Source organism: Callospermophilus lateralis, chromosome 11, assembly GCF_048772815.1.
Source record: "Callospermophilus lateralis isolate mCalLat2 chromosome 11, mCalLat2.hap1, whole genome shotgun sequence".
In the NCBI taxonomy this organism is placed as follows: domain Eukaryota; kingdom Metazoa; phylum Chordata; class Mammalia; order Rodentia; family Sciuridae; genus Callospermophilus; species Callospermophilus lateralis.
In genome coordinates this window covers 58,137,120-58,209,208 of record NC_135315.1, presented here as the reverse complement: position 1 = coordinate 58,209,208, position 72,089 = coordinate 58,137,120, and the positions used below count along the sequence as shown (strand labels likewise).

Below are 72,089 nucleotides of genomic sequence, written 5' to 3'. Positions count from 1 at the left end.
AGCAAACACAGACTTGAGTGTTAACGAGCTTATGTTCTCCTATTTTATTATGGGAAGTCTTATTTTGTAATGAATGCCATGGTTTTTAGTGGGAAAGCAGGGTGGGGAGAGCCTTTCTCTCATGTTGCTCTTGGAGGAATAGTTTCATGCTCCCAGCCTGGTATGAGTGATTTCCGATTTTTCTCCATCAGAAAACCTCCAGCCTATGAACCTGCTAATTAAGAAACATTATAGGTCTAGTCGTTTACCTTGCTGTGGGTGTGGATGGCCTTCTTCCTAAGCCAACACAGTATTTCCTGATTTCTTTTCCCTATTCTTCTGTGTTATCAGCTCTGGTATATCTCCTCTCCCTCACCAGGCTTCCTCGGGTTCTGACTTCATTTCACCAAAGCAATTTTTCAAAAAGACACAAAACTCAGTAACAGTCTCATTTCCAGTTTTCATCTTTGGTTGCTGTAGTTCCTCTATTCTTGATGGTTTAACCTATTTTCAGTGTTTTCTGTACCTTGAACCAGCATAAGACCATGAGAATCCTAGTCCCTTTTTGTTTAGTAGCTTTTACTCTGTGGTTTAAGAAAAAAAACTTCAGCCATTAAGTGCAGTGAAAATACATTTGAAAATGTAGCAAATTCTTCCAACCTAGGGTGGTTGTGAAGTTTTCAAAAAGTCCTTTAAGCTTCTGAGCTGGGTGGAGGTTGATTCCTTAGAAGGGAGTTGGACTTTTAGGAAAATAGAAATGATCCCTGTTCTGTCCTGGGAAATGAGCACTCAGAGTGGTTTCTCACCCAGGGTTGAGCAAGGTTATTCATGGCAGGAGTGATGGCTTCATGGCTCTCAGAGGCTCTGTCTGTGGCTCCAGGGGAGACCTGGATTTGAATCTCAGTCCTGTGGATTTGCAGCAGTGCTTTGGAGGTCATTATCACTAGGCTCAGTTTCCTCATGTGGAAAGACTGGTTTTTAAAAAGGAACCACTTTGTAAGGTTGTTAGATATGATATAGGAAGGGTTCCATGAAAGCCTATATGAGTCTGTTTTTTATTGCTGTAACTGAATACCCCAGACTAGGTAATTTTATAAAGAATGGAGGTTTATTTAGCTCAGAATTCTGAATGCTAGCAAGGGAAAGAGCCTGGCATCTGCTTTGCATCTGGTGAGGGGCTTCTTGCTGCATTATAACATGGTGGAGTGTATCACATAGTCAAATAAAGCAAGAGCACTGGCTCATGTCTCTTCCTCTTCTCAAAAAGCCTATACCCTGATCATGGGGTCTCTACCCTCTTGATTTCATCTAATCCTAATACCTCCCAGAAATCTCACTACCAAAAAAAAATCATTAAAATACAAGTTGAGTTTGGAGAGAAAGTTTCAAAGACATAGCATATTTAAGCCACATATTCAAGCCACAGAAGAGGCCCTGGGGTTTTGAGTGAGTGTAGGCAGGAGGTTTTGGAGAACCAACACCCACCCAAGAGCAGCTTTTCTGCTGGGAGTTGCTGCCATTCCCTCTTTCCAGGTGGGCTTCTTGTTGCAGCAGCTTAATCTGTAGGTGTTCCAAAATGTTAATCCATGTCTGAATAAAAATCTAGTTGAAGCTGATTCCAATGACTAGTGTTATGTTGGTTGGTTAGACCAATGAGAATTTGGAGACTCAAAGCCTGGCTTTGTCACTCTCTAGGCATGTTTCCAAGCAAATTTGGGCCCTAGGGTCTTTATAAAATGGGAGGAATATATAAGTACATACCTTCTAGAATTGTTGTGAACGACTGAGTTAGTGCTTCTAAAAAGTTTAGACCAATGAACATAATAAATTCTTACTAAATATTAGCTTTTATTATAAGTGATCATTTTGGAAATAAAATACCTGATAACCCCAAGGGTGGCTGTCCACTGGGGAATGGACAGGGGGTCATATCATAATCATAATATTTAATGAATAGTTACTTACTAAAAATCTCAAATGACTTTATAGGAAGGAATGATATTTCCATATTTTTTTTCCAAAAGAAGAATTAGGTTAAAAAAATGATTGCAAAAGTCCATTCTTCCATAAAACAGAATTAGTCTTGCCTATTACTCTGTGTATTATTAACTCTGGATTCATATACTAGTAAATATTGCAAGTATTTTTTGGCATGAAAATGGAACCATTCTCTCTACATCAAGTCAGATGCATCCACTTACAAAGAAGCTAACAGCAAAATTCTTATATCTATATGAACCTACAGACATCTCCAAAATCATTCTTTAATCCAATATTCAAAGCTCCTCACAAGGTGAATAGAAATGTTATGAAGATCTCCCTTTGGTAATGAAGAAATCGAGCTCTTAAAAAAGGAAAGAGTTACTTAAGGTTTACAGGCACTAAAAGACAAAAACCTAAATCCTGTCTACTCTGCTGCAAGGTGCTTGGAGCAGGTATATTTAACCCCTGAGAGAAATATGCTAGGAGAAATCGTGGATCAGTAGGCAGACACCTGCTCTGTGGGACAAGTGTTGGCAGGTGGCATAGAAAAGAGAGAAGTATCAAGTTTGTCTTCTTGTAGAAAACCTGCTAGCTACAGGCATTTGGTCCATTTTTAAGAAATTTTGCAATGAGATGGCAGTTGATTGATAGTTATTTCCTGAACACTTTCTGTATAGGACTTTGATGTTTGCACAAGGTCAAGAGAGCCAGAGGCCACTTTAGGGTTTCTGGAATTGTGGAAAGCAGGAATGAGGAAACAAGGTCCTTAACTCACTGCGACATCTTGAATCTATTGAAAAGTAATGCTTTTCATACTCTAAATGCAGAACCATGAAGTGCACAACTTTAAATGAACTATAGGATTTCCAAAAGTCAATCATTTTATAACTCATGGCAGGCAGGGTGCCAGGCACCCACCTCTTAGATGACTTTACAACCTGTTCTCTGCCTACTGCCAGCCCTTATTGCCAACCTTTATGCTTTGGATGTAATGATGAATGACTAAACTGCTGGAGTAAGCAAATGTGAATAACCAACGAGATTTTAGTGAGATAAATATGAAAGATGTGCTAGGGGATCCCCAAAGAGGGAGTGGCTAGCTCTGCCTGGTGGGATCAGAGAAGGCTTCACAGAGGTGAAGTGAGCCTTGGTGGCAGGCCCTCTTGGCAGAAAAGGTCTGCTTTTTCTCCTCTTCCTGTCTCTGCTCACATTCATGCCACCAGATCCTGTCCTCTTCCTTAGCTACAGTATTATCTTGTCTTAGTGGAGAGGAAAATCAACTCTGCTACCTTGCTATCAGATTTTTTTTCTGTTTACCATGTGTTGTAGTGAGCTTTTTCACTGTGGGGCTAAAAGACCCGACCAGAACAATTGTAGAGGAGGAAAAGTTTATTTGGGGGCTCATAGTTTCAGAGGTCTTGATCCATAGACAGCAAGCTCCATTTCTCGGGGCTCAAGATATATCATGGTGGAAGAGTGTGGCACAGGGAAGCAGCTCACATGATGATAAGAAAGAAGAGAGAGAGAGAGAGATCTCTACTTGCCAAATTCAAATATATACCCCAAAGCCAAACCCCAATGCCCTACCTCCTCCAGTCACACCCTACCTGCCTTAAATCACCATTTAATTAAACCCATCAGGTGATTACATTCACTGATTGGGTTAAGGTTCTCATAACCCAGTCATTTCTCCTCTAATCCTTCTTGCATTGTCTCACATGAGTGAGATGAGTGCAAACTCATATTAATATTTGCCAGTGGAAAAAAATGGAATTAATTAGCTATGTGACTGTCTTGCAAAATAAATTATGTAATGTGTTTCAAAGATAAAAGAAATTCCTATGGGATTGTCTGCTATTCTGGATAACTCTATTGCACCATTCTTTCTTGAGTTGAAAGCTGAAGGTTGACTGGGTAAAATCTTTCCTGAACTTCATCAGGGAAACGCAACTAGAAGCTAGGGGATTGGAGGTACACCTTAGAGAAGTGACAGAGAACCCCCAAATTAGGGTCTTCAGAACTGATGAGAAAGTACTAAAAGAGCCAGTGGAGGAGCACTTCTGTGTCTGGTTTGGTATTCAGTCCTATTTGTTGTTTTCTATTTTAATAACTTAGTCATTTTCATGAGTTTTTGGAGGATATTCTTCTCTTTTAGGTTGCTAGTCTTACAAAGGAGAACATAAAAAGAAAAATAAGCAGAAAACTGATGTCTATATCAATCATCTGTCCATCTAAAAATCTGTATACCTAAACAGCTATCTAATTTATCATTAATCACTATTTATTAATTATATCTTTCATCTATTCTTTTTCTTACCTAGCCTTTGGTATATATTTGGAAGAGATATTTTTCTTTTTAATAAGGTTGTATTGAGATACAATTCCCATTCCATACAATTTACAATTTAAGTCATATTTCACTGTTTTTGTAATATATTCACAAGTTGTGCCAGCATTATCACAATCAATTTTAGGATATTTTCATCACCCCAACATGAACCTCCATAATCTTTATCAATCACCTTCCAAACTTCCCATCTTCCCCTATCCTAAACAACTCTACACTGTCTCAAAGGGCTTTTCTGTTCTGAACAGTTTGTATAAGTGGAATCCTACAATTTCTTAGCCTAATGTTTTCAGGGTTTATCCATATAGTAGCTATTTTGCTTGAAAAGAACTTGTTAGGTAAAAAACATCATGAAATGGACTCTCTGTGTTACCTTTATATACATTTTGTACTTTGTAGTTGTCCAATAAAATGTTGTTGATTAATTTTGCTTTATTTAAACTAAGGTACTAGGCATTAAATCTCCAAATTGGATTTGGACACAAATCCTGTCTTCCAACTTAAAGTGCTGGTGAGATTCTGGAGTTCAAACCTCTAGCTCTGCCCACCTTCTCCTTTACTAATTGTATGACTTTGAGCCAATTATTCAATTTCTCTTGTATTCAGATTCTTCATCTGAAAAGTGGGGATTAAAACATTGTACCTTATTTTCAGGGTTTGAGGGCCAAATGAGATAACAGATGTAAAGCTCTTGGCATATTGCCTGATCAATGATAAGCCATCGATAAAGGCTGGCAATGATTGTCATGAATTATTCAAAGAGCCGTAGTCCAAAAGGCACATGAATGACTGTAGCATGTTATAAATGCATTGAAAGAAGTATAATCAAGGGGCCATGGGGTATAGCAGAGGGAACAATCAGTCCACCTGGGGTGGGCACTGTGGGAGGGAGCCTTCTTTGGCAGGACTGCAACCAGAGTCAAGATTCATTCCTAGTCTGTGATTGATATCTTGGGAACTGCTGTCCTGTTTTAAAGATTTGGAAATTCAACATTTAGAGGTGGGCAGTCACCCATCACTCCTTAAGGAATCAAAGTGGCTTGATTGTGACATTTATGTTAGCAGTCTGTTCCTGGAACCCTTGGAGTTCTGTGCCTACTGTGGAAGAGGACCTTTGACCTGTAACCTAAGGTTTGGCTCCAGGGAAGGCAAAGGGGCAGATTGGGTGTGGTGGGGATTCCCTGTTAATTGTATTTACCTCTAAGTATACACAACAGATAATTAGTGTCACTGTTCTCTAACTTCCTCAGTAAAGTTAGTGCCCCTCCCTGCAATGAATATGTTATATAGGCATGTGGTGAAACATGCCTAAAAAAATGAAAAACAAAAATGGGAGTTCATAACCCACTTGAATCAAATGCATGAAATATGATATGTCAAGAGCTTTGTAATGTTTTGAACAACCAATACAAAAAAATGAAAAACAAGTCTCCCAGTCTTTATTGGGCTTTCTTTTCCTCCATATTAGTTACAGTTGGAATTTCTTAGCATTCCAAAGACCTATCCTCTGTGCATATTGATCTACTTAATTGTATCTTTTTCACCCTTTCATTTTCCACAAAGGATGCACTTGAAAATATTTTAAGTCAGAAATAAAAACAAAATAAACACACACACACACACACAAAAAAAAAAAAAAAAAAAAAAAAAAAAAACCAAGGTTCAGGCCCAGTGTGGTGGTGCATGCTTATAATCACAGCTGCTCAGGAGGCTGAGACAGGAGGACTTCAAGTTCAAAGCCAGCCTTAGCAACTTAGTGAAGTGCAAAGCAACTCAGTGAGACCCTGTCTCTAAATAAAATACAAAATAGGGCTGTGGATGTGGCTCAGTGGCTAAGTGCCCCTGAGTTCAATCCCTGGTACCACCCCCCCCCAAAAAAAAATACAAAATAACAAAGCTCAGAACCACGTGGTTTTATTTTGTTTTCACTTTTATCACAGAGTTTTCTCCTACATAGAGACCCTAGTACAATGTACCTCATACACTCATCACTAGCTTCAACTGCTATTAATTTTTCTGCATCTCATTTCATTGATAACCTACTTTCTTTGTTTTTTTTTCCTTGGGATTGTAGTATTTTAAAAGGTCTTGCCATTTTTACTTACCCCATATACCATGATCATCACACATATAGATTTGCTTCATTCGTTTAAATGGAGACTAAATTTCCATTATGTGGATATTCCATGTTTTAATCAGTCACCCTTTGATTTGCATTAAGATTGTTTCCAGACCCTTGAGATTGTACATAACGCTGCAAGACCTTCAGTTTTATGTCATTATATTACTATTTGAGGTTCTCATTCTCCTATCTGGGCTGTTAGCCATCTGGTAGAATTAAGAATATTCACCAGGGCTGGGGATGTGAAACGGTAGTGCGCTCGCCTGGCATGGTTCAATTCTTAGCACCACATACAAACAAAGATGTTGTGTCCGCCGAAAACTAAAAAATAAATATTAAAACTCTCTCTCTCTCTCTTTAAAAAAAGAATATTCACCAATACCAAAAATTCTGGTAGAGATTCATATAATTCAATTCTATGAATCTTGATAGGTTAAAATTGTTGTGTTCTTCTCTTTAACACTTACTAGGATTGTTTATAGTAGGCTCTGGAGATGGAAGAATGACTGAGATTGACTGTGTTCAAGGAGCATGTAGTTTAGTAAAGAAAACATTGCACTGTAATTTGCTTTTTCCCCTCTTTATCTGTGTTGTATCAGCCAGGATTAGGTTCACTTGTAAGAGGTAGAAAATCTGACTTAAACCAGACAGAAGTTCATGTCTGTCTGATGTGAAAATTTTAGATGTAGGTGGTCCAGCGAGGGAATGGCCCTCTACAGTGTCAATAGAACTTGAGCTCTGTATCGAGTTCTGGATGTGACTTCTGATCCTAAAGTCATTGTGTGGTACAAAATGATTGCTCTAGCTCTAGGCATCAGATCTGCATTTCACCAGAAATAAAGGAAGAAGGGAATGATAAAGGCATGCACCCTTGTTTTAGGGAACCTTTCTAAAAGTTGCCCCTTTTACTTACATGTCATGACCAGAACTTGGTCTCATGCCTATTAAGCTGAAAAGTTTGTTGGCAGATAAACTCTACTCAGGATAAGTGTGATCTCAGCTATGTCAGGTGTAAGCATTATGCTGCTAGTGTGAAAGTTAATAGTATTCATAAACAAAGATATCCAACGTTTCCTAAAGGAGGTGAAACTAAAGCTTGCCTAATACAGGCACGGTTTACTCTCTATGAGATTTAAATTAAAGTAAGCCAGAAATTAAAGGGAGATTCATTTGAAAAAAATTAGATTTATCCATACCTTTCAAATTCTGTATAAATTCTTTAGAAATATTTTTTTTAAGTTTGTACCAGAGATTGAATCCAGGGGCACTTAACCACAAAGCCACATCTACAGCCTTTTTATATTTTATTTTGCGATGGGGTCTTGCTAAGTTGCTTAGGGTCTCACTAAATTTCTGAGGCTGGCTTTGAACTTGTGCTCCTCCTGCTTCAGGCTCTAGAGTCACTGGATTGAAGGTGTGAGCCACGGATCGAAAGAGTTGGTTTTAAGAAAAACTTCAGACAAAATAAATTTAACAGGATTCACTTGAGCAAACAATATATCATGAATTGGGCAGCACTTAACCTGAAGAGGGTCAAAGAGCTCTACTGCAGTGGGGAGGGCGGTGAGCTTTTATATATGAATGTAGAAGGCAAAGATAATATGTTTGATTGGTTAGAAAGGAAAGATCCTAGTTAGAGGTTGATTGGGTGTCTTTTGATTGGTAAAGTTAGTTGCTAGTATTGTTTTACTGTTTATTCTGCTGAACTTCCACAAGAAAAAAGTTTGCAATGGATTGAAACATCTCAAATTTTTTACTGTATTCCCCCTCTTTTTTTGTTTAATGGACTTTAATTTAATTTTTTAAATTATTTTTAATTTATACATGACAGCAGAATGTATTACAATTCTTATTACACATATAGAACACAATTTTTCATATCTCTGGTTGTATACAAAGTATATTCACACCAATTCGTGTCTTCATATATGTACTTTGAATAATAATGTCCATCACATTTCACCATCATTTCTAACCCCTGTATTCCCCCTCTTAATCACACTTTTGCTTTTTGCAGGTTCAGTATTGCAGTCAACCCTGGTCCAAAGTGTTAAGTGGAAATAGTTCATAAATTTTAAATTATGTGTCATTCTGAGCAGTGTGATGTTCCACCAGGATGTGAATAATTTCTTTGTTCATCATATCCATCCTGTATATACTACCCTCCCAGTACTCACTGAGCAGCCATTTTGGTTATAAGATCCACAGTGGCAGTATCACAGTGCTTGTGTTCAAGTAACCCTTACTTTACTTAATAATGGCCCCAAAGCACAGGAGTAGTTCATCTCTTACCATGACTAATTTATAAATTAAAATTATATATTATATATTATAAATATATTTTATCATATATATGTATAGGAAAAAAACGTATGGGGACCTGGAAGTGTTTTGGACTTTGGATTTTTCCAAATTTTGGAATACTTGCATATGCTTGAGATGGGGATGGGACCTAAGTCTAAGCACAAAATTCATTTATGTTTCATATACTCTATACATTTAACCCAAAGATTATTTATATATCTACGTATCTAATTGCAATTCCCAGATTCCTTTGGCTTGCTACAACCCCTCATGGCCTTTATAATACTCAGAGCATTCTTTTAGCTTTGGCTCCTGCAGCCAATTGTCAGCCAATTCTTTCTTTACCTCCTATTTGCATTCCTGAGAGATTATTGGATCAGCCCAGGTCCTGTTTTTGTTCTGGGCCAGAGGCCAGTCAATATTGTATGCCTTCCCCTTCTTTACATAGCTGGAGGTACAGGGCCATGGGTTACCCTTATTAAGATCAAATGATTTGTGCTGATTCTTGACACCCTGAATGGCAACTTGGGGACCAAGTAGAGAGTTAATAAACTTATGACCTAACTCATTGATATTTTTCAGTGATTTCCTTTTGTTTTTATATGAAACTTGAGTGTGCAGGTCAAAGATATGTCTGATGCCATTGGCCAGTAATTTGAGGGGCAGGAGTGTGGATTCAGGAGTTTTTATAATGATGATTATAATATAGAGTTGCCTGGGTATCCCCTTCTTTGTGGTATGGATTCTTGTACTTATAAATTGTGTGTCAAAGGGTGTTGCGATTTGGATATTTAACTATCAGAATTCATGTGTTGGAAACTTAAACCCCAAAGCCATATATTTTAATGGTATTTGGAGGTGGAGCCTTTGGGAAGTAATTGGGTCAGGAGTCTCTGCCTTCATGAATAGATGAAATCATTCACGGATGAATGGGTTATTTTGCAGTGGCTTTGCTATAAAAGGGAACTCTCTCTGACATGTTTGCTCTGTCCATCATGACATGACCCAGCAGGAGGACCCTCACCAGATTCCAGCACCATGCTTGTGAACTTCTCAGCTTCCAGAACCATGAGCCAGGTGAACTTCCATTCTTTGTAAATGGCCTAGTCTCATGCATTTTGTTACACCATCAGAAAACGATCTAAGACAGAAGTTGACTTCTGTGTGCCTCAGTTTCATCATTTTGTGAAATGGGGATTAGAATTATTATCCTTGGGTTTGTCCTAAAGAGACCAAACATGGAATAATGTAGTGCATAAAGAGTTGAGAGTGGTTTCTGATACAAGGCATGGGCATAGGTGATCTAGAGCCTGCTCTGAACCCTCCCTGGCTGATTAACTTATTCTGCCTGGAAAGAAGGAATGGAGCTGTGCTCAGGATCTGTGCTCAGCAGGAAGTCACCAGGCATGCCAGTGACAGGCCAGTTCATGTTACACACTTGCTTGGCTTGCTTCTCACAGCCTGTAGAAGCCGATGGTGAGCCCAGATACATGTCATGCTGACTTATGGGGAATTTGCTGCTCACAGCAAATTCCCCATAGGCAACTATGAAAAGCCAGGCAAACCCTGTGGGAGGAAAATAACTCAGGCTATAGATTTTCTTTTCTAGCCTTGGAGTCTTGCCATGAACGACATATAAACAGATGTGATCTTGGCCTCTTGAAGCACCCTCTGGTACACTGGCAGGTTGATGTCACTCTTGTCCAAGGGCTGTCTCCCATCTGGTACACTGGCAGGTTGATGTCACTCTTGTCCAAGGGCTGTCTCCCATCTCTCAGGTATTGGTGGGTAGGGTCCTGTTTCCCATGCATGTGGTCGGCCCTTAGGCAGCCTGGAGTCACTTGAAGCTGCAGGAGGCTTATGGATCCAGTCTTTGGAGGTTCTTGTGGAACACACACAGGGCAGTCGCCTTCTTACATGACATACTTCAAACCTGTCCCTGCCCTGGCCGCCATCTTCCCCAGTCTTGCTAACAGAAAGAATAAAACCATCTCAGACTGCCCAACCCAACTCCCCACCTCTTCCCCAACATCGATGGCCGCCATCTTCCCCAGCCTTGCTAACAGAAAGAATAAAACCATCTCAGGCTGCCCAACCCAACTCCCCACCTCTTCCCCAACATCGATGGCCGCCATCTTCCCCAGCCTTGCTAACAGAAAGAATAAAACCATCTCAGACTGCCCAACCCAACTCCCCACCTCTTCCCCAACATAGATGGCCGCCATCTTCCCCAGTCTTGCTAACAGAGAGAATAAAACCATCTCAGGCTGCCCAACCCAACTCCCCACCTCTTCTTCCTTGCCTGAGCATTCCGGACAGCATTCCCAAACATGCAGGCTTCTCCACCCATCTGTAACTGCACCTGATCCTTCCCTGATTCGGAATGTCCCTCCCCAATGTGAAAAAAGAGCTTGTTGTTGAAAGGCAAATTCTTGGGACCCACTCTGGGTCTACTGAATCAGAGACTCTGGAAGGTGGGACCCAGCCGTCTGTGTCACAATCAGCCTTGTAGGTGATTCTGGCACTCAGGCAGTAGAACACTTGTCTCATCTGTTCCTGAAACTGACCAGGTCTGGCCCAGAACTGTTGGTTGAAGTGAAATAAACTCAGTTATCTTTTTTAACTCTTCGGAGATGAGATCATACATACAAAGTAACTGGTATAGGTCCAGCACATAGTAGACATTTCCTCCCAGGGACAAAAATGATTGCTCCAGCCTCTGGGCATGGAGCAGTTTTGGAGTCAGCTGGGCTTGCTGAGGGGGACAAGTAGGGCAAGCAATTCAAGGCAGGGGAAACTTAGCAACTGCTGATGTCACAATGTCCCCATTTACCCTGGATGCCCAGCTCCTGGACCACCTCAGGGCAACAGCGTGAGGATGGCTGGTCAAGAGAGGACCCAGGGGGAAGTGGGATCCAGAGCACCAGGGACAGCTGAAGATAAGAAGTAAACACCGGGCAGAGGAGCAGCCAAGATAGCCACAGAAGGATGGGGAACCAGAGAAACCTCTCAGGTATTGGTGGGTGGGGTCCTGTTTCCCATGCCAGTGTCCCCCAAGAGGCAGGAGAATCCTTCTGCTTAAAGGACTCTGTGTTCTCAGTATTCCTTACCATCAATGATTTCCACACCCCTTTACCCCCAAGGACTCTGCAAAAATGATGTTCAAGTGCCCCATCCCCCATCCCCAGATCTCTGATTTACTTTGTCTGCAGAGTGCTTGGGCTTGGATATATTTATAAAGATGGTCGGGTGATGCTACAGTATAGCCACAGCCAACAACTCTACTTAAACAGGAAAACAAAGCCAAACACCCCGAAATACACATGTGTTTGTTTCCACCAGAGGGGTGGGGGTGATGATGTTATATGATGATGTACTCTGTGGACGCACAACTGGGTCTTGACCCATCTCAGGACAAAAGAATGTTTAGCTAGAATTGGTCCATGCCTTTATTATTAAGAATCTGTAGGGAAGATCATTACAAGCCACCTAACCAAGAGAAGTTTTACAAAATAACAATTAATATTCAAGTCGGTTGTTTAAATGTAATTGAGAAAATGCTATTAAAATATTTGTCAATCAAATGAAAATTAATAAGAAATCTCATGATCAACCAAATCACCTTGGTATAGATCAGGAGGGTGGAAAGAAAAGAGAAAAGCCTTTATGGATGAAGAGGCTGTGCTTCTTCTTGACTTGGCAAAGAATGGCGCAGAACCCAGGCACTCAATTCAGGGAAGTAGAACCCCCAGATTCCCTAGAGTGGTTTGTCCATGTTTACAGGTTCTGTTTGGCCCTTGCTGAGCTCTGTTGAGTCCATAGGAGGGGTTCAACAGGTGAAGCTGGTTAAGATCATGAGAAGCCAGAGCCCCTGGGTTCAAATTTAGATGCTGTCACTTGTTGGGGAGATATGCCCCCAGCTGGTCTATGGTCCCAGAAAGCAGGTGGCTGCACAGCTGACCTTCTGGGTCCCAAGGTCATAGTCGTCCTCCAGGCGTCTCGACAATCCCTGCCCACCTTGACTGTGGGTATAATTTCAGGGATGTCTTCTAAGAGCTTAGCACTAGATTTCTGCAGGGCACAAAGAGAGCTTCCTTCCCTATTGTAGAACCTTCAGGCCTGATGAAACCTGGACGCACCCCTGGGTACAGTGATTCTGGGATCCTTTTTGACTCCTGGCGTTGCCACCATTAGGGGCTTGGAGTCCTCATGCTGAGCAATGTGCCCACCATGCCATAAGTGGCCCTGAGGTTCTCTCCTCATCCTCTTTAGGCAAAGAGAGAGCACTCAGGCTGCCAAATTGGAATGGGCTGGTGTGTGTGTGTGTGTGTGTGTGTGTGTGTGCACCTATCTGTGTTTCTGTGTCTATACTTGTGTATGTACGTCACTGTGTATGTATGTTACTATATCTCTGTGTGTCTCTGTGTGCATATAACTGCGTGACTTTATCTTTGTGTGCAGAGGTCAGTGTCAGTGTACTGTGTCTGTTTCCTTATTTTAATTTCTTTTTTAGTGGTTGATATTCCTTTATTATTTATTTATTTACATGTGATGCTGGGGATCGAACCCAGTGCCTCACACATGCTAGGCAAGCCCTCCGCTACTGAGCCCCAGCCCCAGCCCCATGTGTCTATGTGTTTCTGTGTGTCTGTTTCTCTGCACGTGTGTGTGTATCTCTGTGTGTTTCTGTGTTGGTGTGTCTATGTCTGTGTCTGTGTATTTCTATGTTTGTGTATGTTTATTTTTATTCTGTGTATCTATGTTGGGGTGTTCTGTGTATCTGGGTGTTCTATGTCTCTGTGTGTCTATGCATTTCTATGTGTGTGTGTCTGTGTGTCCACATCTATATCTGTGTATTTTTCTGTGTGTGTGTGTGTGTGTGTGTGTGCACCTATCTGTGTTTCTGTGTCTATACTTGTGTATGTTCGTCACTGTGTATGTATGTTACTATATCTCTCTGTGTGTCTCTGTGTGCATATAACTGCGTGACTTTATCTTTGTGTGCAGAGGTCAGTGTCAGTGTACTGTGTCTGTTTCCTTATTTTAATTTCTTTTTTAGTGGTTGATATTCCTTTATTATTTATTTATTTACATGTGATGCTGGGGATCGAACCCAGTGCCTCACACATGCTAGGCAAGCCCTCCGCTACTGAGCCCCAGCCCCAGCCCCATGTGTCTATGTGTTTCTGTGTGTCTGTTTCTCTGCACGTGTGTGTGTATCTCTGTGTGTTTCTGTGTTGGTGTGTCTATGTCTGTGTCTGTGTATTTCTATGTTTGTGTATGTTTATTTTTATTCTGTGTATCTATGTTGGGGTGTTCTGTGTATCGGGGTGTTCTATGTCTCTGTGTGTCTATGCATTTCTATGTGTGTGTGTCTGTGTGTCCACATCTATATCTGTGTATTTTTCTGTGTGTGTGTGTGTGTCTGTGTGTATTGGTGTGCCTGTGTCTGCCACCTGCACTTCTTAAGTCTCAATGGCTGTGCCTTCTGCTTCTGTGTCAGCCACTGGCTCCCCCTGTGTTGTCAGTGGTGTGTGACAGCGGTCGCCAGGCCAAGGGCCGTGGTGAGTGAGGGAAAGACAGCAGCTGGTGCAGCATTCCCTGGGGGATTTTGGCAGAGAAAAGGAGAAAAATAGAAGTAAGAGGAGCTTGGGGTCAAGGGAAGAATGTTTTAGAGGAGGGGAGACTTGGAAATGTTTAAAGGCAGAAAGGAGGGGTGTAGTGGAGGGGACATTTGGAAAATGCTGATGAAGAGGTCAAAGTGAGGGGGCCTAGGAGACTGGGACCACAAGTTCCGGAGAAAGACACTGAGAATCACATGCTGGTGGCTGCTGCTCAACCTCAGGACTTGTTCCCCAGCTCTGTACGTGGCGGATCCTCCAGCCTCTAGTGTTGCTGTGTGGGGTCAGCTCTGACAAATGCTGGAAATGCATGGGAGAAGCCATCTTAGAAAAGGCTGCTGGCACTCCAGGGTGGTGGCCCATAGGACTTATGCACTTATGGTATGTGCATACTCCTGCCTCAGCTGACTCATGCCAGGGGCCAGACCTAGGCCAGATGCTGGTCTCTGCCTTTAACAGGCTCAGGATCTACTTCTACCCCTCCTATCTCCATTCCCGTCCCCAAAGTTGTCCCAACTTCACTGACACTTCACTAGAGAAAAAAGAGGCCAGGAACTTGAACCCATCAAACTCTGACCACACCACTGCCTGACATTGGTTCTTAATCTCTGTTGCCTGCTCCACCGGCTTGATGTTCTATTATGGCTTTTCCTGCTCCTCTTCTTCCTGCCTGACTTAGACCTTCGCTCATCAAACTCTAGCCAGCTTTTGCATCTTGGTTCAGACTTTTCCATCAGCTACTGAACCCTGGCTGGACCCCCAGCCCTGGACCCAGGACCCTCTGGGCCTTCCCTAGTCCCCAATTGTCCTCAGGCCACCCAAGTGTCTAATGACATTTAGGCAGGAAAATAGACTCAGGAGAAGGTGTTGAGAAGAAGGTATTTTAAATCAGGATGACCAGCATAGCATCTGCTGTCCTCCAGCCTCCCTAGTAAATAGTATGCTGGGGAGTCCATTATAGAGGATGGCAGCTAACAGAGTAGCATCCATGGCTCACAGAGATGGAGCTGCGTGGTGGAATGCGCCAGGAAGCCACCGAGAAAGGAATAGATGTTGGCCAAGTTTCAGTGAGTGCCTGGTTGAAACCAGACACCAGGAATGTGTAGCAGATCAGGCTTGTTGCCTGGAAATACTTGGCCTACTTTGATATTAATTTTTGTTGTTTATTTCTAAAATAAATGTTGGTTTTACCTTGGTAATTCCTAAGGTTTTTTAGGAACATGGGAAAGAATGATTTTTGTTCTAGTTTTAGACACTTTTGGACTTAGAGAGACGGGCCAGCTCGTCAATTGCAGTCCAAAAGTCAGTGGCCAATGGCCAGGTCTGTTTCTTTTAGGAGATGCAGGCTACCCAGCTGTACCTCTGCAGTTTTTATTATCACACCCATCATAAATCTATATCTCCTACCCGGTTTCCCCCTTGTTCTCCACCACCACACCTGATCCCTTCTCCCACTCCTCCATCCAGGGCTCCTGACAGTGCAAAGGAGAATTTCCCCTCCCCCCACCCCACAACACCCATACTGATAGCCCTGCAGTCACACCCTGTAACCGTGTCTGGGTCCTGGATGACATCCATCCATTCTTCTAGATAATCTTTCATTTCCTCCTTCCAGAAATTTATATCCCATTCCTGTCTACCACTTCCTGCTCCTTTCCCCTGCTTTGCCATCTAGGTATTTTCAAAAGAAAAATCAAAACTTCATTGTCTATACACAACACATTTTCTTTATTCATTCTTCTACCAATGGACACTTCAGCTGGTTCCATAACTTGGCTATTGTGCATTGTGCTGCTATAAACCCAAGTATCCATGTATCACTACATTGGCCACTGAATTTAGTTCTTTAGGGTAAATACCCTAAAGAGTGGTATAGCTGGGTCCTGTGGTGGTTCCATTCTCAGTCTTTTGAGAAACCTCCACGCTGATTTCCATAGGGGTTATACAAATTTATTAACTTAAATTCCTACCAGTGGTGTATATGAGTTTCTCCCTGCCCCCACCACCACATTTTCACCAGCATTTGTTATTTGTATTCTTGATGGCTGCCATTCTAATTGAAGTGAGATAAAATATCAGTGTAGTTAAAAAAAAAATTTTTTTTTTTTAGTTGTAGATGAACACGGTACCTTTACAATACCTTTATTTTATTTATTTTTATGTGGTGCTGAGGATCGAACCCAGTGCCTCATGCATGTTAGGCAAGCGCTGTACCACTGAGCCACAACCCCAGCCCCAGTGTAGTTTCGATTTGCATTTCCCTAATTGCTAAGGACAAGGAACATTTTTTTTTCATATATTTGGCCATTTGTATTTCTTTGTGAAAGGTCTGTTTAGTTCATTTGTCCATTTGTTGATTGTGTTATTTGTATTTTGGTTTTAAGTTGTGGCATATGGACACCGTGAAATTTTACACAGCTCTAAAGAAGAAGGAAATTGTGTCATCTACAGGGAAATGGATAGAACTGGAGATCATCATGTTAAATGAAATAAGCTAGACTTAGACATTCCAGGGCCACATGTTTTCTCTCATGCATGTTATCTCAGTGGAAATTAGAGATAAAAAAGGAAAAAATAAAAGAGATTTCATGAAAATAGAAGGGAGACCAGTAGAACCTATCACTGGGGATTGAGGGTGAGGGACGTGGCAGGAAGAAAGACAGGAAAAGAAAGGTACTGAATAGTGAAATTGACCAAATTATGTACATACACTGACCAAATTATGTTATATACAAATATTAACAAGGAATCCAATTATTTTGTATAATTAAAAGACACCAGCTAAAAAGTCCCACATAATTTGTCAAAAGATGCAAAAAAATGAAATAAAAGAATGAGATTTAAAAAAAATTAGTGAAATTAAATGCAATAATTAATATAATTCACCATTTGTTTATAAATCCTATATAATAGCAATTAAATCTAATAAAAGATTATTTTGGGAGCATGTACATAAATTTTTTTTAAATTTTGAAATATGCATAAAGTTCACAAAGAAAGACATAAAGCTCACTTCTTTGTGATTGGCCAGAAGTGGACGCTGGGTAACACCCACCCACATTGGTCTCATCAATAATGCCCACTCTAGTTCTCAGAGGTGAGTAGAGTCATCCTTTCAGTATCTTCAGGGGTTTTATTCCAGGACTCCAGTGGACACCAAAATCCATAGACACTCAATTCCCTTATATAGCATGGAATAGTATTTGCATACAACCTAGGCACATCTTCCTGTGTACCTTAAATCTTCTTTAGGTTACTTATAAAATTTAATACATGTAAATGCTATGTAAATTGTTAGGAAATTATTTGGAGTAGAAAAATATTTTGTATGTCATTTCTTTAAAATGACATACAAAAAAGTCTGTACTTGTTCTTGTTCAGTACAGGTACAAAACCCCATTCTGAGTATTTTGGATCCATGTTTGTTTGAGTTCTGAATGGATACAGAACCTGCAGATACAGAGGGCTAATTGTACTCTCTTGAATGCACGTTAATTGTGGCCTTTCTTTGCATTAAACAAGTGTGTTAAGATCATATTTAACCTATTTTTTGAACTTTATGTAAATATACTTAATTTGACTCTTTGGTGCCTGTTTTTTTCTCCCCCATATTTGTAAGATTTATATTTGTGAGATTTGGTAAAATGGTTGCACATAGGTATAACTTATTACTTTTAAATGCTGTATAGTATTTTACTAAATGACTATATCATTGTGTATTTATTCATTTTGCTTCAATGGGGATTTGGATTATTCTAGTGTTTGGTTATTATAAGTAGTGCAGTGATAAACATTCTTGACCTTGACCTTGGATTTTTATGCTAGACATATCTGAACCTAGAAGTGGAATTGTAAAGTCAAAGGGTGGGATGTTGTAGAAGATGTCAAAATGACTTTAATTTACGTTCCCAATGGAATGTTTGAGTATTCTCATTACTCTACATTTTCACCCCAATTGGGTAGTATCCATTTTAATGATTTTTAGCCCTTCTTGGGGGAGCTACAGTGAGTTCTCATTACAGTGTTAATGCAAATTTTCGGTGGATGAGTACATTGATATTTGTTTATTTTACCCTTCGATTATTGTCTTTTGTTACATGTCTAATGAAGGTCTCTTGGCCAGTTTTTTTTCCTTCCTTCTTTCTTTTTCTCCTGCCTTTTTATTATTGATAGCTGTTTGTTTTAAATCTGTATGTAAGCCTTTTTTGGTCACGTAGAGTTTACAAATCTTCCATTTTGAGTCTGGCCTTTCATTCACTTAATCTTTTGATGGACAGAAATTCCCAATTTTGAGGAATCTTTTTCTATTCCAAAGACATGAAGATATTTTCTTCTGTTGTCTTCTAGAAGCTTTATTGTTTTACTTCAAACTGTTATAACTGTGATCCATCTGCTGAGTGTAGTGGCACACACCTGTAATCCCAGCAACTTGGGAGGCTGAGGCAGGAGGATCACAAGCTCAAAGCCAGCCTCAGCAACTTAGTGAGGCCCTAAGCAAATGAGCAAGGCCTGGTCTTAAAATATATATATATATATATAAAATATATATGGGCTGAGGATGTGCGTCAGTGGTTAAGTGCCCCTGGTTTCAATCCCTGGTTTCAAAAAACAAAATGAAACAAAGCAAAAAAAAAAAAAAAAAAAAAAAAAGAAAAAAGAAAAAAAAAAGTAAAGAAAATCATGACCCATCTGGAATTGGTTTTTGTTTATAGTGAGAGGGTGGGCATTAAATATAGTTATTTTTCCATCTTGACATTCAAGTGATCTAGCATCATTCATTGAAAACAGTGTCTTTTACTCAACAGCTCTGCAGTGCCACATAGGAATAGGTCTTTTCTGGGCTTTCAGTTTGTGGTGGTGTTTATTCACTTACCTGCTGTTATTGCAATATTACACTATTACACTGTCTCAATTGCTGTAGCTTACAATAAGTTTTGAAACCCAGTATAACAGGTTCTTCAAATAGATTCCTCTTCAAGATTGACTTCTTTACTCTCAGCCCTTTCTATGTACATATGAATTTTAAAATCAATTTGTCAGTGTCTACAAAAATTCCTATTAGGATTATGATTAAGATTGCATTGAATGTATGGAACAATTTTAGGAAAACTGACATTTTTAGAATGAACATTTTATACCCCTCCATTTCCATTTATTTAGAACTTGTGATCCCTCCTGCCTCAACCTCCTGAGGAGCTGGGATTTTAGATATGTAAAAACAACAACAACAACAAACACTGGTTTAGGAATCATCTTGACTTGTTTTTCATTTTAACCTCATCTTTAATAAATATGTGACTTTGAGAAAGTGAGTTAATTTTTCTGAGCTCGTTTCTTTAACCCAGAGATACTAACTCACAGGTTTATAGTAAAGACTTACAGGGAACAAGAAGGTGACATCTTGCTGCACGTGGACCCTCATTAATGGCTCGTTTTGGCATTCGCCATCCTCATTTCCTCCTTTCCCATTAACTCCACTGCCTTCTGTTTCTGATTTTTCTTGTCATCTTATGGGCTTCTAATGTCAACTTCAATGGGCACATTTGGTCCTTGAATTTCTTGATGTATTTGTGGCCCTTTACATCAGTCTCCTTGGCTTCCTGAGGTCCCACTTGCCCAGTTCTCCTCTCAGGCACCTCTTCTCATATTTTCAAATGCTCATGAATTTCCCATCCCTTTCCTCATTTCATGCTTTGGGGTTTGCGAAGGAGAGAGATCTTTGGTTTCACCTTCTTCCAGATCTACAATTATGATCATCATCTCAGACTCTAGGTTCACACAGACAGTTACACACTGGGGATTGCTACCTGAATTTTCTATGTCAAAAATGCGGCTGAGTATTTTACCCCCAAGCCCTCTTTTCTTTCTCGGTTGCCTGCTCCACTCTTGCTGCTCCATCACCTGAGCCAGACACCTGAGCCCAATCTAGACCCCTCACTCTCCTTCCTCCCCATAGTTAATAGCCATTGCGTTTACCTCTCTGCCTTCATTCTCTTGGTCTTTTCCATGATTTAGTCTCTCAATTTTCTCCCCAGTTGGTAAACAACTTCTTCAATGATCCCTTCCTTCAGCCTTGCTTGTCTCCAACTTATTGTTATAATGAAGCCAATAGAAATCAAAGTAAGATGTTCTTAGGTGCTGTGACAATCTCCCACATCGCAGGGACTTAACATTAAATTAATTTCTCACTACCAAATTCAGTTGGATGTTTTGTTCATTGTTTGCTTTGCAGTGCTTCAAGGATCCAAAGTCCTTCCAGCTTGGAGGTTTAGCAATCTCCTGGGATCTTGGATTCCTTTCTTTCTAATCTATGAATGGAGAAAGAAACAGTGAAGGGTGGAGAATTTTTGAGCCAGGTCTGCAGGTTGCAAGAACTCAGACAACAAGGCTCTAGCTAGATACAAAGCACAGAGAGGAAGGAGAGGTGGGAAACAAGGGTTTTCAGCTGGGCAGCTGCTTATTTGTAACAAATTGATACTCAGGAAGGGAATCCTGAGGAACAGCTGCAGATCTCTGCCTCAGGAATCTTTGTAAAATGAATAAGCTGATATGTCACTCCCTATTCAAAGTCATTCAACAGTCACCATGATGCCTGTAAGATACAACTCTTGAGCATGAACATTCCAGGCAGAGAAACAGCTTCGTGGTTGACTCCACTCTTGCTTACAATCTCATTTTTACAACACTTTGCCCCAACCCATGTGCACCCTATGTGTTGGCCACCACTTTAGAAGTTCCCTAAGTATGTTATGCTCACCTTGCTCTTATTCAGCCTGACCTGCTACTCATGTTTGAGAGGACTCAGATCTCCTGCTTGCTTCATTCTTACCTTCAGCTAATCTTTGCTTTATGCTTCAACAATATTGAAATTCACTGTACTTTTTAAAAACCATGCACTATTTTAACTTTCTCCTCAAGTTTTCCTTATTTTTCTTCCTTTTCTTGTCTCAGTAATGCCTGTTCATTATTTACAACTAAACTCAGGTATTCATTTCTCCCAAGAAATCTCCTCTGGATCCTTTTCCTTTGCTGACCTGGGTATTTCCCTCTGATCTCATCAGCTGCATTTCTCTCAGAGTCAGTGTTGCCCTCAGCTCTCCTCTTGGTAGTCTGGGCGAAGAAGATTGTTTACTCTAAGGGCTTTCAAAATATGGTCCCTAGACAAGTGACATTGATTTTTCACCTCTGAATTTGTCAGAAATACAATTTTCTGGCCCATACTCCAGAACTGCTGAATGAGAAACTTGTGGGGGTGGTTAGACTCAGTAATCTGTATCCTAATGGGCTCTCCAAGTTGTATAGGCACTAAGGAAGTAGACCACTGTCTCATTTATCTCTGTACCTAGAATTCTGCAGTACTCTCTGTAACTATAACTCTGCCAGGTCTGGTCCAGAATAATTATTTTTTGAAATAAAACAGATCAGGTTATCTACCCCAGAAGTTGTCTTGATTTCCTGGGCTAGATGAGAAGTCACTCCTCTATGTCCTTATGATACCTCCTCCATTCTTGGGCAAATTATAGTGGGACTACAGACAGTGACATCCTTAAAGACAGAGATTATACTTTCTATGCCTGTAGTGCATACAGAGTAGGTCATCAGTAATTATTTATATAGTTTTATGTCCTGGAATATATGTGAGGGAAAAGACAGATAAGTTCCTTCCTTTCATGGAAATTAAATTCAGAGAGGGCAGGTAGAAAAAAAATTGTAAATGAACAAATGTAAAATAATTTAAGGTAGTGATAACACACTGTAATGAAAATAAAATAAGGTGATGTGATACAGATCCAAATGACCAAAAGCCAGGTGGAGGGAGTAGCTGAAGTTTGTTAAGTCTGAGGTGACAGAGACAGATATACACACTTGAGAAGTAGACAGAGTCAGCCCACGGTACAAGTTTGGATTGCATCCTAAGCGTTCTGGAGGGATTTTTAGGTTGGGGGGTGACTTGCATACTGATGCACGTTTTGGAAAGATCACTCTGGCTGCTTTATATATAAAATAAATTATATGGGGCAAGAGTTAAAGCACAGAGTCCAGTTTGGATACAAGGTGGATATCAAGGCAGCACCAGGAGCATGGCGTTTGATCACGTGAATCCTGGTACCAACTATCCAAATCCTGTTTCCACGACAGCAGACATAGGGCTTTGGCAAGTCGCTCAACCTTTCCATGCCTCAACTTTACCATCTCTAGGGGGATAGTAGTAGCACTTAACTCATATATTTATTGGAAATTTCAATGCATCAATACACATAAAAGATGGGCACCCCTTGTGTGAATTATTTTTATTGTTAGTTGTAGTTGTTGAAGAGTGGAGAAAACAATGGATTTAGGATTTTTCTACAGGCTAAGTGGACATGCTGGTAAATTGGATCTGGAGGCAGAGGGAAAACAGAAAAGACCCTTGGTAATCTTGACATCAAATTCGTTAGTGGTGCTGTTGAATAAAATTGAAGTGAAGGAGCAGGTTTCTATATGTGGTGGGGGAGAAGGGTGTCAAGTCCAGCTTGAGTAATGTAGGTCTAAGCTAAGGTCCCTATAGCATATCCCGGAAGGGATGCTGGTGGGAGGTTGGATAGAGAAGCCTGGAGTTGAGCGAATAGTCAGGGGCTAGAGATACATCCAAGAGAGTGTATAGACAGGACGGAGCCTGGGGCTCCTTTTGCTCCAAATATTGGACAGAGAAGCAGAAGGCGGCAAAGACCATGTTCTTCTCAGGTGACGCCTGGAAGAAAGTGGCATGTTCTATTGCTGCCAATAGGTCAGATAAGATGAGCACTAAATATGAAGGAGATGATGGAGCTTTGGGCATATGGAAATCATCTACAGAATGGATAAATGAAATTTGACTTTATTGGTTGGTGCTTTATTTAAAAATCAACTCAACTAGAAAAGGCTGCTTGTCTAATTTCCTTAATACCCACCGAAACTTACTGAGGGATTCCCTGTAGACAGTAGTGCAGACAACCTTCTCAGAGCTGTCTTGTTAAGAACGCAGAGTGAGGCACCCACCGGAGGGTTGCTGCAAGTCAAAAGCAACTCCAGCTCTCGTGTGGCTCAGACTGGAGGGAGGCTTCCTGCCTGTTCTTCAAAATAAAGTTTTAGACATCACTACTAAAGAGAGACCAAACGAAGGTGGAAAAAAGTATGTCTGAAATTGGAATAAAAACTTTCCACTGACATCAGTTTGGCACAACTGTCCTGGGTCGAAGAGCATATGAACACTCGCCGTTTCTGTGACCTCTCCCTAGAGCAAACTGTTACACTTTTGGATTTTTTCTGTTCTCCAGTGTAAGGTGGTGACAGACTCAATTTGGTTTGGTTTGGTTCTCAAACTTTGGTGGGCAGAGGAATCCCCCCTGGATGACTTGTGAAATACCGAGGGCTGGACTCTGTCCCAGAGTTTCTGTTAGTGGCCAGGGTGGAACCAGAGAAATTCTATTTCCCCCAACCCCCCCATGCTGCTACTGGGGCTGCTTCGTCCCAGGACCACCCCTCAGCAACTTCTGTTCTAGATTATACACACTTCCTGAGAGCAGGGATAGCATCCCTCTTGCCACTTGGCTTGGAAGGAGGAAAACTCAGTATATTTTTATAAATGAATGGATTAAACAAGCCCTTGAACTTGGCTATCAAAACCTTTGGGCTTGACTTTGGTGGATCCCACAGGGCTCAAGAAAGGAATGAGTGAGGTAATGATGAAAGTCAGAAAGTGATGGACTACCATGTTGAATATTTAATGATTTGCTTCTTTGGCCACTTCCTAAAGACCTGATTTGCTGCTATTGTTGCCCTTAACTTCCTGGCAGCCCCTCCACTAAGTAGGACCCTATTCAGATCTTTGGGTGGCAAAGTGGCTGTCTTACATTTCCGTTGCTATAACAAAATTCTGTGACTGGGTATTTTATAAAGAACAGAAGCTTATTTGGCATATAGTTCTAGAAACTGAGAAGTCTAAGAGCATAGTACTGCTGTCTGCTTAACATCTGGTGAGGGTCTTCCTTGGTGGATCATACCATGGCAGAGGACATCATGTGGAGAGACAGAGCCAAACTGGCTTTTATAAAACCCACTTTCAAGATAACCCATTACTTCATTAGTCCATGGATGGATTAATCTATCCATTAGATCAGAGCCCTCAGGTCCTAAGCACATTTAATACTTCACCTGAGTTTGGGTGAGGACATTCAAGCAGTGTCCATCTTTGGACTCCTGCTTGAACCATTTCCAATTATGGGCTTCCTTCCACACTCTATGAAAAACCTTCCATTAGTTTGGTGAAGGGGATTTTAGGTACCACTTTAGGCAGAGGGACCCAGTGACACAAATGATTAAAAGTGAAATATCTTTCTGGGTTTTATAAGCCCAGATGAAGCAAGCCCTTTCTCCCTACACTCCAGAGTTAGAGGAAATGAGGCGGGGACCTTGGCACATGGCTGTTGAGAGATGGAATTAGTTAAGCCTCTGTCAAAGTGAACTGAATGTCGGTAGCCACATCCCATCGAGCAAGCACACACATCTTTTGCTTAGAAGGACTGCACCCTTGCCCTGCACAGAGCAGCCTTTCACAGCCTGCTGGGAGGCAAAGGAAATGGAAAGTCCCACAGTGTCCTGAGCCCCTCTCTGTTTCAGGAGGGTGACTCTGCTTCCTTTGATTTTCACAAGCTCAAGGACCATGCCGCTCTTTTGCGCAGAAGTTGAGTCCTGGGAGAAATACCCAGTTCTTGAGCCAGCAGCTGCAGACAGGATTGCCCCAGGAGGGAAGAAGCCCAGTGTGTGCTGACCCCCTACCTAGGCTGGTGCCTGGGTTGGCCAGAGAATAAGCTGGTGGATCCCCTCCAGAGCCTCCCTCATCTGTAGCCCCAAAGCAGAGCGAGGGCTTAGCGGGGGCTTTTCTGAGAAGCTGCTGAGCTCAGACCCTGTGGCTCTACATTCCTGCATGATGAGGGAGGGATTCCAGTGTTTACTTTGAACAATGTTTTCCTGTGTCTGCAAGGACGGGGTGTTAAATTCTTCCAGATTTCTGGCTCCACACGTTACAACTTCGAAGGGACAGGAACAGGTTTACGGCAGTTGGCAAGGGAGTGAAAGCAGGGTCCCTCTGGGCACCCTCTGCTTCTAGAATTTCCACTCTGGGGATGGAGAAGAGACGGGTCAGGACCGGGCTCTGTGGTTCTCCATGCCTGGGAGGGGTTTGTTTGTGGTCTCCATTCGCAGAGCTCTGTGCCTTTCACTTTTCCCACCCTAGAGGGCAAAAGTTAGCTTTTTTTCCTCTTTGGAAAGGCATCCGGGAATGAGAACAAGCTTGAGTGTTGAAGGTCAGGGCTTGCAGTATTTTCTCAGTTAGTATAAACCCAGAAGTTGGGCTCATAAGGAATTCATTTGGTGGGATGTTAGGAAACTTTAGTGCATTCCAGTACATGGAGCCTTGCTGTGCAAGGAGTTTTTTTTTTTTCAATTGAGTATTGAACTCAGGAGTGCTTTACGACTGAACTACATCCAGTCTTTTTAATTAATTAATTAATTTATTTTATTTTGAGACAGGATCTTTCTAAATTGCTGAGGCTGGCCTTGAACTTGCAGTCCTCCTGCCTCAGCCTCCTGAGTCACTGAGTCACTGGAATTACAGGCGTGTGTGTCACCACAGCCTGCAAGGAGGTTTCAGGGAGAAGCCAGAGGTTAGTGTTAGATGGGAGACAGGGCGTGGAAAACCCCAACCCTTATTCTTATCCAGGAAGAAACAGAGGTATAGAAAGGCAGAATAACTTGGGGCTAGAATATTGCCCCAGAAGGACCTAATGTAGGAAGTCAGATCTTTCAGAACGATGCAATACAAGGAACTGTCACTGGAGGAGGTCTGAAGAGTTCTTGGAGAGAGGACCCCAACTCAGGATGAATGGGGTTCTTGACAAACATCTCAGAAAGTTCTTGAGAACCGTCACAGAGACAGATTTAAGGATGTGTCAGAGACGCAGAGTTATTTAGGAAATCTGAGATATATTCTAGGGAAAAAAGTGGGCCATCTTGGGAGCTAGAGGGCCATTTTGGGGGTCCCAGGCTCTTCTTTTAACGGAAACATGGTGAGGGGTTGGCATGGGAAGGTATGTGAGGATGATATCATTCCGGTAAAGATGAGATGGTTTATGGTTGTCCTGGCCACTCCCAAGATCCTTGCACGAAACGTAGAAAAGTACCCTAATATTTACAGGTTTCTTAAATATCGTATTTCTCTTTGCTTAATCTTTTTATTATATAATTATTTTATTAGGGTAATTAACACTATGCAAGGTAATTTTCATAAGTGGATGGATTTACAGTGACTGTAAGATTTACAGATGTCCCAGAGGTTTAGGAGTGACTGGCCTGGGAGAGAGAACTGATGCGGGGAGTGACAGGCCTGGGGAGAAGTGTACGTGGAACTTAAGCATCAGGCTTTCAGACTCAACTTGGGTTTCCTTATCCTTCTTTTTGTTTCCTTTCTACCTATTTTTAATTTTTTTTTCTATCCTACCTCAGTTACCTGAATCGACTGCCAACTCTGAAGGAGATGACCCACACAATCACTCCGGGCCATCAGGGACGTTCTTCATAGAGAATCAAGAGGATCAATTCAAAGATAAAGGTTCTGCTCAGGTCCATCATGCATAATCAAGTCATGCACAATCAACAATTTCTTCATTCTTGTGTTCTGGGAGGATGTTTTGGTTCAGGGAAAATTCTAATGGTACTCTGTGATGACGTTGGACGTTGGCCCCGTGGATCCTTTGGCGAATCTCCAGTCTCCAAGCAGGTGCCTGGCAACCTCTTGACCAGAGCAGTCCAATCCAATAGGGCACAAGGCAGAAATAACCCTGAAACTCACTCCATTCTAGACACTTGGACCCTGATAACCCACCTCTGAGATCCTTCCGTGATTATGGGGTGTATGCTTATGTATATGCACATCAAGGGAAGATTGGTAGCAATCTTCGTGGCTTCAGGGCTCAGCTAGAGCTCAAAGGGCATATATGTAGTGGTATTGGATGAAACAATACTGTGATAGGACTTGGCTTTTTTTTTTTTTTTTTTTTTGAAGTACCAGGGATTGAACTCAGAACCTCACTCATGCTAGGCAAGTGCTTTACCTCTAGTAACATCTCAAACTCTTTTTATTTTATTTTGAGACAGGGTCTGTTTCAGTTGTGAAGCTGGTCTCTAAGTTGTGATCCTCCATCCTCAGACTCCTCCCGAGTTGCTAGGATTACAGGTGTCTACCACCAGGTCCGGCAGACTAGGTGTTTTGATCTAATTACTTTCACAAAGCCATTTTTACTTGGTCTTCAGAATTTTTTTTTTTTTTTTTTTGAGAGAGAGAGAGAGAGAGAGAGAGAGAGAGAGAGAGAGAGAGGAGAGAGAATTTTAAAAAATATTTATTTTTTTAGTTTTTGGTGGGCACAACATCTTTGTTTATATGTGGTGTTGAGGATCGAATCCAGGCCGCACGCATGCCAGGCGAGCGCTTGAGCCACATCCCCAGCCCCTTCAGAATTTTTTTTTTTAAAAACCAACTAAAATTTAAGTTATCTGTATTCATCAAGCAATGTGAGACAAGCACCATATCTTTACATCTGGGCCTCTTCATGCCTTATTCTATCCTAGTGAAATTTCACCTGCTGCTGCCAGAACAAGAAGCCCTTCTCTTCCTCAGTCTCATAGGTGGGATTTTTCCTTGGACAGGTTGGGCCTTGTATGGTTTTCTCTTGCTGTGTAACAAATTACCCCCTTGGGAGTAATTAGTTGCTTAAATGAATATTTTTATCTTACAGTTTCTGTGGGTCAGGAATCTGGGTGTGCTTTCACTGCCTACCCTGTCTCAGCATCTCTTCATGAGGTTCCAGTCATGATTTTGTCTGGGGCTGTGGTCTCATCAGAAGGCTCGATAAGAGGGGAATCCTCTTCCATGTTCATCCTCAAGATGATGGACAAGATGAAGTTTCTCTTGGGCCGTTGAATCAAGGGCTTCCATTCCTTGCTGACTCTTGACTAGAAATCTCTCTCAGTTCCTTGCCACATGGGCCTCTCCATGAGGCAGCTTGTAATATGGCAGCTGGTGTCCTTTGGAATGGACAAGAGAGAGGGGGAAATGTGTGAGAGAGCCCTCAAGATGGAAACCAACACTTTTGTAACCTAATCTCAGAGATGATATCCTCTCACTTTGACTATATTCTGTTTGTTAGAAGTGAAAGGTACTAGATACAGCTCATACTCAAGGGGAGGGGATTCCACAAGGATATGAATAGCAGGAGCTGAGGTCATTATCTTGCAGTCTGCCTATCATGGGTCTTATGAGGGCTGTTGCTTATGAACTCCTTTAGCTTGTGGATCCTGTAACCTAACAGGTCTGATAAACCATGTGTTATAAAGGGTGGAGAGAAATGAGATCCTTGTTTACCCATATTCTTTCTGCAAGGTGGATTCCTTTGTTGGCTTAGCATCCCAGAGGAACACATAATTCTGATTTTCTAAACTAGTTATTTATATTCAACCTCCATCCCATCTCACCTCCACCCTAAGAAAAGCAGGGGGAGCCCAAGACACCACCAACACCAGCCACTCCCTGTCTGTGGACACTGTCACTGTCTCAACAACTTAACATTTCTGCTCTCTCTGGAGTTCATCTGGTTTTTACCCTGGAAAGCAATGCTATTTATCTTTCTTGTTACCAAAACAAACCCCGGTTATAAATCAAAGAACAACAATTTATACCAATAGTTCAGAGTTCTTGGTCCTCACCACAAACTAATAATTATAAAGTACTTTATGGATCACATTAGTTGAATCACAGCATATCCCATGAGGCAGGATGTTGCCATCTTGAATATGAAAAAAATGGAGGTTCAGCATGATTAAGGAACTTGCTCAAGATTCCACATAAAGAGATGAAGCTGGAGGCTAAAACTAGTTTTCCTGACTTCAAATTCTTTGCTCCACCCCGCATCCCCTTTAACATTGTTTGCATACCTAAGTCTCCTGATTATTTTCAGTAGGAATCTGGCGAGACTTCTTGGCCCAGATTTGCTCATTAAGTCATTCTAGACCAAGGCTTCAGTGATCTGAGAGGAGAGAAATAGAACTCAGCTGGGAAGAGGGGTGTCAAACTTTGGGAGGATTGCCTGGAGATAGCAAAGAGTAGACACAGTTGCTGACCTTGGAGACTTAAATGTGTGTGTGTGTGTTTATTCACATGCATGTGCACACTTTTAGACATGCATATATGTGTGTTTTGTAGACTTTCTCATGCCAGGGACTATGTGAGTGTCCTAATCAACCTATGTGTGTGTGTGTCTGTGTGTCTGTGGGTCTGTGTATATCTGTGTGTATGTACCCATATGTGACTGCAAGTGGACACAGATGCCTCAGACCTGCCTGGCAAGTTATCCACATATATTTTCTACATGGCTAGCAGTTACGTTCTGTTGTATTTATATATATATATATATTTTATATATTTGTGCTTAGAGTCATGTGAAACTAATAATTAAAGATTTATCCCCGATTTTGAGTGACCTTTTTATTGACCTCTAGGAAAAGGGCCATTGTTATTTTTCACTTTTAATTATAGTTCACAGTTTTCTATATATTCAGCTGGGTTCAGGGATGAACTCCATGAAGTACTTTTTGGTGAGCAGATGGTATAATACCTTAAACATCTTGAAACTTAAAAAGTAATGTGGATGGGATACAATGGATGATGTGGGGACGGCAGTATGGCAGCAGCTGTGTTGAAGGGGTCCCCAAAGCATATCTTCTAATTACCCATTGATCTAGTCTCTTGGCTGATTTTCAACTTAGTGGCTCATTTTTGGTGAGATGAGTTTTTGTTCCTAATTTCTCAGGCCTGATCATTGGACCTCATTGTTTTGGCATCGTGGAAGGAAGACATTACCAACCTGCATATTAATGATGCGGTTAACAGCCCAACCAAGAGGCTCTTACCTTGTGCCGCAGCCCTGTGCTCAATGCTTTATGTGAATTACCTTATTAAATCTTCGTGACAATCCAAGGACAGTTCCTCTTACTGCCTCTGTTTTACAGGTGAGAATCTGGAGCGTATGAAGTGTAAGTATCTTATTCTGGGTCAAACAGCTAAGTCCTTGTCCTGTCCTGAATGTGTGCTCATAATTTTATGCTATGCTTTATTCAAAATGAGTGTTTAATAGGCACTTCACTACTTGGGGAACTTTGAAGAACTTTTATTAAAGTCCATATACAATTATTTATACACACATATATTACACACACACATGTGTGTGTGTGTGTGTGTGTGTGTGTGTGTGTATCACTGAGGAGAGATGTGGTTTTTCTGCTGCTCTGGCTCTCAAAGGCTAAGCATATACTGGAGAAAGGACATCTGTACAATATACCCCATGAAGGGCCTGTTCCTGGATTTTAGAAGTATTTGATGCATCCTTCCACCATGCCAAGGAGACACATTAAAACCTTTATTGTTTCATTGGATTTCTGACTCAACAAAAACTCCTTTTGTCAGAACTTAAAAATTTCCTGGCATGTTACCCACACATATTTTCTATGTGGCTAGTAGTTATGTTCTGTTGTATATTATTTATATATATATATATATTTGTGCTTAGAAAGAGTCATGTGAAACTAATAACTATAGATGTATCCCCAATTTTGAGTGACCTTTTTATTGACCTGTAGGAAAAAGGGCCATTGTTATTTTTCACTTTTAATTATAGGACACGATTCTCTATATATTCAGCTGTCCTTTGTCCCCCTAACTATTCGTCTTAGTGTTCCATTCCATTTCATTTCTGCCAGTTTACCCTCCTCATTGTATGTTTCTCAGAAACCTAGTAAAATGAGCTGCACCAGACACTTGAAAGAGCTACCATCTGGGAGAAGTGAGGAAGAGAGTTCAGAACAAGGTAAGCAAGCCTGGTCTTAGGTTCTGACTGTAGTCAGTCCTCACTATGGACAAATGTGGGTCAAAGACCCACCCACTGGAACTTAAAGATCTCAGTCCTGAGCCTTAAGAAACAACTTAAGGAAAGAGAAACATATACGAAGTAAATAACCCTGCCAAACGAGGTAGAGAATAGATACTTGGGAATACAGAATAGGATGTGGATAGTTCCACTTGGGAGGGTCTTTGGGGCCCATATTTGTTCATAGTAAGGACTGACTACAGTCAGAACCTAAGTTCCACTTGGAGTGGCCTCCTAGAATAAGGATCACTGGATTGGTCCTGAAAGCAGATATAAGAAGAGTCTAATGTTCCGGCCTTGTGTGTAAATTGATTATGATCACAAGGGAAGAAGACACAGACTATGTGGAAAGGCCATTGTATCCACTGATAGCATAGAGCATACCCATGTGATTCATTTGGTAGTGATGAGACCTGAGGGGCTGCAAGACATATTGGACCAGGTGGTAAAGGAAATGGAGGTTTGGAGAGAAGTGGAGTAGAGATGGAGTTAGAATTTGGTTCATTTAGTCTCCCTGAGGACTTTCTCATATTGGATAGGGCTTCATTTTACCTTTCGATGAAACCTGACTCCTGGAGGGTGTCTGCAAGTGCTGGAATTGTTGCTGTGATGCGCCCCGTACTTCACAGGTGGCATCTAATTCAATTTTCACAATAATCCTGCAAGGGAGGTGTTGTCATTCCCATTTTACAGATGTGCAAAACATAAGGCTGAGAGAGAGAGCGAGCGAGCGAGAGAGAGAGAGAGAGAGAGAGAGAGAGAGCAAGTGCAGGTACTTTGTTCACTCTGAAGCAGTAAGGAGCAGTGCTAAGATCTGAACCCAGGCCTTTCCATTTGCCACATTTGTTTGTTATATTTTTAGGATAATGTCCTCCCTGTTTCTATTGTCAAGTCAGCTGTCGCAGGTTTTCACTGGGTCCTATACAAGGGTTTTAGCTGCTGGATGGTTGGATTTCTCACGATTCTTGGAGATTCCAGGGATAGTTTCCTGTGGCAATTGTAGTGACATCTTATCTCATAAATTTTATCTCAATGCCTGCTCTCACATCACACTTACCTTCTAGTTGTTTAGAAGAACATAAACTAATGAATAAGTCATAAGAAATGTTGGGCAGGGATAGTATTATGCAGAGAACTAAAACAGAAGGAGGTTGGTGGCTGGTTGCTACATTAGGTAGTCAGGAAAGACCTCACGGAGAAGGTGACACTGAGGCTGAATCCTGACTTCTAGGAAGGAACTTATAGGAAGGGGGATGAGGGAGGTCTTGATGTTGGTTTTCCCTTAAAAAAGGAGGATGGGCAAGAACATTAATTGGGAGTAAAAGGGAGAAGCAGGTGAGAGGAGGTTTGAAATAGTTGCTTAGAGAATGGGGAATTGAAAAGAGTAGGAAAGGGGAAATATTAGGATGGACCAGCCATGTTGGGTGGCTTTAAGGTAGATGAGCAGAAGCATAGAATAACAGAGAAAAGGATTTTGAACCTAGACCCCCTGAGTGCAAGTCCTGATTTCTGTCACTCAGTAGTTGAAAAGGCCACTTAATGTGTCCTACATAGGCTATCTAGTTTCCTTGCCTGTGAAATGGGAATAAAATAGTACCTAATGCACTTGAATTTTGTGGGGGTTAAATTGGATAATAGAGAACGTCAGCCCAGTGATGTTTGTCTCCTGCCATGTTTAGTGACTCGGGTGGTGAGCCGGTCAAGGGAGGTTGAGACTCGAGGTGTGCATGGATGAAGAAGCCACGGCTGATAGGTGTAAATGGTGTAAAGGAAACCAGTGTGCTATGAACTAAAGTTGTCCAAGAGGGCGAAGTGGTGGCCAGGAGTCAGAAGCTGCCAACAAGCAGTCGGTAAGGATGTTTGTGAAGTTGGATGGCTTGAGCTTCAAAGGAGGAAGAGAGAAGGAAAATGGTCTGAGAATGGCAGTGAAAATAAGGAGATCAAGTGCTTGCCTCCAGTCCCCAGAAACTTGTGTATTACTGGAGGGAAATAATAAAAAAGCAGTCACTCAGTACTCCTTTGAGTGGCCTGCAGGGAACATAACGTTGTGGGGCCAGGAGGGAGGAGGACACATCCTTTGGTAGTGATCTTATGGAGAATTCATGGCAGAAAGTCCTATAAATAGAAATGGGTGCTGGTGAGGAGGACATCTCCAAATATAAGCTTCAGTTTTTCAGATTTTAAATGCATTTAAACTTGATCCACTTACTCGAGACTTTTTCCATCCTTGATGATTTTCTTAACATAGATGTGATAAATGCTTTTTATAATAGAGTCGTTTTTACTCTCTTCTGAGAGCTTAGGACACATTTCCTTCCTGAAAGGGTCAGGAAATGTTTCTCTGTGTGGCTGAACCATGGTCTGGGTTTTGGAGCACATGGAGTACCTTAGAAGTAAGGAGTGCAAAATGAATCCAGGGTATAGGCAACAGCCTGTGTCAAGGAGTAAAGACACAAGAGCTTGGTGGGATAGGGAATGGTGAGTGTTTAGAGTGTTGGGTGTGTATGTAGGTGTCTGTATACTTATGCATCTATCCATGTATATGTGTGCATGCATGTGTACAAATGTATGACCATAAATGCTCATTTATGTATGTGCATGGAGCATATGTGCACACACATGCCATAACATGGGCAAGTATGCACAGGTGTGTATACATGCATATATGTGCACATTTGTATGTGTGTTGTGTGCATGCTTGTGAATGTGTGCATGTGTACATGTGTTAGAGAGGCATGTATGTCTAGGTGTTGATGTGTGTATAGGTGGCAGAGTAATGGTGCTAGGAGCCCAGATTGGGGAACTTTTCTGGAACTAGATTTTGAAGGGTTTGGTACCCCCAAACGAAAGGCTTTTCATTTTATCTTTCCAGTGATAGGAAATGAATTTTGAATAGAAGTATGAGGTGATCAGGTCTTGTTCAGTTGCTGTTCTCTGCTTAGAGTGTCACCCCTGGTTAGTGTTTGGCACAAAAGCAGTCAATAGATATTTGCTGAATAAATGAATGAATATATTAATAAAACGTGTATTTTGATAATTGCCAGATGGAGGATGAACTGGAAGGAAAGAAAGTAGAGGTAGGAAGATGTGTGGAGAATGGGACCTGAGTTGGAGGTGTAAGAGGGAAGGAGGAGTTGAGGTTCCCCTTGATGGTCAGGATGATGGTGAGGCCATGCACAGACGCAGGACATGAAGACAGAGGAGATGTTTGTGGGAGTAGGATGTGATTCCAATCTTCCCATTGCTCAGTGAACAACAGCAAAAAGAGGCCCACATTCATCCACTGACACAGTCAATGAGTTGCTGTTTTGTGTTCTCTTGGTTCTCTGAGACAAATTATTGGCGTTCCAAAATCTGTGGTACTCTTTATCTTGCACAATACTGGAGAAACCTTGCAAACTTTGGGAGATCTTTTCTAGACTTGCTTTCTTGATAGAAAATATGGGACACAAGTTGGCAATTTCTTTTTTGAAAGCAGTTTTACTGAGATACAGCTGATATAAAGGAACCCGCTCATTTAATGTTTGCAATCTGATGAGTCTGGATATGTACATACGCTTATGATAGTATCACCCCAACAAAGGTGATAAACATAACATCAGAAGAGATTGGGTGCTTTCAGTATGGTATGGCCGTAGACAAAGGTGATAAACATATCCATCACTTTGTGTGTGTGTGTGTGTGTGTGTGTGTGTGTGTGTGTGTAATTGGAAATTAAACTAAGGGGCACTCTGTCACTAAACTACAACACCAGTGCTTCTTAATTTTTACTTTGAGACAGGGTTTTGTTAACTTGGGATCCTCCTGCCTCAGTCTCCAGATAGCTGGAATTACAGGTGTACACCACTGTACCCAGCTTCCACCACATCTGGAGTTTCCTGTGTTCCTTTATTTTAAGCCCAAGATCTATCCTCAAATTCTTTTTTTTTATAACTTTATTATTTATTTATTTATTATTTTTTTTGTGTGTGGTGCTGAGGATCGAACCCAGGGCCTTACAGGTGCAAGGCGAGAGCTCTACCGCTGAGCCATAATCCCAGCCCATACCCTCAAATTCTTAAAAGCACAGTATTTGTTTTGCTAACTATTGGCACAATATTGTACTACAGATCTCTAGAACTTATTCACCTTGCATAACTAAAACTTTATACCTAATGGACAATTCCCCATTTCTCTTTCCCCAACAGCTCTTGGCAACCACCATTCTATTCTCTGTTTCTATGAGTTTGACTACTTGAGTTTGAGTTTGATTGCTTTGGACACCAAAGATGCAATATCATATAATATTTGTTCTTCTATTATTTCTGGGAGATGTGATATTGTGGCCTCTTCACTAAATGATTCAAGCCCTTTGTGTTTTCATCATAAATTGGATCGCTTTACATAATTCTTTGGTTCATTCAGCAGTCACCCAATATCTTGCTAAATAATACTTCAATTGGTTGGGGGTATTTTGAATCTAATTGCTTGGAGAGCATTGTTGGGGGCCTTCACTTTGCTCCTATGACTTGAGTCCAGAGAGAGGTTTTTTTTTTTTTTTTTTTTTTCATGGTTGCTTCCTTACCATCACACTGTGAGGCATCCAATCTTCCCATTAATCTCACACATGCATTACGGTGGGTGAGGTGCTTCTTTGGCAATTTTCTGTCCCCAGTAAATCTTAGCTACATGGAGCAGATTCTTTTTGACCTCTTTCCTGGCCCTTCCATGACTGGAATGGCTTTTACCATAATCCTTGTACCTGAAGGTCTATCTCATTTGGTGTTAGGAGACAGCTTGCTTGGAGCTACTGTTTTAGTTTCTGTTCTTATTGTTAGTGGGCTACACTGCAATAAGTATTAGATCTTGGAGCTACTACATAAGAACTCTAGAGACCACAATGGCAAATATCTTACCTACTCTTTGCCCATGCAAATAAGGCAGAAGAGAAGGGACAATGCTCCCCTCACCAACTAGAGAGGAAATGGCGTGGTCAGCACTGAGACCTTTATCATAGACTAGAAACTTCCAGCAGCCAACATTTTCTGAGCACCTTGCTATAGAGAGGTTTATAAGAAACATAAGGGCATCAGCTAGTTCTTTTTTTAAATTTTTTTCTAATTTGTTATATATGACAGCAGGATGCATTACAATTCATATTACATATCTGTATTTTAAAAGATATTGCTCATCATTTATAATGGCTAAACTTGGAAGCACTTTAAAATCTCCAAATGGAGGCGTGATTAATAATGATACAGTCCCTTGATGGATTATTAAGCAGCCTCTAAAATATGACGAGGAATCTTTTAACAACAGGAGAAAACACAGTAAAATAATAGTAGAGCAAAAATGATAAGTCGGTATGTATTTTGGTGACGATAGCCATGTAAGAATTGGGTGAGATGATCATTGTGTGATGGTCTTGGGATTGTGTCTCTCTCTTTTTTTTTTAAATTTTATCTTTCCAAACTTTTTCAATGTCGATATATATGATTTCCATTAAAAGAACACAGAAATACTGAGAAACGTTGAAGTACATTTCATCATGAGAGCATATGAAAAAAAAATGACCATCACCAACACAGCACATGCCTTGAATTGCTTTTCTAGGAATGGTGATCATATGTTCTACCTCCTCCTCCTCATTTTCTAGTGACTGTGGTGGTGGGAAGGAATACGGTACCCTGCTGATGGGCATAGAGTTTATACACACAAGGTAACCAACCTCCTTCACTTCATCTTCCAACTCTAACTGTGCTGAGGACCCATCCACAAACTTGCCTTCCTTTGCTTCATCCTCAAATGATGCATCTTCCTCATGTTTATTTTCTATTTTGCAAGTAGATTTAGGGTGACAGTTATTGCCAGGTGTGAATGAAGAGCATTCATGACAGAGTACAGTCAAATGCTCTAATTTTCAGCATGACAATTTATTTTGATTGTGGTTAAACTGTGTACAGTTTACCCCAGATGATCTGGAACTTTGATTTTAATCATAATTTGGAGTCTCCTGTGAATCAAGTTTTAGGTGCAATGTGTAATACAGGTATTTTCTCACATTCTGACATGAACTGGGATAAACATGGGCTGTTGAGGACAAGCTGTCAATATGCTGATGGAACAACTGAATCATAAAGAAAGCAACTACTTCAGTACTTTGCTTCTAGGAAGTCTCAGATGCAAGTCACTCTCTTAAAAGCAAACACTGGAGTGGATTTCGAGTGTTTTGAACATTTTAAAAGGAGGTAGCCCGGGCCATTGATTGAGACCAGTCCTGGGAAATGCCTGGCTATTTCCCTCGTGTGTTCTCTAGGTTCACAATGTCCCCATTGTTCCAGTGGAGCAGGACTTCCTTCTTCTGATTGATTAGACATTGTGTGGCCACACATTTTCATGGTCTCATTTGCTCACGAGCCAGCTGTCAGGCACAGAGAGGTCTCTGGGCACAAATTGCTTAAATCTTTTCAAGTTTGGTTTCCTGAACATGAGGTTGTAGGGCTATTTCTTGCAGCCTGTTTCTCCATATCTTTCCTATTTGTCTAGCCAATCAATCCACAATTCTACCCTAAGAATATCCATGGAAGGAAAGGCTGGAAAATCTCCTCTGTTAAGCGTGTTTGGCTCATTCTGGAAATTTCATTTTAAGATTTGGCACTCGATCTGTGGGTAATATGGCCACCTGTGTTTGGGGTTTAATGGCACCGAATGGGTCTTCATATTACATCTTAAAATAAGAACTTAATATTTATGATCAAATAGTGCTTGAGTAAACATAAAATTCAGATTCAGAGTTGTACCTTATAGGTATCTAATGCTGCTTCCTATAGTGAGTTTCTAAGGTACTGATCCATTCAACATTGTAGTTCATGTGCAGGAAACATGCCATTTGGAAGCAGCCTCAATTATGTGCTTATGGGAAGAAGAATACAAATCCTGAATGAAGAAGCATTTTGTTCAGTGTTTGGGAACATTGAGGCTGACTTTTAAACACAGTCCATCACTCCCCCTGGCTTAAAGACTCAGCACAATCATTCTTTTTCTTCTTGAATTCATTTCTTGACACCCATCTCTGTCCAGTCTGTGTTAGGAAACTGATGGTCTTCCTTATGGGGCTGCGAACTCCTTGAGCAAAGGCTCGTCTCCTTTTTCTTTGTGTCTCCAGGGTCTGGCACGTGAAGATGCTCAGTCCCAGAGTGGCTGATGGGATATGTTTTGGCCTCTGTACTGGAATTTCTCTGCTTTTATTTCTGATGACATGGTGCCAGATTAATTTTGTTTGGTTTGTTATTAGCATGGGAAACCTGCTTTGTGGACCCTTGACATTAAAAAGGTCTGACCCCAAAGCAAGAGGTGAGCATGGAGGCTCCATAGTAGGTTTGGGTGAGAAGCATGATTTTTGACGCTCAGTATAAATTTGCTGAGTGTGTGCATGCATGCATGCATGAATGAATGAATGTCACACGGCCAAAGACACTTGAACTCTGTTCCCAGTGTTGGAAAATAAAACACTCTCAAACTATGTGCATAATTGTTAGAAAAAGCATTTGGATAATGTTTGGAAACATTATACAAAATAGTACATCCCCTCTTACCCACCATAAGTGGTAGTGTGACAATGCCAGGTCCCTGTTAGAAGATGGCCAATTCTGATTAGATTCCCATCACCCCACCCTAGATGTGGCTAAAGATAGTTGCTCCCCCCCCCAAAAGAGGCATGATCTATAGTAGAACTTTCTGACAACTACCAAAGTGGCCCACCATTTGCAACTTGATTTTTTTAAGATAATATAGTAATGGACTTGTTTTTGCTCTGAGTGTGTCTGTATTTGGGAAAAGACAGTGGTGAGCAAGGGAAGGTTGCTAGCATTTTGTCATATGGGAGAGGAGCAGAGAATGCTGCTTATTTCCTGAAGGCCAAATTACCCCTCCCCTTGAATCTCCTCAATTGGTCTGGGATTTCCAATGCTCCTGAGCATGGGTGTTACTATAGGCACATCTAAGATTATCTTGTGTATTACCCCTCTGGAGCCCATTAGATAGTGTGGGGTGTGTGTGTGTGTGTGTGTGTGTGTGTGTGTGTGTGTGTGTTAGCACCCATGAGATAGGGGCAAGGTAAAGAAATGGAGAGAGTAATAATAAAGTGTATGGGGGGAAATTGGTCAGAGATACACTCAGTGTTTTCCCCAGGCATGAAATAAAGGGAGTCTGTCCTTTTAAAGTGGGGCATGCAGACTCCAGGCTTCCTGCTAGCTCACTCTAGCTGGAAATCAGCCTGAAAACCACACTCTGCACTTCGTTGATTCATGCCCAGGGACATTTCTCTAGATCTCAGAGATAAGCTTTCCAAGACACTCCTGGCCTTAATGGTAGCTTCCTCTTTAGCCAAAAATAAACAAGGAGTGGTCAGAGGGCAGAAAAGGAAACAGAGGGTAGGGTAGGAAATGGAAGGGTGAAGAGGATAAAATGCACAGGCTAAAAGAGATTTAGCATTAGGTTCCTGTTTGAGAAAATGTGTGTAAGGATAGCTGTGTGTGTGTGTTGTGGGGGGCGGAGTAAAAGATGAGAGTCACAAGCAAGATAAGTAACCCGAAGACTGGAGTGGAGAAGAAATTTTAAAAGGCTGGACAGAGGTAAAATAGGTCTAGTTTCCACTGGAACTCTAGGACTTTGTGTTGGCTTGTTATTCTGAGTATGGACAGGTTTGTGGGGACTCTCACACTGATTTCAGAGGAGATGAATTAGGGAAGACCCAGCTATTCACTAAGTAACTTTGTCCTTCTCTCCTTTTGTGTCTGAACATCCTCTGAGGCTTGTAATTTCTTTGCAAGGGGCTGGAGAAAAGCTTTGCTTCAGAGCCCACAGAAATGGTTCATGAATTTCTAGTCCCATGAGATGCCTTGCCTAATGAATGAATAAATGAATGAATGAATGAATGAATGATGATTCACAAGTCAAACAAGGTCCAAAGATGCTTGCATATTCCTTCTGCCTTTGGAGAGTTATGGAACAGATTAACATATTATAGGCTCTGAGGATATTGCTTGAAAGGTATTTGTTGAACAGAACATTTTTTTCAAACTTGACTGAGGACATATAATCTTGCACAATTTAGATCATCTGAATGGTGACTCCCAGGCTAAATAATCTATATGACTGTATGGGTGGCCCTTGCCATGAGCCTTTCTTTTTTTCTTTCCCTTTAAACAATACTTATTCGCTTGAGAGCCTCTTGCATTCCATGGGAATACAAAAGATAACATCTTGCCCATCATGAGTATGCAAACGGCACTATTTTCACAGCATTAATAGGGCAAAAAGTCCGAGTTGGGTTGACTTATGCCAATGCACTCATCCATCAATCCTGCCTGGAACCCACAAAATCCTTTTGAAAGATGGTTTCCTGAGATAAGGATGCAGCTTGTGGCTACAGACAGAATGAGATCATTAGTTTTGCATGTGAATCTCATCCACAGCCACAGTGTCCTCAGCTCCCTGCTTTAAGCCTTGGTTCTTCTCTTCCTTTGATCTAAGTCAATTCCGGTTGGCAGGTGTTAGTGGTGGAAATGCTTGATGACCATTTTACTATTTTATTTTCAGGGTATCAGGTATTGAACCCTGGGGTGCACTACCACTGAGCTACATCCCTACTCATTTTTATTGTATTCTTAAAGAATACTGAGGACAGAGGCCTATTAAATTGCTGAGATTGGCCTCAAACCTGGTCCTCCAGCCTCTGCCCCTAAATCATTGGGTTTATAGGCATTTACCACCAGGCCCAGATTTAATGGCCCTTTAAAATGTTCAAAATGTTCAAAGGCCACTGAGATGCAGTACTGAACACACACACACACACACACACACACACACACACGCACAATGATTCTTGAATGAAAGTCTGGGTCTTAGAACTGTAAAGGAACTATAAAGATCTTCTGCATCTGTTTCCTTTCTTTAAGTCATTAGTAATAATACCTTATAAATCTTCAATGTTTTCAGTTTAGACTCTAGAACATCAATTCCCTAGCTTTGCTGCACATTGGAATCACCCGGGAAGCTTATATTTAAATTTTTGATTAACATGGATTGATCCTATATATTAATGGGGTTCAGTGTGATATTTGAATACATGAATATAAGCGTGCATTGATCAAATCAAACATCTCTTTATCCCTCCTCCTCCCCCTTGCCATTCTGGGAAGCTTTTAATTCCAATGCCTGCACAACATCCCATTCCAATCAAATCACAACATCTGGAGTGGGAGTTTGCATTTGTATTTTTTAAAGATCCCCAGTAATCCCGATGTGCAGAAAGTCCAGGTTGCACTGGTTTAGAAGCACTTTAGTTTCCAGACATTTTATTACAACAACTACGTATCCCTGAGAAGAGCAAGACAGGAATTCATTCTCATCCTTATAGTAACCGAGGTCCTAACAGGTTAAAAAGCATGATCAAGATCACAAGAGTAGGTCGGGTTCCAGGTAAGGGTTCCTTCTTTGAATGATCCTAAGTCAAAGACAGATTAAATTCTGAAAATGATGGGATGAGAGACTCGGTGGGAACCGGGAGGAGTTGGTCCACTGGATTGAACATGGACCTTCGTGTCTGCAGGAGAAACAAGAAGGTCACTCCGGTGTGGCCTCTTGCCCCTCCCATCAATGCTCTTTCTGTCTGGAGACAGCTGGTTTGCATTTCATTTATAGGGAGTTAAAATAGAACCTTTGTGCTGGTGTTGAAGGAAATTAGAAAAAGCCACAGCTTGTCTTCTGACTTAATGTCAAATATTTATCTCCTGCTGGTTTTAAACAAACAAGTCCTCCCCGTGCATGTTGACGGTCTCAAACACTCTACCCATTCGTTGTCTCTAGTCTCTCAGCCTCAGCAACAGCAAGTATGAGAGAAATATGCTGTTCTATAGAATTGTGCTAGCAGCCACATCAGCCTGCTTCTGCAGGGGCCCAATGAGATGCAGTGAGACGCACTGGGTCGAACATACGCACACTAGTATTGGGTAGGATTCACTAGTGACTGGGAATCCTGATGCTTCAGTCTCATTAACCAGAGACTTAGAAGGAAGGATGGAAAGTGTTATCCAAAATCTCCCAAATACCACCACACGTTTCCATCGTCTGACATGATTCAAAAGTCCTATGGGTAGAAGAAGTACAAATTCTAACAGCTCTAACATGGGAGATAACTTATAAGTCCTCTTTCATTGGAGATAAAAGGTAACAGGCTGGGTGACCACTTGGATGACATGCTTTATGTTAGAAGGGGACCTGATGACCTTAGTTCCAATCCTAAGGTAGGTCTTAAAAGGAGAAATATGCCGCTTTAAATTTCATTTTGAAAAATTATTCCACAAAAAAACTTTCTAGGTTAAGAGGATTATGTGAACATTATTTCTTCCTTAGCCTCAGAAAAATGAAATCATGAATTCGTTTGAAAATGGACTGTTGTAGAAAATTGCTACCGAGACTCATAGCAGAGAGTCTGTTGCATCTAAATAAGTTTAACAAAAGTAGTCTTGTAGTTTTCTTTTTAGTACGAACAGATCTCCAGAATGCTATCCTATGGTTAGGTATGTTTAAAAGTTGTCAAAATTTGTGAATAATTAACCTTATAAAAATAGTGGGATTTAAGGTTACCCCTGTGACATGCTCATTCTCATTCTACAATTGTTCTTTGATGAGGAGAAAAAAGAGACATGGGAAACTTGAGAATTGCTTACACATGAACACATCACCCCTCCTGGATGCTGCAGCTGAAAGAAATGTTGCTTGGTCTAGGCGAGGGCTACTCAGTATGGTCCATGGACCAACAGCATCACCATCTTCTGGGGAGTTAGTTGAAGAAGCAAATTCTCAGGTCCTCAAAAAATATCTATTGAATCAGAATCTCTAGGGGTGGGACCCAGGTATCTTTTTAGAAGCTCTCCAGTTTGCTTGCTAAAATTTAAGAAATACTGCCCTAGACCAATGCTTCTCAAAAGTGTGGTTTACAGTAGCACCAACATCTCCTGGGAACTTAGTAGAAACCACTGCAATCCTTTTTAATGGAGTTTTGGCAGGTGACAGTGGAAATACTCCACAGCCCTTTTAAATGTTTAAAGGCCACAGAGATGGAAAAACTGAATATATCGAATAATGAATTCTTGGGTAACAGCACGTGTCTCAAAACTGGAAAAGAACTAAAAACATGTCCCGTTTCCTGTCTAGGCAGTTAATAATACAACCCTACAGGCCCTCCAGTGTTTGTTTTTATTTCTGTTTTTCCCCCTTCCCCTTTTGGTTTAGTGATGGTTGTCCTGCAATCAGCCACCCTGAGGATGGGCCTTGCATTCTGTGCTTTAACATGTCCTCCAGTTAGACCATAGTTCTCATCACCATCTGCATGACCCCAGAGACCGTTAAGGCTTCCCTATTTCAGCCTGTGCTTGGCGCCCTTGTAGCTGACTCTCCTGGTTGCTGCCATCTTTGCCGCACCCTAATCCCAATCCCAGGCTGAGACATGCAGGTAGAGAGTGGAACTTTGCACACTTGCAGGGACATGGTCACACGCAGAGTCTGGTAGAGTAGATGGCATAGCTTTGAAATGGGGATTTCCCCCCCTCCCTCTATGAACCAACCGCCACACAAACCCCAGCACTCACACCATAGCACTAGGAGTCCATAAGGCAGAACACCTGCAGAAGAGAGTCAGGGCAACCTAATGAGTTTGAGCAAGGCCATGCCTTGAAGCCTTTTGGGCCTCACCTCCCTCTAGCTGGAAGGAAAGCATATCCTCTTCTCTGAAGGTGGACTCAGCTTAATCTCTTTCAGAGACCATAGGACTTGGGATTCTAAGCCTCTTTCAGAGACCATAGGATTTAGGATTCTAAGCCTCTTGCAGAGACCACAGGACTTGGGATTCTAAGGGTGGCTACTAATTGTGTTCTTTGGTTAGTTTGAGGAAGCCCTGGCTGAAAGTGTATTTCCCCAAAGCTACATGGACCTACATTATGAGGAATGCTAACAGACAAGGAAGAGAGGAAAAATGTGAGAAAGTTAAATACAGAAGAAGGAAAGGTGGAGATAGAAAAAAGGCAGGGCTTTGTGGATGGCCTCTCTTGTTAGGCTGGTAGGGGTCAGACCCTGTGCAGGAGATGTGAAGGGGCTGCTCCTCAATTTGCTCCAGGGGTTTGGTTTTGCCTCTGCCAGAGCCATACAACTATGCTAACCAGCAAGATCTTTGCTTCAAGGACACAAGAATGACCAGTCAAGTCTGTGCTTGGAAATTTTGTTGGGACTTTTCTAGTGAAAGGCGATGTCACACATCTTGCCTTCCTCTACAGAGGAACAGAGGACTCTTAGAGGAAGATGGAACCCTTTGGTGGCACATTCTTTATTGACAGATCTGTCCCTGGAGAAGCTCCAGCTCCCGAATGTCATAGAGGCAGGCTGGAAAGAACTGTACATAGTAAAATTCCCACAAGGGCTACATCCCAAGATACCCATGAGTGCCTGAAAATAGTGGCTAGTAGCAAACCCTATACATACTGTGTTTTTTCCTATAGTACATACCTATGACAACGTCTACTTCATAAATTAGGTACAGTAAGAGACTAATGACAATAACAATAAAATAGAACTATAACAACATATCATTAAAAAGTTAGTTAAAACTTATGAATTATTTGTCTCTGGAAGTATCTATGAAATACTTTTGGGTAATTGAAAACCCTAGAAGGTGAAACTGAAGATAAGGGGGTCTACTATAATCTGTATCTTCTCTTGATTATCCCCATTTACTGCATTTTTAACCGAATTTAGGTTGGAGATGGCAAGATGAAGGTTTCTCGCCAGTCCTTCTCAAACTCCTATTGAAATGACGGAAGAGGAAGGACATTACACACCATTGGGGTGAACAGGGAAAGGCGACAGCTACAGGAAATAAATTGGAGGCATTCCTGGTAGATAGAGTCAGGTTGCAAATAAAGGAAGGAAAGACTGATCTGTCCATAATTCGGTATCTGCAAAGGAATTGCATAACTGATGGGCAGCCTTTCCCACCCCACCAGAACTTCTGTGCAGCAGCTCTGGTGAAGAGCTTATGGTTTTTTAGGATATGTCACTTGTTCCAAGTCCTTAAAATATATTATAGTTGGCTCTTTGTAGCATTGAGTTCCACATCTTTAGATTCACATAATTGTGAATACAAAATATAGACAGCATTACCCAAAGTACATGTATGAAGACACGAATTGGTGTCAACATACTTTATAGACAACCAGAGATATGAAAAATTGTCCTGTATATGTGTAATAAGAATTGTAATGCAGCATTCCGCTGTCATTTATTTTCAAAAAAGGTATGTGTGTGTACTGACATGAATAGATTATTTTCCTCAAACTCTCAAACTATCTATAGCACAAACGTATTTACATAGCATTTACATTGTATTTGGTATTAAAAGTAATTCTCTAAAGATGATTTAAAGCATATGGGAGGATGTGTATAGAGCATATGCAAATTCTATGCCATTTTATATGCGGAATTTCAGCAATTGCAGATTCACTGTGGGAAGTCCTGAAATCAATAAATACCCCACAAAGACCAAGGGCTGGCTGACTTTATTTAGTCCTTACCCTAACCTTATATTAACCATTTTTTATTGGTAAAAAAAATAAAAGTTGAAGGGCTTAAATAATTTGAGGTTAGATAAATATTTGAAAGCAAGCCTGCCTACCTGACTTCAAGTCTCTTGTTCTTTAGTATTTCCACTATTCTTTAACTGACATACTGTATAGAATATCCTTCTCTCCCCCACTTTGGATTGGATTTTATTCCTGTGGAATATAAGGGCGGGCACAATGGGGAAGAGTTCAAGGTTTGGCTCCTCTATGCTCAATACTTTGAATAACTGTATATGACTGCTTCTAAATAGCCTGCATTTCTCTTTGCTGGTAGGACCCACAGAAAACATCGGACTTCCTAAGAAACTGCTTGATAAAAATGACCCTTGGCCAGCTTATGTCACCTATATCTCCCCAGTGGTAAAAAGACTCATTGAGAAAAGCAAAACTAGAGAATTGGAATACAGGCAGACTTTCGAGGAAAGTCAACGGGCATCGCGGCTGAACAAGCCTTCCAGCATCCTCCAGATGGGAGGGAGAATAAAGTCCTTCAAGTCCTCTGAAGAAGCTGTGTTCAAGGATATACTATCAGAGACTATGTTATCAATGTTGGCAACTTACTCTTTTTTGGATTCTACTGTTGCCCCAGAACCCACGTACTTACAAAAGGATTCCAGAGAATGTCCCACCGCAAACTATAACAAGATCATTTTCCCCCGCAAACCTATGATGAGGATGCTTCCATACAGCTCGCTACCGGCCAGCAAGGAGAAATAGGCAAATGGCTAGCTAGGAGTCCTTGCAGCCATCCCCTAAGAATGTACAGCAATTAAGCTCCATTGGCCACAAAGTACACTATGTCCTTTAACTTTGAACTTGCTCGGGTTCATGCAGAGGTTGGCGGAGAGAAACCACATCAGAATGTGGGCTGTGAGTGGGTGGGTAGCCCTGCTGCAGCTCTGCAGCCTGTGGATTTGGACAGTTCTGCCACAGATGCTGAGGACCTACCTGTAGGTATATCAGATAGGACCAGGCAGGTGACAGAGATCACACCAGTTATTTTTTACCAGAGATAATATTATGAAGAATTATCAACTAGGAAAATGAAAAGGGCGTAAAGATAATCTGAAGGGATCCAAAGAGGGTAACCCCTGCAGGAAGCTGGGTCAGCAAAGGGAATGCACTGGTCTCTCTGAGAGGTCATTTGGGAGACTGGTTCTGTGTGTTGGAAAAGCCCCAAACTGGATCCATATGTTCCTAGAAGGAGTTTGCCACTGTCTGGATGGATAAATAGGATTAATAGGGAAAGTGGACAGGGACAGGAAGCAAACCACCAGGGAGATCCATCTTCCTCCTCTAGCTATGCAGGCCCTTGCTAGCGCCCCCTACAGGCTGAGTTGATCAGAGCCTAAAGCAAGAATATGATTTGCAGAATCCCAAACCCAGCATCTCCAAGCATGGTATGAAAGGATGGATTTTTGAAATCAAGACAATACTAGCTTAATAACGAGCACATGGTTCTGATGCTCCACTTGGCCTCTGAACCTGGTATTGAGGTTACTTTTTCTTGGAGGGCTTACAAAATAGTGGTGGGAGCCAGAATGTTCCCTGATGAGAAATGGAAGATCCACACCTGCCAGCCCCACTCGATTGTAGTTCTTTTAAGGTTTACTTTATGGAGCAGAGATAGTGGAGGAAGAAGTTCTTGGATGGAACCCTGCTTTTATTTGTCAAATGGCCACTAGAATTTGTCTACCCATGCTCTTAATTGGCCTCAAAGCAAGCAATGCTGAAGTCTGCTCAGTCTCCAAGTAGACAAGCTCTGTTTCGAGACACAAGGAAGATTTGGTTAAGACAGGCAGCTCTAGCCAGTCTTGTCTTTGGGATTTATCGGCTAAGCATGGCTGACCTCACCTGAGTTTCTATGTTTGTCTTTGCAAAGGCAGTTAATACCCATCTGGCTTCCCCAACAGAGTTATTATACAGGATGTGATATACTAATAGATATGTCATTTGAAACAGTTAAATTTTCCCTACAATGCATTTTTACCTGTCTTAAGAGTCTTGTGTGTTCACCCTTATTTATGGGTACAGCTTTGGAGATCTCATCTTCGACTCCTATGCATTCGTGTTGGGACAGAAGTATAAATTAGGAGCCCTGGACCAGTTCCTGGGTTCACAACCTTTGATCAGAAAGAATTCTTGCAAAAATAGATGTTTTCTAGTGAATCTCCATGATTGTATTTTGTGTCCATACAATGTTTACAAACCTGGAGGCAGGTGCTAAATTCATCCAACAAGAAATTTTATATCTTCTATCTTTTTATGAGTTTTTATGCCCAGGGTATATTTGGGAAAGTATAGATTGAAGAGCCTCTTGGAGTGTTAGAGTTTGTAGGAATTTAGGATTATTGGATCATTTCTTCCAATCTCTTCAAGAGATGAGTAGTGTGGTAATTTACCAAAGGTAGCATAGGGTTTTTTTTTTTTTTTTTTTGGAGGGTGGGAGAGTAACTGAGAATTGAACTCAAGGGCACATGACCACTGGGCCACATCCCAAGCCCTATTTTGTATTTTATTTAGAGACAGAGTCTCACAGAATTGCTTAGTGCCTCGCTTTTGCTGAGGCTGGCTTTGAACTTTTAATCCTCCTGCCTCAGCCTCCCGAGCCACTGGGATTACAGGTGTTCCCGCCTTATAGGGGTTTTAATTTATTTATTTTTAGTTTCTAGATATGTAATAATTTTTACAACGGTATGTACTTTAAACTAAAACTTTTGTGTTAGAGACAGCATTATTTAGATAAATTTAATTCTGACAACATAAGCATGAGCCAAGGACATCATTTTACATCTTATGCACTAATGAAAATTACCTGCATTGTGTGACTGCATTGGCCCCTGAAGCAATTTTTTAGAAATAAGAAGTCTAGTTCCTTTTGAAATAGGAACTCTGCTTAAGCCCCAGCTGGAACTCCTGAGTCTGGCCAACCTGGGGGTCTTGAGTGGCCCACTACTAGGAAAGAATTTTCCCATGGAAGAAACAGCAGGGCGAGACCAGCTGTTCCCAGTAATGAAGTATTGGTCACTGGGGGAGGAGGATGATTCTGTGCACCCTGTGGTGTCTGATCATCAGATTTTTCTTTTGGTCCAGACATTCCCGGGTGCCCTGGGGTAGGTACCGGTCAGTCTCTCAAAGGGCTTTCACTAAAATCCTGTGGAGTACCAAGTGGAGGGAGATCTTACTGACTTCACAGTCCACCAGCATATAAGCCCCACTGCCTGATGGGGATGTGAAACTTCCAGGTCTGGCGGATGCTGAGAGACATCTTTCGCACTCCTAGAAATAGGCCTGGAATTCTTCATGGGGCCTGATGTCTGTCATGAGCAGCAGAGTACGCATGGAGTGGAATGTGGATTATTCCCAACGTAACCTCATCTGCCTACCCAAGTTAGAGAGACCTAAGATATCTCAGGTTACTCTGAACACACTGAACTTCCATCTTGGAGAGGGAACTGGCCTTCTATGATGGTTCATAGCCCACAGCCTCTTCTTCTTTATCTCCTCTGTGTATGGAATTTTCTGCTTGGCAGGAGGGCTGTTTTAGTGGATCCCTCTGCTGTTGTAAGTTTAGGGAACACTAGAGTATGTATTTTGTTAGCCCATCTGTGTTGTTCTGTAACTAAGGCCCTGTTCTGACACATACTGAGCAGCTGTTTTGGACATATTCTTGGGCTCCCTGTGCACAATATGGTATTTACCCATTTGCAGATTCCATGGTTGGTGTTTGAACAGTGGATGTTTAACCTCGGCAACATGACTGAGCCTGCTGGTCATTTTCATTTTGTTAGGAGACTGTTGGGACATCAAGTTCCACATTCTGCAGCCTGCCTAGCTGTGGCCCTGGAACACGTCTTGATGGAGATTAGGCTGGCTTGACAGATAAGAAGTCTGCAAAAGTCTTCGAGGAGGTAACTTTGTCCAGGAAGGTGCCGGTGCAGGTGTGGGAATGCCAGATGTTTGGGGGAGGGCCTGAGAGTCTTCTAACTGGTATGGACTGAATGGTGACCTAAATGGAAGATGTGGGTTTGGAGCCATATGGGAATAAGAGTGTGATCAGCAGATCCAACTCTTCCTTTTGTTGGCCCACGTCCTTTACATCAGAGACTTAACTGCCATATAGTAACATGGTATCCCTCCCCTTTTCTTAGGATGGAGGGAACAAAATGGGTACTGTGAGGTATATATAAGTTATGATCTTTGGACTTTGTGGGGGCTCCTCATGAGAAATCACATGAAGCAGGGGACACAGCACAGGGCAGAGTTCAGCTCCCCATGTTCGAATCCCAGCTAGGCACTGAAGATGTATCCAAGGGCACAAAAAAACCAGGAGCAGGAGTCCTAGCCCTGTCATTCTGCTCTACACATCAGCAGCATTTGTAAAAAGATTGTGAACGTGCCTTTGGGAGCTGTGTCCCATCAAACATGCCCGCCTGCACCATGTGGTTCTTTTCGGCCTTGAGTCATTCCTTCCTAGAAGCTTTTTTGGAATCCCCACACTTCCCAGACCAAAGGGCACATTTTTGGAGCCGGCATATGATCAGTGCCAGAGAAGACAGACCCAGAAACCCCGGGAACAGGGAGTCAGGGAAGGGAAGTAAACAGGGAGTTTGACTGTGATCTGAGGTTGTCACAGCCTGGACCAAAGCTCAGAGCTGGGTTTCTCTTTGCCAAGTAATTTGGAAAACCTCCCTCTTCCTCCTTCCCTCCCCCTTTCGTACCCACATCTCTTATGAGAGACCTGAGGCAAGCTACTTAAGTACTTAGAAATCACCTTATCAGAATGTTTAAGTCTGTAGAGCATGGCTGGGCTTGGCCTGCACACGTTCAGGGGATTCTTTGGGGCATGCCAGGCAGGGCCAGCAGGGTATGCAAGAAAAGCCCTCCTCTGCCCCATATTCCAATCTGACCATGACGCAATTTCTCTTTGGACAGGGCAGAATACAGTGGAGGAGCTTTCTTTTAAGGTGATATATGGCATGGAAAAGACTTTAGACTTGGTGTCTGTATCCTTGTCTCCTCTTCTAGCCTCTATATTCCAGGGCTAATAAAAATCTCTACGTCATCTATGGCCTTTCTAGGAAGCTCCTATTGCTGGGATCTCAGCAGGGCTTATGGTATCCATTCATTTCCTCTCCAGATTCAATTGTTCTGCCTCCCAGAACATTCCATTGATTTGGGTAGACAGAGGGATGTGAGAAACCACAGAATTTCAAGCAAGTTAGAAACTCAGCTCCTGGGATCGTTTCTGCACATGTGCTAACTGGGAGGAATTTTGGGGAGAGGAAAGTTGGGACCACAGCAAGTTACAGCTGGAAGGAAATTGGCTCAAATGTGTCCAGTTCCCTGCTCATACATTTGTATGTTGAAGGTTGTCTGAGTCCATTTTACTGCCCAGAGAGTTCGGGCCATACTTATCTGGTTGGCTGTATAATTACTGAAGTAGGAGAGCTCCTTTGGGATTGGAGCCCAGATTCTCAACTCTAAATGCAGGCTGCTTCCCCTATACTGAGATCATCTCTTCCTAGATTGAATCGATGATAGTCCTGCTGGCGTCTAAGTAGGGGAGATTGGTCCATGGCTGCTGACCCATGGGGTCTATTGTGGAGTGGCTTTACTCTTTATATGGCCAGTTTGCTGTGTGCTCTGGAACCACAGGTATAGTATGGTGAGGCTGAAAGTGCCATAAGCCTGGACAAGGCTGGCCAGATTTCTTGTCACATCCCCAGATCCTGGTCCATGGCGTGGCACAGGATTGGTGTGCAAGTACTTATTGATGTGCAAGTACTTATTACAAATTATTTACAACAGCAAGCCCTAAAGCCCTGATCAAAAGGCACCAGGAAGAGGAGGTTTCTTTTCTAATCTCCAGACACTGGAAAACGACTTGGCTTTTGGAGAAAATTGGAGGCACTGAATAGCCACCTGGACATGGAAGTCCCTTCTTGTCCTGAGAGTATGGTTCAAATGAAATATTCACCTCTTATGTGCCATTCCTTATAGCATGTAGGAGAAATAGATCTAATAGGAGGAACAAACTCAGCAAACTTCAGTTATTCTGTTCTTTTAAGTGACCAAGCCATATACCCATATGATGAATTTCCAAATTGACTTTTTTTCCCCCCTCTAGCCATTATCAGAGGGACATCATTTCACACTCTAACATATTCTTTGGTGCTCATGTTTGCAGCATGCTGACAGGCATCCAACAAATACTTACCGAGTGCTTATTCGTGCCCAAGGCCCTGTTGTGGGCACGGGAGACACAGCCAGGTTTACATTTCAGCCGTGGGGACTTTGGAAGAGCACATTGTAGGAGTGCAGTTGTTTGTGATGCACGTTATGCAGAAGCCACAGGGCTTTGTGAGAGTGTATTTGCCTTAGGCTCCTGACCTGTTCTCTCAGCCTCATGAAAAGGGGATTATGGAAGGAGGCAGGATTAGTATCAGGACAGCTGCTCATAAAAGAGAGTGAGGTCATGGTGAATTTTTGGCCAAGTTGAGTTTTAGCAGCCTGATGAGTTTTAAAAACTTTACAAAGCTGTCTTCAGTTTATACTCAGGCCCAAGTTAATTGTTTGTTTCTGTAGCACCATGGAGCTGATCCCTAGTTCAGGCTGGCTTTAGTTGAGGGCATCTTGCGCTATACCTAAGCAACAACACAGAGGAAGTCCTAAATGTTTACACTTGGTTTGTTCCAGGGCTCTTATTTCGGCCTCTCTGTCCTGGAGGACTGGGCTGGAACACTACAGAGGAGACCTTGAGGTCCTTGAATATCCTCTCCAGACCTGGGGCAGATGCCACACCCAAGCCTTCAGCATCCAGTGAGCCCCACTTCAAATTCCCTGGTTTTCCAGAGCAAATGAACCAGTCTGTCTTTCATTTCTTCTCTACTCCAGATAGCTCCGTTTTCTACTTGCTTTTCCAACTATTTCAAGCCTCTCTGTATGCTGGGCTATAGTGCATCTTTCAACCTGGACATTGCCTTTTCTCTATCTCCTTCCTCCCTCTTTGGTTACATTCAAATAATTATCTCTCTTTTTCTTCCTTCCCTTTCCTCTTCTCCTTCTTCCTTCCACCCTTCCTCCTCTGATTCCCTCCCTCCCTCCCTCCCTACCATTTAATCTCCATTGTCGATTCTTTTTAATAATTACAAAATTGAGTGATGCTGGTTGCAATTAACTCAAGTTCTCTTAAATTATAAGCGACCGAGATGACTCTGACTTTGCAAACTTCCAGCGGAGGGTGCTTCTTTGAAATGCAGGGAAGAGAGGGGTAGGAATAGGAAAAGGAAAGACAGTGGAATGAATCTGACGTAATTTTTCTATGTATATATATGAATACACCACAGTGAATCCCACCAACGTGTACATCCACAAGGATGGGGTTCTAATTAAAATAAGATACATTCCATGCTTGTATGTCAAAATGGATTCTACTGTCATGTACAACTGAAAAGAAATAATAATTTAAAAAAACATATGTAGACACCGGAAATAATATATTTTTTAAAAAAGATATGTAGGTACCAAGAGCTGGAGTTTTCAGCCTGAGGACAATGGGAACTTCAAATACTTCCTGGGAAGCTCTGAGGAATGCGTGCATATTCCACAAACCATCCTAGTGGCTGCCTGTCACCTTGGCCTCTAAGATCATCCCAGAAGCATTTGCTTCAGGGTCCCACATCACTACTGTCCTGCTTCACCTCAACATGGTCATTGGGACCCATATGGCATTCCAAGGCACAGTTCTGCTCCTGTTATGCCCAACAAGTCTGCCTTAAGGACTTGAAGAGAAACACAGTGTAAATTAACATTGCTACCAGAAACGCTGCCTTTGGGGGACCACAGCCTGATTTTGATTTCTGTTCCCTGATAAGGGGCAGCACCACCTTCAACAAGAATCTCAATGCATCAGAAGCCACACAGTTCTCCTTTAATCCTGGAGATATTGGGGCCACCTCCACCTTACTCCCCGCCGCCCCCCCCACCCCCGCCTCGCTGATAGCGTTCCTTATTTTCCTGATCACATACTAAATACTACTGGGGAAACCAACATATCCATGGGATGTGTTTGGCTTTCTTGGTCTGAAAAAGGCAATAACAATATTCAATAGGACACTTGCTGCAGCCTGCCTTGTTCAGACTGCAGTAACCACATTTGGAGACTCAGAATGATTTAGCAGAATGGAGAAGTTTTGTCTGGTCCGTTTCCCCACATTTTGCCACAATGTGTGAAAGTTGCACCTTCTGATCTGTGGGCTCTCAGACACAGAACAGCACCTCTGCCACCACCATTACCACTACCACCTCCATCTGCAACACCTCCGCCACCACCATTACCACCATCACCTCTATCTACAGCATCTCCTCCACCACCATTACTATCACCACCTCCATCTACAGCACCTCCCCCACCACCATTACCACCACCACCTCCATCTGCAACTCCACTGCTACCATAGTAGAAATCGCCATTCTGTATGACTGTCACCACAACTGCTATCACTAGTACTATCATGGCCTCTACCTCCATCACCCTAACCACCCTATCACTAGCTCCACTTTCACTATCACCACCATCACTTCCTCTATTACCACCTCCTCTTTCCTCCTCACCACTTCTACCACCTCCATCACCATCTCTACCTCCACCACCTCCATCATCACTTCCTCCATCACCACCACCACCTCTTCCATCACCAACTATGTCTTCTCCAACACTACTTCCTCCATCACCCCCTTGACCACTTCTTTCATCACTCCCCCCTCCCTCATCACCACCTCTACTTCCTCCATCACCCCCTCCACCACTTCCTTTACCACTTCCCCTCCCTCATCACCACCTCCACCACCTCTATCACCACCTCTGTCTCCTCTATCACCAACTGTACCTCCTCCATCACCACCAGTACCTCCTCTATCACTCCTCCATCATCACCTCTACTACTACTACTACTGTTAGCTGCTAGGCAGGTAGTTTTAGGGGCAAACATCTATGTTTGTGGGGGGAAATCTGCTGATCCTTAATGACAAAGCTCTTGAAAAGTTGTCTTTTTTTTTTCTTCTTCCTTCTTTTCAGATAAGGTGCTTCAGAGAAAACCAACCAAAATTACAATGATTTACTTACTGAAAATGTATTTCCTAAACAAGTAAATGCACAATCTCAATGAAGACCTATATCGCGTAACAGGATATTACACGTCTCCGTTGGAGACATCTACATTTAGGTTACTTCATTGATTCTGCAAGCCTTAAGACAATTCCTTTCATCTGCACAAATAAATTCTCCAAAATAGTCCCTCTTAGAAGAAAAGGAAGATTTGATTAAGAGACTAGTATGGAATTGCTAGAGTGTGGAAATCATCTGGGTTCTTAAACCAAGGTGCTATTTGTGGATTACTCAAAAGACCCACAAATAAAAATCAGGAGTCCACAAACTTGGAAGGGGAAAAAAAACTACAATTTTTCACTATCCTCTCATTGAATTTTTGCATTTCCTTCAATGGAATGTGTCATATACCTTGACTTCATCCTTAGTAAAAATTAGAAATATTTTTGTATCAGAGTATAGTTGGGGATTTCTTGAAATATTATTTCTTTTTATTGCTTCTTTGAAATTATGGTAGTTATTAGAATTGCTGTGATATCTTTTTATTTCATGCATTAATAAATAAAACCCATAGTAACCTAATAATCATCTGTTTTAAAAATCTTATTTAGTTTCAGTATAATTGGTTTCCATTTTTAGTCTTACATATTTTGTTTTGTAAAATGTTAAGAAACGCAAAGGCTCAGTTTCCCTGGCTTCAATATCTTTCAGATCTTGATTATTTCAAGCATTTAAAGTCAACATTTAAATTCACATCTACTCCAAGAAGTAATCATCATTGGCAGCTTGGTATACATCCTCTCAGATTCTTCACCATTTGATGTGAATACATATTCATTTAATGCTTATATATACCTAACACACAATAACACACAGTTGTTTTAATGGAATTGCTCTACTTACGCTGTACCTTGCTCTTTTGGTTTAACTCTCTTCCCTGTTAAGGAAAAGTTGCCTACATTTTTTTGGATTGCTGTGAGATGCCAGCATTCATTTTATCCATTCCTTCCCTTGAGGGATACTCAAGTGGTTCCCAATTTTTCTCTGCTATAATTGGTGTAGTGGATCTTGCTAACCTTCTTCTCTTCTCATGCCATTCCTTGAGTATCTAAGCAGCTTTGTAAGGTCCATTCCCAAGGAAATTGAGGTGAGTAGGTATGATGTATAGGCATCCCACATTTGAGCTTCTATCCCTTGGCTCTTGTGACATCTATGTGGATGGTGATGGGCAAGTTCTGGCTGCTAGAAGCCCACACAGGTTGCTCTCCAGTGAGTTCAAAACATGAATCACATTTTAAACCTTATACAGTCTTATATGCTGATGACGATACAATTTCAGAATTACTGCAATGGGGGATACAATTTCACACAGACTAACAAGAATGAAGCTCCTTGGAGGAATGCAACATGACAACTTGGGCCTTGTAGGTAGAAATGGCTAAATAAATGTTTCCTTTAATAAAGAATCATTGTTTTTACAGAGACAGGATCTTACAGAATATTTCATTTGCTTCTCTCACCTAATAATCCATCAAGAAATATCCTCGAAGTCAACAGATAGAGATCTAACCAACTCGTTTAAATAGCCGGGTCATGTCCCACATTAATCAGTGCTTCCTCATTGGGCTTGATGATTTGATTTTGGCACAGTTCAAGTTTTAGAACACCAGTTACTCTCTGCCTCATCTGCTCTTACACTTGGCTTGACAATGCCTGTCTTAGTCCTGTCTGACTGCTGTAATACCATAGACTGTGTGGCTTATAAACAACAGACATTTATTTCTCACAGTGCTGGAGTCTAGGAAGTCCAAGATCAAGGTACCGGAAGACTTGGTGTCTTGTGAGGGGCCATGTCTGGTTGCATACATGGTACCTTATAAGAGCTCTACCCTACAACTTAATCAACTTCTAAGAGCCCCACCTCCCAAAGCATCACCTTTTGAGGGGGAGCATTTTAGTGTATGAATTTAAGGGGTCTCAAACATGCAGACCATAGCGATGCCTTACACAGTTGTCCTTCAATATGTGTGGAGGATTGGTTCCGGGGTGCACCTCCTGCCCCACACACACCAAAATCCAAGGATGCTCAAGTGTCTTATATAAAATGATATAGTATTTGCACGTAAACTACCCACACAATCTTTCCATATACTTCAAACCATCTCTAGGTTACTTATAGCACCTTATACTTTAAATGCTATGTATATAGTTGTTATTCTGTACTGTTTAGGGAATGACGACAAGAAAAAAGTCTGTCTATATTCAGTACAAATACAATTCTTTTTTCCTCTCCAAATGTTTCCTATCTATGGGTCATTGAATCTGGGAATACAGAATCCCTAGATATGGAGGCCTGGCTGTGTTTATATGGAACATATTCATTTACCTCACTTGATGTCCCAACCACTCCCAGATGAGGAAGACCTAGGTTAAGAGACTGTCCGAAGCTCACATAAGTAGAGAAGCTGCATCTTTCAGCCTTGCTCACCAGACTGTGGCCTCTTTGTGCAGAACTTGTTTCCCCTGCCTGTTCCATACTAGATCTGGTTCATTCTCACATTGGCAGCTCACAGCTCTTCCAACAAGGGCATGGTGCAGCCACCTACTCCAGGACAAATATACCCAGCAAATAGCATGACATTCTGCTCTAATTAGAACCAGAACTTGCCTTTGCCTGTGCTGCCCGCTCCCTGGAAATGACTGCACAGCTTGAGTCCAGCCAGCATGCTGGGTTTGGGCTGGGGTTCCCCATATGGGGATGAATGTGCAAGGAACTCTGGTGTGGGTCTCAGGATTGGCAGTAGTTGGGGTTGTGGGGTTTCTGTGACAGTGCTTCTCCTGCCTGCAATCAGGTGATGACTTCTTGGCCAGTTGGGACAGATCTCATCTTACCAGCATTACAGTTATTATAGCTCTGAATTTGTATTCTTGGTTAAGTCCTCTTAGATTTTTGTTTACCTGCTGAAAATTGTCTCCATAAACATACAACTTTACAGGGACCAGTAGCAAATGGCACCCCCTGGAGTTGTACAATCATATGGGGAGGATTGCTTCTGGGGAACACCTCCTGCCATAACATCAAAATCCAAGGATGCCCAAGTGTCCCAGGAATCTGCACTTTTGGCACATGCAAAAGGCGGTTCTTAAGAACTCTGAAGTTTGAAAATCACTGCTTCTGCTGAGCCAGCCTAACTTCATTTTAATCCAAGAATGAACTGACCTCCACTTTCCACCTAAATTTGTTATCGATTACTACATATACAATCATACCGCCTCTGCAACTTGTGTGGCCTTGTAAATTCTTCGGATGAAGAGGACCTCCAAGATTAGGTTATAAAAAGCCTGCGGCTTTTAACATGGGTGACCACTGTCAGCCTTGGATCACTTGCTCTGGGGGAAACAGATGTGTCACGTGGGCAACCTTGGGAAAAGACTCCTGTGGGAGGGGCTTCAGAAGCGTTCTACTAATATCCATGTGAGCAAGCTTGAAAGCAGCTTCTCAGCCCCTTCAGATGATGATGGCAGCTTTGCCTGATGATTCTGCAACCCAATGCAACCCTGAGCCAGAACAACACAATTAAGCAGCTTCCAAGTCCCTTACTACTAGAAACTCTGAGATAATAACTATTTGCTGTTTAACCTGCTAGTTTTTCATGTAATTTGTTAGGTAGCAATAGATAACAAATTTAGGTGGAAAATGGAGTTCAGTTCATTCTTGAATTAAAATGAGATTAGGGTGGCTTAGCAGAAGCAGAGATTTTCAAACTTCAGAGTTCATAATGCATGTGCCAAAAATGCAGATTCCCAGGACCATTCTCTGAGAGTTGATTTGCATTTAAATAAGCATTTCAGATGGTTTTGATGTAGCTGATATAGAAAGCATATCTCTGAAGGGAAGCAAATACCAGAGGGTTGGTGGGCTGGGTAATCCAAGATGAAGCTGGGAGGTAAACTGAAGTCCGGAAAATCAAAACCAAAAGACAAATCTTTTTCTAACAACAGCGAACAACCACTGGGGTGTTTTAAGCAGGACCATAGCTAAATCAATAAGCATAATCGTAAATCTTTTTTAGTTTTCCTCTCTCGCTGACCTAACAAGGTGGACACTGGCTTGTCAAAAACCACTGCAGAAACATATGTGGAAGATGAAGAAAAATAAGATTTTAGGCCTTCCTTGGGGAAACTCAAGACTTTTTCTTTTGATACTGGGGATTGAACTCAGGGGTGCTTTACAGTCGAGCCACATTCCAGGCCCTTTTTACTTTTTATTTTGAGACAGGGTCTCACTAAGTTGCTAGGGAAAAACTAAGTTGCTGAGGCTGACTTTGAACCTACAATCCTCCTAACTTAGCCTCCTGAGCTGCTGGGATTACAGGTGTGTACCTATATAGGAATTCACATATTCACGTGAGAGCTGTCTCTTTCAAATTTAGTGTGAAAGATTGTTCTCTTGTTTTTAACAGTGCTGGGGCTGCTCAGAACCTTTTTGAGCATTGATTTGGATAATCATTTTCTGAGTCAATTCATGGTCTATGCCAAAAACCAGTTGCTTTGAAGCTATAGAATGATCAAGTGAGGATGGGAATTGTTTGAGATCATTTTGCAGAGATCCTTTAATCTCATCCATTTTGAAGAGTAAGAGACAAGAGGGTCAGAGAGAGAGACTCAATGATTTGATTGAATGTTTGAATTTATTATATCCAAATTGTTTATTATATCCAAATTTATTATATCCAATTGCAGAGATCTGATATGGACCAGGAAAAGGGGCTGATGGCCCATCTGCCAGGCATCTCCTGATAGACTGGATGAGGACAGGTTGAATTTATTTGGAATAGCTTCCTTAAAGGGACAAGCATTTTAGAGCTGGCCTTAAAGAAACAGAGTGGCATAAATGGGTGCAGAGGAAAGGGTAGGGTATCCAAGGCATAGCCATAATTGCGCTGCTATCTATAAATTTTTTCTTAAAAACGAAATCCTTTCCCCAAGGATGTTTTTACACGTTTTCCCCCACCAAAGCACACCAGACAGTGTTTGCACCCAACACTTGTTCTAAAAATATTCTTGTTTTCTCCTGCTACAGAGAGGTAGAAGAGACTGCAGGCTTTGTGCAATTCCCTGAGCTCAGCTCTGAGTGCACCTCATTTTCCTCTATTTACCCCAACTTTTTTGTGAAGTGAATTAAAGAGTAGGTTGTATTTTAGACAGGAAGATAAATAAAACTTGGGAAACATTGTGAATTTTTTCTTAATATTTTATTTTTGATTAACATCTATTAAGTGTGCATATTAACATGTTAAAAAGGTGAAGCATAGCCGGGTGCAATGGCGCACACCTGTAATCCTAACCACCGGGAGGCTGAAGCAGGAGGATCATGAGTTCAAAACCAGCCTCAGCAACTTAGTGAGGCGCTAAGCAACTCAGTGAGACCCTGTCTCTAAATAAACTACAAAATAGGGCTGGGGATGTGGCTCAGTGGTGGAGGGCCCCTGAGTTCAATGCCCGGTACCAAAAAAAAAAAAAAAAAAAAAAAAAAGAATGTGAAGCATGCTTGGGAGGAGATCACCTGTGTGTCTTCTGGTTTCAAAACATGCTGATGGCATTCTGCTCCAGGCTGACTTTCCACCCGGGAGCTTTGCCTTGATCCTCTGGATGGAACAGGGAGTTAAGTTCCCACAGTAGGGGTGAATAGGAGATTGTGGATAAATAAATATCCTGTCTTCCTTGTTCCTTAATTGGGGGATAACTCAAGGTCCACACTGTTTTCCTGAGTTCCCAACAGGACCCAGCCTCAGTTACCCAAATAGAGATCTGCTCAGGAATGCACTTGGTGTTATCCTTCTTTCTTTCTCTTGGTCCCTTCTCCATTCTACCAGATTTTCAGGGTTCATCTCCTAACAGACTCCTTATTCTCCAGTCCACATCTTTGATTTTGGGGAACTCCACCTAAGACTTCATCCCAATTATCAAGGGATCTTCGAATAAAGTGATCCCTTTCAGGTGGGAAGTTATTTTGCATTTCACCCAGATGTGCTTTTGAACATTGAAGAGGCAAATACCATCGTTCCTTTGTATCTGTGGGTTTTTGCGTCTGTAGAGTCAACCAACTATAGATAGAAAGTATTTGAAAAGACATTTTGTTGGTACTGAGCATGTACAGACTTTTTTCTTGTCATTATTTCCTCAACAAGACAGTATAACAACTATTTATGTAGCACCTACATTGTATTGTTATAAATAATCTTGAGATGATTTAACCTTTACAGGAGGATGTGCCTGGGTTATATGCGAAGACCATCCACTTTTTATAAGGGACTTGAACGTCTACGGACTTTCTCATCCTTGGGGATCCTGGGACCAATGTCCCATGGATACTGAAGGATGAAAGCCTAGATATAGTAAAACAAAGAAACAAACAAGACAGTCCAATCAATATAATACAAAGTAATTTCTTCCCCCCATCTCCTGCTTGCCTCCCCCTACCCATTTATCTTCCTGAAGGCAACCATCATGAATGGATTGCTGGGCATCCTTTTTTGGAAGTTTTTAGAATTTAAGTCAGATCATATTGTATGCTATCCAAGGCCAAGGTTAAAGGTTGTTAAACAGGTTGTTGGTCCTCTATGCTCCTTTCTTTCTGGGTCTCTTATCCCTACTCTGCTTCTCACTCCCTCTGCTATAGCCTCTCTGAGCTCCTGGCCACTCGTCAATCACACCATCAAGTTCTTGTCTCAGGGCTTTTGCACGTGACCTACCTTCTGGCTTGGATCTCTCTTGCTCATCTTTCCCACGGTTTTTTCTACTTTCTAGTATCAGCTCAGATTCCCACTTCTTGGGGAAGCTTTTATCTGAGCACTTCACTTAAAATTATGCCCCTTCTCATACTCCTCTCATTTGTTTGTATATTTATTCATTTCTCTGGTACCAGGAATTGAACCCAGGAACCATTGAACCATATCTCCAGCTCTTTTTTATATTTTATTGAGAGACAGGTTCTTACGAAGTTGCTTACAGGCCTGGTTAAGTTGCTGAGCCTGGCTTTGAACTTGCAATCCTCCTGCCTCAGCCTCCCAGCCTCCCAAGCCACTGGGATTGCAGGTGTGCACCATAACACCCAGCTCTTGTTTATTTTTCTTCATGTCATTCTGCACCATGTGGCACATCACAGCTTCTGCTTACTGCTTGCTGTTGCTTGATTCCATTAGAGTAAAAGCTCCATGGGAGAAGAGGGTTTTTCTGCTTGTTCACTGCTGGGTCTTTGGTGCTTAGAACCATGCCTGGTATGCTGCAGTCAGTCAGACTTAGTTGAACAAATGCACAGTGTGATTCCCTCCACATCTCAGCACACATGCACATACACAAGCTATGTAATGCACCTATTATTCTGCCCCTTGCTTTCTTCCATAGCAGTCTTGGAGATCATTTTTCTTCAAACACAGAGAATCATTTCATTTTTCTAAATGCCTGCAGAATATACAATGGTGTGAATGTATTTAACCCGTCTCTTCCTGATGAACAAGTAGATTATTTTTAGTCATTAGTCACGGCAAACAGTGTTGCAGGGCATCCTATATTATCATATGAATGAATATATTAGCAGGATGAGTCCCTTCAGTGTATATGTGCATTCTCATTGGGACAAATACTACCAAGCTGCTTTCTTGAAAATGCCATGCCTATTTACACTGTCCCCAAGAATTTACGAGAGTGCATCTTAATCAATACCATGCATTTTCAAACTTTGATCTTTGTTAACTTACTTGGTAAAAATTTTTACAAGTAGTAACTTGCTTTTTTCTTCTCTCTCTACATTTTATTTTTATTTTTTTGATGCTGAAGAAGAACCCACATGCTCTACCCCTGAGCTATACCCCTTTTTTCTTCTTTTTAAAAATATGCCATTTCTCTCTCTCTCTCTGAATTACTTATTTATGTGTTTTGCTCATTAAAACAAAAATGGACTGTTGACCTTTGCCTTGTGGTTCACAAGTCCTATTTTTATATTTAGCCCTTATATATATGTCTTTGTTCGTTGCCTGTCTTTCATATTTCCTCCATTCATTTATATTTTGACATCATTTGGTATTGTTGGTATTGATAAAATTTTAAATGTTTTGTATTGTCAATCTACTCAATATTTTTATTTATAACTTTTGAATTTTGTTTCTTGATTTAGAAACTTTCTCCTCTCTCAAGATGATATGAAAGTCATCATGTTTCTTTGTGGTTTATCTTTAAAATAATATATGGTTTTTAACCTATAATTTACTTTAGTATAAAGGCATGAAGAGTTTTTTCCCTTAAGCCAGCTTTCCCAACAATATTTATTGATTCATCCATCTTTCTTGCAACTATTTCACATTTGTTTTATGCATTAAATTATTCTATATTTTCTAGTGTCTTTTTGGACTCTCTTTTTGGCTCATTGATCTATTCATGTACCAGACTCAATTTGTTTTCATTTACCTATCTTTAAACTCTCTTTTCATGTCTAATAAAAGTTAAGTCCAGAAGTTCTTAAAATTTTTTTTTTTTATTTTTTTCTGGTAGCCCAAGAGCTTTTTGGCAAGAATGAAAGCAGGTTTTAGGTAAAATGGTCCTTTCTCTTTATGTGACAGAAATGGGGAGTGGAACGTGGGCCCCTGGGTCCCGTTAACTGGCAAGCCCTGCTGAAAAGTCAAACTTTCCGAGCAAAGGAGAGTAAATCAGGAGCTGTCTGTATTTCTTCAATTCCCCTGAAGTTACACCTCTGCCTTCCACTGAATAGGCTGATGTAGTGCTGGGTTTGGGTTACCTGTAGCAGGTGTGATAAGAAGGGTCAGAACTTGAATTTACCAATTCATGTAGCAGTCTGAATATAGACCTTTTCCACTTAAAAAATATGGCAAAATAAAAAAGGAAATGCAAATCAGAAAATAAAATCCCACCCTTGACATATATGACTGCTCTCCAAAATTCCATGAACTATTTAAGGAAAACCCAAAGAACAGGAAGCATGGGGTAAGTATGAGCCTGACCCGCATCTTGAGCTGGTGTACACAGTGTAGACACGGCTTTCCTTTGCTCCCTTCTGTTTTGCCCTGGGGCCTCCTAGAGTCCCCAGACACAGATTCAGTGGGAGATTGGTATGAAGTTAATGTTTTGAGTGGGTGAAGTGTAGGAAGCGAAAACAGATATTTAGACATTTTTTTCCTTCTCTGCTTCTTTCTCATAGAATATTCCTGGCTTGCACAGAACAGGCCCCCATTGTGTACCCCAGCCCCGGGCAGCTTGGCAAGGGTGCTGTCTGCATCCTCATGAGAGACCATCTTTGAGGAGTAGAGCTCGATTTCTCAGAGAAGCCCCAGACTCACCCTGACCCTGGCCTGTGAGCCAGCCTGAGTCCTCTGTTGGATGCCCCTGTTCCCCTTCTCTGAGTGTCTGTTGTCACAGAATTCCTCATGCCTCAGGAAATAGAGGTGTTCAGAGCTTGGGGCTCCTCAGCCAGGATGAATGTACCTCAGCCTTGCACTCAAAACAGTTTTCAGACTTCAGAGCTGGGTGCCCTCTCTTCTTTTTCTCAGAAAACACACTGAGATGGAGAAGGGCAGACCAGGACCCTGGGAACAACCTGGTTTGAGTGAGCGAGCGAGTTCTGTTCAGATGAGAAGGAAATTACTTGCCTTTAGTCCATCACCACCTCAGTGTCCTGTACAGAGACAACAGTGCTCACAGGTGTTTTGAAGGACCTGCCCCGCCAATGAAGAGGCAAGATGGGCCCGTAGCCCTGTAAGTAGCCCTCTAACTGGGTTGTCTTCATGGGAACTGGTGCTGAACCCACACCTGCTCCCAAGCCTGAGCCCCCCCAGTGCCATCTGAGGTAACCCTTGTCTTAGCCCCTCTCTCAGTTTCCCTCTTTTTAGTTAAATCTTGCTGTTGCAAAAGATTCCCTCCATGCATGTGATGCTTCTATCTTCCCAAGGTTGTCCACTCTGTCGTGCTCAGGGACGTTTGGCAAGTTGGGAGGTTAGGGTCAAAAGATGAACATGTCAAAAGACAGTCCAAGGCTCTTAGCTCCAGTCACAAGCATGCCCACCACGGCAGGACCCCGTCAGTTGTGAGGTGGACATTGGCTTTACAGGGATGAGAAGACACAATGACAATAGTTATGGCTGTGTTGGTTTGTCGAGTGCTCACTGTGTACCAGACACTGATCTAGCACATGTATTATCTCCTCCACAAACCTGTGAGACATCCTGCTTTTATTGTCGCCATTTTTGTAGATAAATCACAGTGACATGATCAGATTCGGTGCTTTCTTCATAGTGCAATCTCAGTAAATGTTATTATGGTGGTGGTGGCCACTTGTCCTGTCCCCTAAGAGCCAATTATGCACATCTGTTCCCACCTCTGTGCACAGGGACATCACATGGGAAGCTTAAAATTGGCCACAATGGCAAATCAGGCTTCTCTCTCTCTCTCTCTCTTTTTCCTGAAAGGTGCACTTTTCCATCATGACTATTAATATATACTTCCACTGGCATGGAAATAATATTAGAATTGGCCCCTACTAAAATCAATGTACTGAAATTCACTAAATGGAAGAAATACCTTTCTTTGTACCTTGATGTCATCATACTGATAACAAAATCCAATCAGTCAGAATTTTACTGCAGTGGACTTCACCTGTAGCCAGAACCTTAGAGGGAGACTATGATAAGGGGCAAATGGCCAGTAGGACCCCAACATCCAACTTGGAAAGCCATTTGTCATCTCTAGGTAAGCAGGGTCTCATTGTGCTATCATATGCTACTTTTCTGAGTAGGTCTTTGAATGCAAAGATGCTGCCCAATAATCAGACCATTTGAGGGGAACTATGAGAAGTTCATTCCATTTCCAGGAGATTCTGGGGAAGGACAATCTGCTGGGAAGAGTGGATCCAGCACAGGATACCATGTAACTTCATGAATCCTGGTTCCATTTCCCTGTTGACCTTTCTGCAGGAATGAAGAAAAGTCACTTGGACCCTCTTTTTTTCCCTCCATAAATCAAGGTGATTTGATCTACAAAGAACTCCATCTAGCCCATCACTAGCAAACACAAGTGCTTTGTTCATAGAATGCTCCAAAGACTATACTGCATTGCACAAATACAAGTACTATGATTTTCACGATAACATTTCCCTTTATTTTAGCATAAAACCAAGCTCTGTGTTCTAAGGAAAGAAAGCTGACTTGGAGTTTACGTGGAATGGATAACAAGTAGAGAAAGAAGAAATGGATCTTGTGTGTGTCTTGTTTATCAAACAATCAAATGTTTAATGGAAAACCTGTATTTATTTATTCAGATGCTGGGAATTGAACCCAGGACCGCATGCATGCTAAACAAGTGTTCTACCACTGAGATACCCCCTTAGCCTGGAACTGAATTTATTGATTCTGACTTCTGTGCCAACTCTATATCTTGCACATCTCATGGTTATTTACAATCATAAGTTGACATCCTTTATCTGGAAACCCCAAATCCAAAACACTCCAAAATTGGAAACTTTTTGAGTGAAAACATGATTCCACAAGTGGAAAGTTCCACACCTGACCTCACGGGATGGGTCATAGTCAAAGTGCTAGTGCACTTAAAAATATTGTCTAAAAATTATCTTCAGGCTATGTTTGTAAGGTGTATATAAACCTACATGAATATTATGTATAACTTTGGTTCTTATCCCCAAGATATTTCATTATATATATGCAAATATTCTAAAATCTGAAATAAAAAATTCCCCAAACCAAAACAATTCTGGTCCTCAGCATTTCAGATAAGGGAGATTCAACCTGTATTGGTTATCATTTCCCAGTCCTGTGTAGATGATGAGATTTTTGAGGGTGGGGATCAAATTATATTCATTTATTCATTCAACAAATCGTCATTAAAACCTACTGTGTGCTTCAAATGAGATCAAAGAAGGATGAAATAATTTTTTTTTTTTGGTAGGGGCTTGCTGGGAGAAAGAGTGCAGGGAGGAATCCAGTGGGCAAGGAAAGATAGGGTGGAGTGCTTGCTACTCCTGTCTAGTAAGGTATAGACTAAAGTGCTGTAGAAGTTGAAAAAAGGAACAGAAGGGGAGTTGAAAGATATAGCTGGGGCTTAAGGTGGCAGTAGCTTTATAAGGAGAAGCTTAATAGACACAATGCCTATGTTGTGTGAACTGTAACTTTGGAGACCCCTGGGCCATGAGTGAGATTCGAATTCTCCGAGGGGAGTAGTACCATGCACCACCAGGATGAGCTGAGCTGATGGTGGAGGCAGCCTGGAGCTCCTGTCTAGGTTTAGATTACTTTAAGCTCCTTGGCAGAAGAGGAAGGAAGACTCTCGAGGGCAGGTGTGCCCTACCTCTTTAGAATGGGCTGGCTACTTTGGAAGACCTATGTTGTGCTGGGTTGCTGCATGCAATCCGAGAAAACTGCTGACAGTTGGCAGTTTGGCTGCCCCACTTGAAATGCAGGCTGAGGCCCTGAAATCCCATTCTCGGGCCCTGACTGTGCTGAACAAGCCAGAAACACAGAACATCAGTCCTCAGCCTTCACACTCCACAGATCTGGGAGCAGGCTCTGAAAACCAAACACCCTCTTAATGGGCATCCAGTAGTCCAAACACCTTCCCACCCAGTAGTGAGTATCCCATCCTGAGGGCAATCAAAAGAGCCATTCTGTTAGTGTGTCCTGCAGGGGATGAACCATATAGGATCAGCACTGTGTTTAATGGCTAGGACAGTTGACTTTAATGCTGGAATCCTATCCTCCTGCAAGAGTCCACTGCCATGGTTAGAGGTGTTTATGGACCAAGGATCCATATAGACTCATGTAATGAGTGGTTGTGAATTTCCCTCTGAAATCTCCCTCCTTGGCACTAGAGCAGTACAGCTTTAGGAGAGCACTTTCCACAAGGGACATTCCGTCATCATCTGATCACAGGTCTCCCTTCCCTCAAGTGCACTTGAAGCCCTGCAAGGACAAGGACCATGTCTTTCTCATCTTTGTACCCCCAGCTCTTTGCACAGTGCTTTGAAGGTAACTCCACTAACATTTAGGGAACAGAATCAAACCAAGCCATAGAGGAGGCAGCCACTGGCTGTCTTTCCTTTCAGCCACTCTGCTTTCTACCCCTTGTGATTAACTGCAAGAACTTAAAGTCCCCAAGGAGAGGCAGGTCCTCCAATTGGATGCACCATTACCTAAGCTTCGACTGCGGGCTCCAGGCTGCTTCCTCCATCAGTTCCACTTGGAGGTGCATGGTGCTCTTGTTAGATGTGTCACTCCCCTTGGAGAATTCTAATTTCACTCATGACCAGGCGTCTCCTTTCACTTTGGGTCCAAAGTTATAGTTCACACAACATAGGGATCTTGTCTGTACTGAGCTTCTCTCTGTGGCCCTGACTCTGTCTTTCAAACTCTTCTCCTCCCTACTGATCCTTTCTTTTATCAACCTCTATGGCACTTTGAATACACCTTCCTAGCAGGTATTAGCAATGGCTTGAATCTTCCTTCCCCAGAAGGTGGCTTCTCTCAGGGACGGGCAGATCTATGGAACATTTCTGTCCTTGTGGCCTGTTTGGGGGAAGAAAAGCCAGTTCTCTTAGTTGGTTTCCTTTTGAAATGCTAATTTGGTACAGACTGATTTGCCCCAGATTATTTCTTATTTTTGATGCCTGGAGCATCTTCTTTGGAGATGCTCAAGGTTAAAGTGACATTTGAAGACACATTGAAGATACTCTTTCTCATTAGGAATGTATTGTAGATGGACATGTGCAATGTCATGCAGTAGGTATGATCCTGAAAAGAAGTCACACCATATAGTCATCCCTCCGCATATGAGGGTTCCGAATCTGTGGTTCAATCAACAACAGATGGAAAATATTTTAAAGATTGCTTCTGTACTGAACATACACAGACTTTTCTCTTGTCATTATTTCCTAAACAGTACAGGATGACGATTATTTACATACTATTTATATTATACTGTTATTATGAGAAATCTACACATGATGTAAAGTACACAGCAAGATGTGTGTAGGTTATACACAAATACCATGCCATCTTATATAAAGAACTTGAGCATTTACAAATTTTAATATCCTTGGGAGGTCCTAAAGTAAATCTCCAATGGTATCCTGTGTAGTAAAAGGTTTTATACGCACAGAGAGCTCACTAGCTAAGCCAGCGTCATGTGTGTTTGTATTTGCTTTTTATAATCATAGAGGTTTTTTTTTTTTCCCACATGGAATCAAATGTGGGAGACTACTGTAGCCAACAGATCAAAGACAGGCAGCTCTGTTGGAACTGGGAGTATTGGGTAGAAGAGAGGCTTGGGGGTGGTGCGTGTATGCAAAAGGGGTTCTAGCCTCTGTTTCATCTCTCTCCTTTCTTGGTGTGTGGAGGGGCACAAGGGTTGTGGAACAGATCCTTCCCTCACAGTCCATACATAGAATCGACTCTGTCAACATCTTCATCTTAGACTTCCAAGGCTTCAGAGCCATGAGATAGCACACTTGATACCGTGCGTTCATGATATTTTGTTACAGCATCCATAGGGAGCTCATACACAGGGAAACCCTGGGCCTGCACCTGGGCACCAGCAAAGTGGAAATACTAGTGCTGCAGCTCACATTTTGAGTGGTAGAGCCCCTGCGGCCCTTGGAGCAAGGAATGATGTCATCTGCCCTATACTGCTCAGCAAAGAGGAGCTCTGCTTCTTCCTGATGCTTCCCAGAGGCGCCACCTTATTCTTGCAGCTGACTGTATTTCTAGTCATACAAAATAAGATGATTCCTGATTTGGCTAAATTTGAGCCTTCTTCCTTTACCTATAGGTCTCATCTCTCAGCCGGTGTGACCCAGAGAGACAACTGTGAGCCCCAAACCTTGTAGAGGAATATAACTCTGTATTGAAGGTTTTCTCAAGGAGGGGAGCAAAGCCTGTGTGACCTTGAACAGTTTTTAATTAATGTTTCTGCCTTTTCCTCCACTTTTCCTTTCCTCCAAGCCCAAAGGTCCTTCACTACCTAGCAACTGCTCAAATAGTTTCCCTCTCAATCTTCTCCACTTTTGTTAAAACAGAAATCAAAAAGCCTTGGGAAACTTGGAATGGAACCACCATTTGACCCAGCTATCCCACTCCTCAGTCTATACCCAAAGGACTTAAAAACAGCATACAGGGACACAGCCACATCAATGTGTATAGCAGCACAATTCACAATAGCTAAATTGTGGAACCAACCTAGATGCCCTCAAGTAGATGAATGGATAGGGAAACTTTGGTATATACACGTGATGGAACATTACTCAGCATTAAAAGAGAATGAAATCATAGCATTTGCAGGTAAATGGATGGAGTTGGAGAATATCATGCTAAGTGAAGCAAGCCAATCCCAAAAAACCAAAGGCCAAATATTTTCTTTGATATGAAGATGATGACTCATAATGGCGATGGGGGGGTAGGGAGCTTGAGAGGAATGGAGGAACTTTAGATAGGGCAAAGGGTGGGGAGGAGAAGGGAGGGAGCATGGGAGTAGGAAAGATGGTGGAATGAGTTAGACATCATTACCCTAAGTACATGTATGAAGACACAAACGGTGTGAAAATACTTTCCGTACAACCAGTGACTTGAAAAATTATGCTGTATATGTGTAATAGGAAATGAATTGCATTCTGCCATCATGTACAACAAATCAGAATAAATAAATAATTTAATTTAAAAAAACCCAGCCCAGCTGCTCTGCTTCTCCCTTAGTTCTCCCTTACTTTCCCTCCCATGGTCAAGTTCTTTCTACTTCCTTCCCCATTTTCTTTATCTACCCACTTTTAGTAACATTATGTTCTTTTGTGCATAGATGAATTTAGCTTTTCTTAGCTTTTTCTATTCTCTTTTCCAGGCTTTATCCTGGACAACAAAGGCAGATAGAGAATATTTCTTCCTCATTTTCAAGGAGGAGGTTGCAAAGATATCTGTTTTTATCATATCTCATATGAATCTATGCATGTATGCATGTATCTATTATCTATGTATTTATGTATGTATGTATCACCTATAATCCATCTGTCTACAGATATAAAATCTCTATATTTATCTATCCAGTTATCATCTATTACCTCTATATTATCTATCTATAAATCCATCTACCTATCATCTATCCATCATCTATCATCTACTATCTATCCATTTATCTGTTATCTATTATCTATCTATCCATCCATCCAAAGTTCTAGTGTTCTATAGCCAAGTGGGATGACTGTATTTCAGAATAACCTATTATATATTTTATGAAAAATTAGATCAGAGCTCAAAGCCTCCAATTATAAAGAAATAATGAGGTGAAAATACTAATTACCTTGATTTCAACAATATATATTGTATAGGTTTTTGAACTATCACACTGTACTTCATAAATATGTATAATTATTGCATGTTAGTTGAAGGTTGAAAAGGAAAATAAAATCTAAAAATTTTAAAGTAGAAATACATATAAATTCATACTTTTGTGTATATATTTTTTAATTCTAGTCACACATGAGAAATGTAAATTTTACCTTTTCTCCGTGTCTAGGCCTAAAATATTCATGCAGAGAAGCCCGTAATTTTTGACAGAACTCTGGGCTATAAACACACATAAAACTCTTTAAATGGCCACAAATCTACTACCCTCTCATGTCAATGCCAGTGTTTTCTTAAAACACTTTCACTCTTCAATTTCACACACAGCACATTTTTACTCAAGAGCAAATATGCAGAGAAACTAAAAGAAAATAAAAGCAATTCTACTCAGAGATCACCACTATTAACATGTTGATATGTATATGTTCAGATTTTGTTTTATTGCAATATAGTCACAAATATCTAATTGTAAATATATATTCTAAAAAGTGGGATTAAATACATACCATTTGTGTACTTAAAAGAATGGAATTGAATTCATACTCTTGTAAGCCCTTCCACCTTTCCATA

At 41.6% G+C, this 72,089-nt stretch overlaps 1 protein-coding gene across 1 annotated transcript; it reads left to right on the top strand.

The window, feature by feature from the left end:
* The first annotated feature begins 22,437 nt into the window (after positions 1 to 22,437).
* On the top strand, positions 22,438 to 46,721 carry Cdrt4 (CMT1A duplicated region transcript 4). Its single transcript, XM_076871412.1, has 2 exons — positions 22,438 to 22,511; positions 46,256 to 46,721. Exons 1-2 carry the CDS (start codon positions 22,438 to 22,440, stop codon positions 46,719 to 46,721), a joined length of 540 nt encoding a protein of 179 aa, XP_076727527.1.
* The last annotated feature ends 25,368 nt before the right edge of the window (positions 46,722 to 72,089 follow it).

Bases quoted from the DNA above. Each gene is read 5' to 3' on its own strand.
- Cdrt4 (XM_076871412.1), top strand. From the start codon at position 22,438: ATGGCGTTTGATCACGTGAATCCTGGTACCAACTATCCAAATCCTGTT. The intron at 22,512-46,255 runs GCAAGTCGCTCA...GCTTCTAAATAG, and splicing joins ACAGCAGACATAGGGCTTTG to CCTGCATTTCTCTTTGCTGG.